At 33.3% G+C, this 72,089-nt stretch overlaps 1 protein-coding gene and 1 long non-coding RNA gene across 2 annotated transcripts; both read right to left on the bottom strand.

Moving 5' to 3' along the window:
• Positions 1-8,552: 8,552 nt before the first annotated feature.
• Positions 8,553-38,640, bottom strand: LOC127849854 (receptor-type tyrosine-protein phosphatase eta-like). Its single transcript, XM_052382606.1, has 32 exons — positions 38,526-38,640; positions 36,209-36,388; positions 34,700-34,870; positions 34,423-34,554; positions 32,362-32,649; positions 30,506-30,820; positions 29,986-30,270; positions 29,395-29,706; positions 28,827-29,138; positions 28,508-28,716; positions 28,211-28,379; positions 26,544-26,846; positions 26,094-26,399; positions 25,655-25,828; positions 25,131-25,274; positions 23,994-24,145; positions 23,750-23,824; positions 23,487-23,553; positions 23,183-23,359; positions 22,742-22,882; positions 22,492-22,621; positions 21,227-21,294; positions 20,902-21,004; positions 20,020-20,149; positions 19,276-19,366; positions 18,830-18,906; positions 18,391-18,525; positions 17,479-17,601; positions 16,539-16,693; positions 15,890-16,025; positions 15,188-15,269; positions 8,553-13,206 (listed from the first exon to the last, which is right to left on the bottom strand). Exons 1-32 carry the CDS (start codon positions 38,596-38,598, stop codon positions 13,139-13,141), a joined length of 5,283 nt encoding a protein of 1,760 aa, XP_052238566.1. The 5' UTR covers positions 38,599-38,640; the 3' UTR covers positions 8,553-13,138.
• Positions 38,641-46,244: 7,604 nt separating this feature from the next.
• On the bottom strand, positions 46,245-50,639 carry LOC127851777 (uncharacterized). Its single transcript, XR_008035941.1, has 3 exons — positions 50,467-50,639; positions 49,044-49,223; positions 46,245-46,408 (listed from the first exon to the last, which is right to left on the bottom strand). It is a non-coding gene; the product is annotated as an uncharacterized LOC127851777 (long non-coding RNA).
• Positions 50,640-72,089: the final 21,450 nt, after the last annotated feature.

Consider the following 72,089-nt stretch of genomic DNA (forward strand, 5'->3'; position numbering starts at 1 on the left):
GTAATGATCCAAAATAATATACCTTTGGTAAAAACAATCCGCGAAATGCTTAATAAAATATGTCTACAATTGATTTCTTATTAGGCATTACTTGTCCTCCACTGAGCGAAACCATTGCTCTGGTAGGTTAAAAATAATTGCTGCTCATAATGGTTATAAGTATGCTGTTGGTGATATTCATAACTGTAAGCATCCAGAAACTTTGATTCAATATAAAAGTAGTTATATGACTGATGGTAAATAAGGATAATATGAATTATAACACTCGATATGTCCAAATATTAGGGATTAGATGTGGATATGTACACACATCCCGGAGATTCGATGTGAGGAGATAATGTACAGTTTAAAATTTCCACTGAAATGAATTTTTAACGATATGTTTTATGTTAATATTGAACATTGGACTTATTAAACCTTCAAATATATGCATTATATGCGTTATATGCTCAATGGTAAAAAGTAACATACCAGTTTGCCCAAATAATCAAGTGTAAACCAATAAGGTTCCTTTGGACATCACGGTTTAACTTCCTACGGTTCACTCCACTTACATAAATATATTTGAAATCGTACTGCACTCTTATAAACGACGAAAATCCACTCGCTCATTCGATAGAAAAGTTATTTATTTATATTATATTTATTATTGTAAATAAATATGTAATGCATCAATGATATTGCTCCATTAAACTTCATGAATAAAATATGACATATCAAAGGTTTTTTAAGTGTTATAAAATACGATATCAACATGCACCCACTCTACCTAAGAGATTTGTGACAATGCATTATTCACTACATTTCAGTCACAGTTAATCGCAACCACCGACCAGGAAGTTGGGAGCAGGCAATCGTTAATGCTCCATTGTGGAAATGTGCATGGACTTACACTCCTTAACAAAAGTGTATGCGGCTAAAAACTCCAGCAATTAGATCAATCGCTTAAATTAACATGTTTATAGTGTAAAGCATAATAACAAATCAGCGCAAATATTTCAAATATAAGCAGGTGTACTGTTTTCGTAAATGACCAATGCAAACAATTCTTCTTCTTAATGCTTGTTTATAAATCGTTTAAATTAAAATATCGTTAAACATAATGAGATGCAGATGATGGTATTATGACCCCTGAACGTGAACAGACCCGTAACATTCAACTGCTAAATCCCTTGATATCTCTTTTTAACAATGTTGTAAGTCGCTTATTACAGTGACAGTGAACATTTAAGTTGTCGTTAATGCTCGCAGAGGCATGTCAAATGGGTTAACTCCAGCGTTCAAAGCACGAGGATTTTATCTCAAGTAAAGGACTCCATGAACGACCAGCTGTATTTTCAATACATTGATTGTTAACATACATTGTGCCGGAAAAAAACAAAAAAAAAACAACGTAGAGTATCTTTAAAGATTTAAACACTGCATTTTTAAATACAACAATTGTTTAAAACATATGTGAACCGTAAACCGATATCAACTTTTGTATCATTGTTGTTTTATTTTTCTCGTATACGGAAGAAATACAAGTGACAAAATAATTTTTTTTTTAAATACAATGTTGACATTCAAAATATGTTTTCATTGACGTGTGTAGCAAGAATTGTCTATGCGACGGACTCTTTTAGAATAAAATGTACCGGTTATGTTAATGTATACGTACATTGTTTTGCACTCTACAAGCTACACAGACAGCCAAAGACTTGTATTAAGTGCAACTTGATATGCTTTTCACAAATAATTTTACGCTGTTTATAAACATGAACATAGATGTTAAAATAGTTTATGCAGTTTGACACGTTTGACATGCCTTTTTTACCCTGACAAATTTGAAATGCCTTTTTACCCACAATGTGAGAAAGGAAGTGAACACTTAGTGCTTTACATGCATACAACTTCAGTTAACTAAATGTAAAGGCATTGAATGAAAAGTTAGGCTTGATCACTAAGTTTAAACTATGGTTGAATGTGATCATTAAACAGTTCCTTTTAAACCCCATTCGGCAAACAGAAACGACAATACGAAACATACTATTAGAGAAATGTTGTCGGCCATAAATTGGTTTTGATATATCAAAATACAAAATTACAATGAAATAGCATTCTCTTAAAACCCATAAACGCATTGATGATTTATGTAAAACATGCAATTTCGTAGAATATTTTAGCATGCACTCAATGGTTGAGTTGCCCATCAGTTCATGGCCGGGGTAGCAGCCGACTTCTAGAGTCTCGCTGGAGTTTACTGACCTGTTCCAGTTCGAATAACTGGTGGTAGCGTTGATATCTGGTGGTCTTTCGCATGCTGTAAAAGTACATCAATAAAAAATAATACGTTTTTATCAATGAAATGTATTGTATATCTAAATATGTGTTATATACCATATATCTTAAAGTCACACGTCGTTGTTCTTATTGCGTGTCCGTCGAGTAAATCACCGTATTGGACTCGCGTGCGTAGAATACGTAGCTATAGAACATTACGAGTTTTAACGATTATTTCCGAGCAAACACCGAACGTATCATTTACGAAAATTCGATAGTATCTATATGACGTTAAAATTAGACCTATATTCAATATTGAAAAATGAGGTTTAATATTTAATAACATTTAAACATGTTCAAAATTATTTAAATAATCCAAAAGGGCTAAGGAAAAAACATTTACCCCTTACGGCTCACAACGTCTTGAAATGACACGAACGCTCGCGCTCTTAAACGAATGTGACGATATTAAAAGCTAACGATGCAAGTAAAATGTAATTCGAATAATACAATATGTGTATAATTTAATATTTTTGTACAGTTGTGAATAATCCTGTGATAGATTTGCACTCGTATGCAATTGGTATACAAGCCGTGAACTCGCCTGTCGGCACGTGCAATATCGTATTTCAGTCGTATGCTCGTCTTTATGATTAACCGAATGGTATACAACTATGCTAAATACCTTACATTGTTTTTTGTGCCACATTCGGAACAGATTTCAAGATCTTTTTGTTAAACGGACGTTTTATCCTAACCTTAATAAAACTCCCGGTATGGTTTAGTAACGAATATACTCGTATATTATTCAAAAGGTTCTGTTACAAATTTCGTTGATACAACACGATTTCAATAGCATGTGTGCGCTCTTTCGGGCGCTATTAAATAAAAATGTAAACACTGAACTTAAACATGTAATAATTTACATTGAAACTTCTAAGTACAGACTATTTACCAATCGTTATTTGATAAAATAAAGACGGACGCAATCGTGCTTTACTGAAACTAGAATTTAATTAATCTTACCTCGACTTTTTACATTTTGTTTTATCTATACAAAAAGCTAAGTGACGTTTATAATATGGCAAACTATTGTCATGGCGAGAAGAATCTTAAAAATTTTAAAAAACATTGATGCGATCCCATCTCAACCACGCAGCACATTCTTAATCAAATAAGATTTTGTGACATAATCTCAATTGATTTTGCCTGTCGCTGTGATAGATAACGTGTACGGGTATGTTGTTAATAGATGGGATTTCCTGATGACAGAAACTAGTTAACAAAATCATGAAGATATCACATTAAGTTATTTACCTCATAATAACATCCAAACAGCTCACACTCTGAAAGCGGATCCTCTATTGAGTTAAAATATATACCCTTTAACTACGCGCATAATCAACAAGTGGCGACTTCTATAAAATATTTGTAAAGTTTATTATATGTGCAAACCTTATATCAAAGAATTATCAATATCAAGTGATAGCTCACAAGGCAGCTTGAATCACAAGATCCTGGGACGCTAGTGTTTCCGGTATGGGCGTTTAGGGTTCTTTCGACCAGCACGTTGAAGTTTCTAAATATATTATATTTACGATTAAACATCATAAATATACATGTAAACAGCATGAATTATATGCAAGGAAATCTCATTTCTTATAATAAGTAGCAATTTCAAATAATGTGTTCCGACGGTAAAAGACAAACAGAATTAATACAAAAATACAGCTATTATAACAAAAATTAAATACAATAATACAACCGACAGACATCAATAGAAAAGATATAAAAAAATAAATATTTACCTAAATATATTATATTTACGATTAAATATCATAAATATACATGTTTACAGCATGAATCATATGCAAGGAATGACATTTGAAATAGACATTCATGCACTCGGATGCGGTTGAGTGAATAATCTCATGCGTGACAAGCCAATTAACGTATAAAAGTGTTAGTAAAAAGAGTTCAACTTTCTACTCAGTCTCTACATACTGGAAACTAATCAAATACAACAAAAGATCGCTTATAATTCTACTTACTGTTAAAATCTACTCTGACCAATCATTGAACAATGAGAGCAATGTTTCCTTTAAAAATAATTTACTTCCAAGCCTGTTCAATATCATTCAGAATAATATATTTAAAACAACGACAATTTAAATACGTCTATAACACTAGCAAACCAAGGCGTATGAGCAAGAAAATATGTTACATATATGTTACATGCAAGATAAAAAAAATTGAACCCTCTATTGTTATGAATAGCTACAGGAAAATAAAAACGAAATGTTGAAATGCGCTGCATTTCAGTAGTGTTAATATATTTTCAAATATGCGTGTTTAAGTTTACTTTATCAATTGTTTATGCTTGGGTCGTCGGTTCTGAATATTTTCTCATGCTTTTTAAAATCTATTTAAAATATATGTGCATTAAATAACAACATAACATGAAATCCATTGTAATCTAATTATAAATACGCTTCTCGTATTATACTCCATACGACACGCGAATCAACATATGCATTGTTTTGGAACAATTTACTACCGTCTTATTTATGTTCTTCTATGCCACAAATAACTTTAAATATGCATTAACATACGTTTTAAACAAAATTACAATAATATGTCCAAAATTACTCCTTATCCAGATTTAGTATGACGAGTAAGAATAATACTTATGACGCCATCATGTCACGCATTCAAGCACGCACACACTTTTGGAACGATGTGAAACATAATAAATTACTTTTAACATCTTTGGATTTATCATAGTGATAATTAACAAGAAGACCATTATGATCATTGAACGCTCACCTTAGAAGCTCACAGGTAAAAAATCGAGACCCCAGTTTGGGGCTACTTTGACTTTAGGGGCATAACTTGAGCACATTCATAGTAGAACACCACTAACCGATATTAGCTACCAATATTTACAACTCTGAGTGGTGTCATGTAAGAAAAAAAAATTTAAGTTTTTTATATATGTATAAGTCTGTATGAATCATGTTTCTCCTGATGCATGGTAAAGTTTTGAGCCGGAGCTATGATCAAAACTCTAGGCCTTTATGATTTTCTAGAAGGGTTAAATGTTTATTTGTGTATGTTCAAATTTCAAATGTGAACCCTGGGACATGGCCAGCATTCAACTAAAAGGCTTGATTTGAATCAAATGTTTATAGAGGACATCTACAAGATTTTTTCTATGTTCGTCAATGTTAACCTAATGACTCATATGCGGTGCTAGTTTTAACACAAATGGAATTATTTAAAATAATTTTATAGAGAACCTCTAGATGATGCTCAATGCCTAATATCTAACTAATATTTAACAAGTGTGCTTTGTTGTTTCAGACAAGAATATTTTTAATGGTTTTGCTTTAATAAGTCCATTTAAAACTGGTTACGCCTGGGGTGACGCCAGTTTTTACCTCAGAATTTGAATTGTTTTCCTAGAGGACGTCTAGATGATATCGCATGGCAAATATGAAAGTCATTGGCTTCGCGGTTAAATACGATACGATTGTAAAGATTTTCTCTAAATAAGTCAACGTTTAACTGTTACCAGGGACGGGTCCAGTTCTGACTCAAGTGAACTAGTTTGAACAAACTGTGAAGATGATCTGACGCTGATGCTTCATACCAAATATAAACGCTTTGACTTTTCGATTGCAAAGAAGATGTTTGAATGTAGTTCCTATATAAGTCTATGAACAAGTTGTAAGCCGCGCAACGGGAATAGTTTTTACCCAAGAGCATTGTTCAAACACACGAAGATTACCACAATAAGATGCTGCATGCCATATATAAAACCAGTGCGACTTGCGGTTTAAGATACAATTATAAGATTTTTTCTTTTAAAAAAAAACTTTTTGGGCCCCCTGACCTAATTTATCAAAAGAACGGAACGATGAAAACAATTGTCATAGAGGAGCACACAAGCAATATTACTGTATTGTTTCTTCAAATTGTTCCAAGAGTAGGAGAATATTTTGACGGACGCATTTACAGACGTATCATGGTTCATCAAAAGCCTAGTTGAGCCAAAATTTCAGTCACTTTCTGCGATGCGAAATATCTTTTGTTGTTATGTTGTGGACTTGGCATAATAGTTAAGATAGTAGCGTTGAAATGGATTTCTTTTTTTTAAATGCTAGAATTAAATGTGATCATGTTGCACTTGCAAATCAAATGTTAACTGATGCTGCTGCTCTAAAGATTGGTTAAAATCGGTTAATTGCATGAACATAGTAGCTGATATTCAATTGAAATAATGTTGTGTTAGCCTGACAAGTTACCGTCAAGCCGCACCATTGTATCTCCAACTATCGTTATAGATATACGTTGTATCATTAGGCATAGAACTAAGGCTCTTGTTTGATGACGAGATTACAAATTCACTATCTCATATTATCGGTATCGGAACAAGTGCGCAGCATATTTCCAAATTGTGTGTTCACTAGTACTTCAATTATGCTTTTAGCGTGGTCTTTGCTGATTTAAACAGGTAAATAATTAACACGGTTTGCCATGTTGTGATGTAAAATTTCCTGTTATATAAAATGATTTATCCGCGTTATGTGCACATGTGCTCATGTAAAATAAAAGGAAATTAATGAACGCCTAAAAGCATAATACAACAACGCGAAGTTTTAACAAATACTTCATGATTGACAAATTATAGCATTTTACGACAATGAATCATTGTGACTTCTGCCGAGTTTACGTTGGCCTTTCAAATAACCAGTAGGCAGACGGCAAAAAAGCCCGCGTTTTCAGTTGTCTTAGTTTGAGCAATGTTTAGCTTTATTATTCAAGTGTCTGTAAATTGCACAAATTATCCGTTCTCTGTGAAAATGGGGTTTAATGCATGTGCGTAAAGTGTCGTCCCAGATTAGCCTGTGTAGTCCGCACAGGCTAATTAGGGACGACACCTTCAGCCTAAACAGGTTTTTTTGCAAGAGGAGACTTTCTGTAAACGTAACATACCATAAAAGCGGAAAGTGTCGTCCCTGATTAGCACCGCAATCATTAAAACCCCTTTTCACAGAGCACGGCCCAAATATAAGTTGATCATGTCACCTAAATATGCAATTGTAAAGCATCCACTTATCAAACAAAATAATTCCGACATGGTTAGATAGTGCATCCTACAGGGCTAGATGGTAAAGACCCGGTCCTTTTCAGAATTATACATGTATGTATGTATGTATGTATTTGATGCGAGTTCGAGCCAACCGGAAATTCGAGCCAAGCAAGTTCGAGCCATCGGGTTTCGACTGTATTTGATCTGTGCTCTGTGAAAAATTGGTATAATTTATGTGCGTAGAGTGTCGTCCCTGATTAGCCTGTGCATTGTGCACAGGCTACTCGAGGACGACACTTTCCACCTCAACTTGATTTTTTTGCTAAGGAGAGACTTTCTTGAAACGAAAAAAATTATAAAAGATGAAAGGGTCGTTACTGATTAGCATGTGCGAACTGCACAGGCTAATCTGGGACGACACTATACGCACATGCATGAAACCCCCTTTTCACAGAGCACGGCTCATTTATTTTAAGATGGCATTAGTTGAAACAAAGATTGAATACATTTATCCCATGACAATAATTAGTTTGTAAAAAAGACGCCAATAATGTCTAGGTTTGGTGCTTAGTACAAAATAATGCATGTTAAATACGTTTGGTACGATTGAAGAATACACATTATGCATTTACTTAAAAGGAATCTCCATCTTTCAGAGGCTTCTTCACCTTCCATAAATCTTTGCATAAAGTGAAAAAAAACGTTTTGAATAATGTCAATTCCTTTGCTCTTCTTCTGGCCGGTATGATGCATTACGAATGATTTGTGTCTTGCTCTGTGAAATCTGGGCATAATGCATGTGCGTAAAGTGTCGTCCCAGATTAGCCTTTGCAGTCCGCACAGGCTAATCAGGGACGACACATTCCTCTTTTATGATATTTTTAGTTTCAATGAAGTCCCTCCTTACCGAAAATCAAGTTTAGGCGGAAAGTGTCGTCCCTGATTAGCATGTGCGGACTGCACAGGCTAATTTGGGACGACACTTAACGCACATGCATTAAGCCCAGTTTTCTCAGAACAAGGCTCATTTGTAAAAAAAAGTCACGATTTAATACATAAATGTAGCTTAAACGATGTGTGATTATGTGTTTGAACGATAATGAAGGGGCTAACAATATCATCAACAGTGTTAAGTAGAATGGTGCATAATGCAGCTCTGTTAAAGAACAACATGTTACGAAATAGACACTGACAGTAGCATGAACAATTTATTTTTTTAAACATAAGTTATTGATGACAAATCAATGCAGGAATAATATTAAGGGTTTCAGAAAGCATTTTTTGTTTGTTTTTTTTTAATAAATTATTCCGCAAATTATATTTTATGAATGTTTTCGGAACAAGGGGTTGCAAACATTAAAATAATGCTATTGGTTTTCTAACAAAAAAATGTTACTATGAGACTACTGGATAAAATGCACAAATTCTACAAAACATTTATAATTCTGATTTTTATTCTTGAAAATTATCTTCTTTACAAACTATAAATAACACTTTTGATCAGAAAATGCATCGATAATGATGTTTAAGTAGGGGTTTTTTTTCAATAAGCATATAGCCTATTTTCCAGTATATTCAGTCACTCTTCAGAGTTCATTGACTTTTTATACTGAATGAAAACATTTTCAAAAAAAGTTAGACATTTAATTAAACAATTCATGTCAAAATAAAGGCAAAGTAATTGACACATCAGCTACTTCCTTAATAACATGACAATTCTAGGATGGCACCCTAGCAACTTCGTGATTAATTAATATCTTCCAATCAATCTGTTATGTCATCATTTTTCTAGGAAAACATTTTATGTTTTTAATATATATTTCAAGAAATCAATAAATTAATATTGTTTTAGACTAATTAAGACAAACGTACTGATTTAAAGTTACTGTTTTGAAATTTATTGGTATTTTATTTGACATGTGTAGCAACTTTAGCAAAATCTTTAACAAAGTTTTTTTTTTTCAAACTACAAAAACATTTTATTTACCAAAAAATAAATTATGTTTTATGATTTCTTAATTACAAAGAACTAACTCAAGATTCATCAGATTTGTGTCATAATTTTCAAAATAAGTGGGTGGTCGAAGTTATAAAAATTTATGAAGCTAGCGAAAAAAGAAGGATAAACTGAAATATGTGGGGGGTTTTCCAATATTTAATGCGTTATATTTGAGGCGTCTTTTTTAAGGAATTATGTAAAGAGTTCCTGACCAAAATTATAGTAATATTACTTTTAAATCATTTACTTATTGGAATACAACAAGAAAGTGGTAGAATATTTGCGGAAAACATAAAAAAATTAACGCAATCTTGTCTGGGGAAATTTTCCGAATGGTTACGGAAATTACCGATCGTCGGTTTCTGAAACAGAGCATGTCGCGGTTTCCGAAAAACAAAATGACTGCATCCAAAGATTTTAATGTTTCTGACTATAACTGGTTGATAAATGTATGATTTTCTTCTCGTTTAATTAAGTGGCAATTACAAGGCCGATACACTTGAAATATGAAGGCTATTCAATCCTTTGGCCTTTGTCTGTCAATATATCTGTACGATCTGCAATTTCCGTTAGACAACGGAGAATCAGACAATCTTGAAAGACACAAAATTTAATCAGAATTATTATGTTTTCCGTGAATATTCTACCACTTTCATGGTGTATACCAATAAATAAATGATTATCAAGAAATAGCACTTTGATTTCAGTCAGGAGCACTGTCTATAATCTCGAAAACAAATACTGTAAACTGTTTGGTTTACAATTTTGTGATGTAAATAGCTTGCATGCAGCATGATATTGAATGTTCTATCAAATTAGTGATTTCACTATCTTAATTGAGTGATTTCGGACTGTTAAATCCAACCAGAAAAGAGCTCTAAAAAGCTATTAAGACCCATGTAAAGCGAAGTAATAAAGAACCACTTTTTGTTCACTACCCGAAATGTGACGTAACGAGTTGCCTCCCTTGTTGATTCATGCTACTGACAGTGTAATAGTATCAAAACACAATGTTGAAATACAATGGTGATAAAGGTAGCTCTTTTAAAGTACAACATGAGACGTAATTTACACTTACATTGTAATAGTACAAACACGTGTTGAACTAGAATTGTGATAAAGGCAGCTCTAGTAAAGAACATGTGACGCAGTATACACTTACAGTGTAACAGTATCCAATACACAATGTTGTTAAATCTTTATAAGGACATTTTTGTTCTCATAAATAGCAATAATAATACCATCGTCACAAAGATACGAGCGTTATTACAAAAACAATCATGTTAAGATTTTAAACACTCTAAATTTATTTCTATTACTTTAAACAAGAGATGTGTTTGTCAGAAACACAATGCCCCCTATTGCGCCGCTTTGAAGCCATACATTTGACCTTTGACCTTGAACGATGACCTTGACCTTTAGCCACTCAAAATGTGCAGATCCTTGAGATACACATGCATGCCAAATATCAAGTTGCTATCTTCAATATTCAAAAAAGTTATGACCAAACTTTAACGAAGGTTAAAGTTTAAGGAACGAAAAATGCAATGATATTTAACCTTTGACATTAAAGGATGACATTGACCTTGACTTTTCACCACTCAAAATGTGCAGCTCCATGAGATACACATGCATGCCAAAAATGAAGTTGCTATCTTTAATATTGCAGAAGTTATAAAAGTATAACCAAGGTTAAAGTTTTGTGACACACTCATACAATGACTGACTGACACAATGACAGACAGACAGATATACAGACAGGCCAAAAACAATATACCCCCGATGTTTCGATCCGGGGGCATAAAACGGACATTGCCATTTGACAAAGCGACTTGGTGGAAATACGCGGTACTTAATATGCATGTATGGACTGCAAAATCAAATTTCTCAAGTTGACCAATACTGTGTTGTAACATTTAACCTTTATGTACTTTCTACACTCCATATCATCATGCTAATCACTTATGGGAATTTATATAGAAATACATTCATGGACGAATATGTATCCTCCGGACAGAGTAGCAAGTACGAAATTCATTAATTAGAGAATTGACCTTCAATATTGACCTAGACTTGAGACTTAGGGACCTGGTTATAGTCACTCCCTCTCGAAATGATGAGCACTTATGGGAAATTATTTGGAAATTCTGGACAAAAAAAAATATGTTGCAGACGTATATTTACCGCCGCCAGCCCTGCCAACCGCGGCCCTCCGCCCGTTCGTGTGCTCCCATTATTGGACCTTTGTTGTTTGAACCGTAATATTAAAGAAGCGTTTTACATCAATATATAAAACTCAAACGAAACAGAGGTAACAAGCATACATTGCAATGACCAGATATTGTCAGTTGTGAAAGAATACAAAGGAACGTATGTTTAACAATTTGTCAAATAAAATAATCGTAGGAAAAACAATAAATAAAAAAATGTTTTGTATATAATAGGCTTTTCATCCACATTATAGTTTAGAAACAAAAGTATTTGGAAGTAATGACTTAACATTTTAATATAGATACAAATAAAATTAAAATAAGCAAACCATAACATAATATATAAAATATATATAAACATACATGCTCGTGAAACATAAAACATCAATGTTTTGTTAATTGTGGGAAAAGTAAACACACAGTTTATATTTGTATTTAACTTTAAGAACTCTTGATTACAGTTTATATTCAGGGTTAGGTGTGTTTGCAAACTATGCCGCTCGATAAATAAAACAACAATATCAATAGTTAATAATCAAAAAGTACAATCTATAAAAATTAGAACTATGTAAGAAGTTTGTATCAATATCAGTTTTTATACAAGCAAACAATGAAATAGTATACCATAACACCATATATGAGTTTTTATGTCTAAAGTATTGGGGGGAGGGGTAAACAAAAGCGAATATTTAACACAAAATAAGCATCTATGTTCAATTACATTTGGGTACAATAGAGAACTGATAAAACATATATGCACCTGCAAAAACATTATATATCATATTCATTAAAAGATATATTTTATAAATTTCACCCAATTTTTGTTTCGAATCGGAAACTCAATTGCGTTATCAAGGTAGTTTAACTGTCATCAACGAAAACAGGCAAATAATTATATACAATAAAGATAGTAATAGGAACATATACACTTGTTGAAATGAATAGTGTCTTAATGTTTTGTTATCACTCATGACCAGTATGTTCCTTTTCACTTACTAAATTATGTTTACAATTATTTTGTTATTGTTATCTTCCTCGATAACTATTCAGGTTATATTGAATGTTTATATATTGAACAATACATAGTCGCCCAAGATAATGCATAACAAATACCGCGTTTGAATATATTTTTATAAAAGTATTTAAATAATACTCATAATCAAAGTGTTTTTTTTTTACTTTGCATATATAATATAATGTGGTTGTTATAATATTCATTCAAACATTTGATTTGTTTAGTTCAGTTCAGTTTCAATTTTAGCTCTTAAATAGTTACCAAAGTTTAATATTTGATTACACTTAACATTCTTATAATCGAAACATACATATATACATATATTTCATATGATCTTACTTTCGAAGGTGAAATACCCATATGCAAATAGTTTGATCAATTCAACGTTTCGAAATGCAATTATCACATTACAGCATTCATACAACAGAAAGCATGATCAACTAAATAAATATCTCATATGTGCCTTATATACGCCACGAGAAGCAAGATATCTAGCTAAATTGGGTTTATCAAATATGCGTGCGTCTGTTTGACAGAGTTATGTCCCATATGTCACACTAGTCTTGCTGAAATGCCGTGTTTTCATAGATACTGTCACCACCAAATTTTGTGTTCTGGTAAAGAGCTGAAAATCAGTACAAAAACATGTTGAAGTTGATTTGACTTATGAGAACATAGAAACAAATATACATTCCTATTTTTAGTTATATTACTGTATTCAAAAGTATCATTAAATTATTAAACATGTTCATGTAAATTAAATTTGTCGTCATCCAGATGAACTTTTTATGGCCTCGTAGAAACAAACAATCAACGTTTACACTTAATAAACTATGCCCGTGTTCAGAAAGTGTCTAACATATTTAAAAGTAGGTTGTATTTAAGTGGCAATCATGTATTTAGGTTTCTATACGACATAAAAAAGTGTATGCGTGAAATATGAACATGTACACAAAATCAATGTAATATCTACTGGTTCAAAACTATCTTAAAATGAAAAAGTAAGAAAACTAATGAATCTTCTTGATTTTAAACAATTACTTTATATATATATATATATATCTGTGGAGCTTACTGTATCTTCATCATCCATATAATTTTATACGCATAATTGTGTGTCTGTACTGTGCTTTTTGTGTGTGTGTAACTGTTGGAAATTTAGTTTCTTGGTAAACAAGAAGTATCGTTAAAAACCCCTTATGTTCATAATAAAGAAAGATTTTAATAATAATTAATGACAATCGTAGTATACACTCACTCTTTCTTTAAAATGGAACTCCAACCCAATGGTCACTAAAGTACAGTAAAGTGACTTGATCCTGTCTGTTGTAAAATACCATGTCTAAAACACTGCCTGTCTTACACGTTGGACTTGAAAACAGGTTTCGAAATGTAAAAAAAATCTGACAATTTAGAACTACCTTGTTGAAGTCCCCCAGAATACGTATCCTATCAGTGTCCGAAATGACCCCAGTGACCTAAAACCTCACCAAAAGTTAGAGGACCATGCAAGGTACCTACATGCCAAATATGTAAGAGATCGGTAAAATATTGAAGGCGCTATGAGAAACTGTAACCAAAGTTTGACCTTAAGAAAATCTATTATTAGCCTCAGTGACCTTGACCTTGACCACAGTGACCTAAACCCGCATCAAAAGGTTGAGGTCCATGCAAGATACCTACGTGCCAAATATGTGAGAGATCGGTAAAATATTGAAGGAGCTATGGGAAACTGTAACAAATGTGTGACGGAAGGAAGGAAGTAAGGAAGGACAATTGCCTCGGTGACCTTGACCATGATCCCAGTGACTCCAAACCTCATCAAAAGGTAGAGGTCCATGCAAGGTACCTACATGCCAAATATGTAAGAGATCGTTAAAATATTGAAGGCGCTGTGAGAAACTGTAACAAAAGTAACAAAAGTGTGACGGAAGCAAGGCAGTAGGGAAGGAAGGACAAACTGGAAAGTATATGCTCCCCGAAAAGTTTCGCGGAACATAAAAAAATAAGAAGCGTGAACTGTTGATACAATTGATCTAGTTTTTATTTTTATACCGAATCTTTGGTTATCAAGAAATATTTATGTAAAGTTTAATATTAATAAATAAACTATTTCTTGATAACCAAAGATTCGGTCGTAACTTATGTATGTTGTAAGATAATTAATAAGACATGAAGTTCTCGTTTCTTTCAGTTTTAATTCAACAAAAGGACAATTAATTAACTAAGTTCTGCCTTTGTGTTTATTAATAGTAAACGGCCTTATATCTACATAGTTGTTACAAAAATAGTTGTGTTTTTTTTTCAACTTGAGTATCGGTCACTTATTGAGCATAAGGCTTCAGTCAGCTATACGTTTTAGGGCTTTCTGGTCGATTACTAAAATGCCCTCATTGTTCTATACTTTTTTCTTAAATATCTTTTTCTATACAAACCGTAGTAGAAGAACTGAAGAAAAATACATGGAATGTGTATTCCTTTCTAAACATAAAATTTGGTGTTTAGCAAGTACACTTCTTCACAAATTGTATGGTAGCATAAATATCATTTAACACTTTTTATTAGAAGATCTCATGAGCCTAAATGTTTCCTGTATTTCGACTTACGTTCCACCTCTTCCTCGTCCTCGGTCTCGTCGTCTGTTGTTATGAACGCTTTCAGACATTCGTGGATGTATACATACTGGTCCTGTAATGGAGAAAATGTGTACATGGTGTTTCATCATTTCATCTCTTTTGCGGACGATGCATTATCGAGATAAATACCATTGTCATTAATGTACCTTTTTAGCTTTAATGGAATTAAAACGTCACACGCAGTATAAGGACTTCATTTTATCTATTTCCATTATGTAATTGATTTAGTTGTTTCTGTTATTTTATTTCAAAAAGAAACTTTATGAAACTGTCATTTAAAACAGATGGTAAGTCTCTTATACAGGTCCGGTTATGGGCTTGGCAGGGATAACTTAAACATTCATCAAGGTTCAAATTGTCTTAGCGTTGTTAGTTGAACGTTTCTGTGTTCATCACAACTTACCTATTATATTCTATATCATAATTATGCATAAATTATGGATATTTCTACAAACGACTTGCACGTTTTAGTACTTAACTTTTGATTGCGATATTTAAATCTCATGAAATTAATAAACCGCAAACAAATTCATTAGAGTTACTTTAAATGTTTATTCTTATAATTATCAAATTACTAATATAACAAATCATATGTCGTTAAAACATTAAATGTAATAAAGTTGTTCTTCGTTTTCATTGTTTGCACACAGTTGGTTTATTACATCGACACACCTCAGTCTGTACCATGTTGCACCGGTGTTCCCTCATGTCCAGAACTAGTTGATAAATATCTACGTCGTCATGGTCACGAATGTGTTGCAGAAGATGGTCAACGGCAATATAGGTTCCGGTCCGTCCAACCCCAGCACTTGCAGATAAATTATTTTTTATGTGCATTTGATTAACTCAACGCTTTTGTATTTTACAGCAAGCACTTATTGTACACGAGCATTTGGTTTTGTTATCAAACAGTAAAATACGCGAACCAAAACAAAACGTGAATCTCAGTAAATGGCAAACATTATTGTACTCATCCAAAGAAAAATGTGTGTCTATTTTTTGCAATGTTTTTTATATTTATAGAATACTACTTATAAATTATCTTGAAATATTCTGAAATCCCAATCAGTCCGCTAACAGATAGCCAGCCTAAGCCTTTGGCTTCGGTCTAATAGATGTTAACACATTTTGTAAACCTGACATTTACTTCAAGCCGATGGTGTTTTTACTATTTTAACAAACTATTTTTTAATGTATTTAAAGCTTACAAAGACATGCATATAAAAGCATTGTTTTTTATTTGCAAAACATAAAATGAACGGGCGTGTATATAATCGATACATCAAGGAGGATAACTACAAAAGTGTGGTCTCATGCATACCTGCAATGCACAACAGTTGCATTATCATTTCCAGGCTTAACTTTGTGTTCTCGGACAGTCTTCACAAAATCTAGAAGCATCTTTGGGTCATCTGGGCATCCCATATCGGGCCATTTCAAGTACCAAAAGTGTTTTACAGTGCGGCATTCTTTTTTCTATGAAATGGAACGGACACGTGCGTCTTATGGTTTACTTATTAATCAAGTTTTGACGGACAGATGGTGCGTATTGGATGTGGTACGTATCATGAATGTTAGGCAGATGACATATGTAAGATAGACGTAATAATAACATTATCGATTCAAAAGTTTTTCCCAATCATATTTAAACGTTTAAATAATGTTTAGCTAACACGCTTATATTAAGAACAAGGACACAAGCAATAAATATAAATATGTTAGACTGTAAACAAAATTGTTCGGAGATGGTTCAGTTAAAGATAGTCATGCATCTACAGTGGTTTAACTAACAATACAATGGCTACGGACGCACAACAACTACAAGGATTATATCGAACTTCTACTGATAATTTAATGACCATTCAATACATATTGCCAATACCTGCAATGGACCAGAAGGGGTCCATTTGGAAATCGAGGCCGATATTGGCGGACTAACGTGATAAAATTGATCAAAGGCCAATGCCGTTGCGGACACCCAAAATCAGGCCATTGCAGGTAATGGAAGTGTTTTACCTTTCGTGATTTGTTTCCCTGTACAGTGGTGAATAATTAATTGCTTTATAATGATGACACTTATTAAAGTTAAGTTCGCCTTGAACAATACATTAGTATTCCGATTATTTATTTATATGCGTAAGAAATCAGCTATAGAATATTGAAACACTTACTTGAATATAAAATAATGCATAACGTATACGTGAATCAATTATGATTGAAATATTAAATATAAAATGTTAATTTCGAATTTAACCACTTACAAATCTAACTTCAAAAATCCGTAGCGTGTAGTCGGAAAGGTTGGACTCGGACTGGATTGAGACAATAAGATCACCATAGAAGACCGGATCGTTCAGGTTCGGCCAATACTGGTCACATTTTCTCTATACCAAACAAATACACATAAATAGTGAAACGTCAGCTAAATATTATTATACAATTCAAAATCTTATTTGTGTCAGGGAACCAAATGCCAAACAGTGGGACACAACACAAACACAATAGACAAGACTAACAAGCTTTTGAGTCATATAGGTCGACGTTAAGATCAGTGTCGTTCAAATTCAGGACGACGCGCAAAAGGTTATCAAAAGACAATAAAACAGTGTTTTTATGTATTCTATCTTTTCCCTACTATAAGTACAAGTTGCATAGTTTAAAATAAGTAAAAAAAACGTTTAAATAAATACAGTAATTAGAGCCAGTTAGAATTAAAATAGTATGATTTAACATCACAATATAAAAATCTTTCAAATAAGATTATAACATACAATCGCCTGTAAGAGTAATATGTATTCAGAAATAGCAAAATACGAACCTGAACTCGTCTGGAAATTCGATGATGTCACGATTTAATAAATAATAGTTTATTACAAAATTTGAAAACCAAATACAAATGTAAGCCTTAATTTACTCAATAATATCGAAATAATATATACAAGGTTATCGGAATCGTAACAGATTTGTTTCACAAAATACATTTTTTGCACAATACATATTTTTATTTATGATCGATATTTGTTGCCGGATAACAAGCTGACTAACGTTTTCTTCGCATTTTGTTCATATGCACCAACAAAACACGTAGATGTTTGTGTCTTAAACAAAGTGCGCACCCTATGAAAACACACTTATTGGTAACAGTAATATTAAACCATTTTAAATATACATACCCGTCCCTTTTCTACGAGTCTTGTCAGCATGACGATTGTGTCCACATTTTGTTCCCATATCATGCGCCAGAAATCATCAAACGTCATCTGCATCGGACCCTGGGTTGCTATGTATTCTCGTCGAGAGGTGTATCCCTGAAATCAGTTTTCTTAAGTGAAGTCAAAAGTTATACGTGTCATTACAAATTAAAATTGTATTTGGACTTCCTTGGTACGTGCTTGTTGATTTATTAATACAACTAGGCAAACTGGTGTTGCCAGAAGTTTTCAAGTGAGCTAGTTTTTTTCAATAAAAACAAAGTGGGAACATTTTTTAGGACATTATCATGGCATACAGAGCAATAACTTACTTAAGAAAATGATAATCTGAATTGAGGAAAAAGTTCAATGTGTAACGGAAGTAATTGAGAGTTATTTTATAGCATTAGATGACACATACGGGAATATAGTTGGCATTGATAAAATCTGAACCTTCCACGTCGTCTAGTGGACGAAGTTTCACTCTTGACCGATCATCTGAAGAAAAATCGGAAAATGCAAGAACATGGTATGGTTGTTGTATGTCCCAAAATATTGCATAAATAATAGGAATATATTCTTTAGTATGTAGGATTTACGTTAATTAAACAACAACATAATGTTGTGTTTAAATATGCTCATCAGCATAAATATCCAATATTCTTCATGTGAACTTTTTTTTGTAATACTTCACGCATTTTTCAATCACGAGAGCATTTGAGTAATACATGTCTTATAATAAAAACGTAAGGATCCTTTAAGAAATGTTTCAATTTAAAAAACGATATACGATATCGAAACATTGAACTTATGACAAACACTAGGCCTTGAGATATAAAAAAGTTGTAAATGGTAGTGAACACTCACAAGGCATGATGTTGGTGTAACGGTTCTTTGGCCGACTATTCTCGGAATTGGCGGCCGTCACAGGATAAGATGGACTCTTTTCTTTCAGAAGCTATATACAATGTTTATAAAAACATTTAATAACAATAAAGTATATTTCGTTATATGAATGCGAGTTTATTCAGTTTATTGCTTTTTAAAGAAAAGCAACGAAAATTTGTTATACATGTTGTTATATGTAACAGACAGACAGACAGACAGACAGACAGCCAGACAGACAAACAGACAGACAGACAGACAGACGGACAGGCGGACAGACTGACTGATAGACTGACAGACTGACAAACAGACAGACAGACAGACAGACAGACAGACAGACAGACAGACAGATAGATAGATAGATAGATGGATAAACACCACTCAATGTTTACCTTGTAAGCATCCGCGAATAAAAGATTACTGTCTTTGTGTTGTTATATGTAACAGACAGACAGACAGACAGACAGACAGACAGGCAGGCAGGCAGGCAGGCAGGCAGGCAGGCAGGCAGGCAGGCAGGCAGGCAGGCAGGCAGGCAGGCAGGCAGGCAGGCAGGCAGACAGACAGACAGACAGACAGACAGACAGACAGACAGACAGACAGACAGACAGACATACAGACAGACAGACAGACAGACAGACAGACAGACAGACAGACAGACAGACAGACAGACAGACAGACAGACAGATAGATAGATAGATAGATAAACACCACTCAATGTTTTACCTTGTAAGCGTCCGCGAATAAAAGATTACTGTCTTTGTGCATGTTTTCAACGTAGGCGGGGAACTCCGATAAGTTTACTGGACACGGTCTGTATTTAAGAATCAATCGTATCATTGTTGAAAATAAAATACTTCAATAAAAGCATACATACTTCCATGATGCGGCTTAGATATTAATGTCACAACTGAAGCAAAGTAACTTATTATGTCATGATTAAATTGTATTTTATGTTCGCAATCAAATGAATCCACATCTAAATCAATGGGATTGTTTAGAATTTAAAAGTTTTGCACTTTAGACGTGCATGTTGAATCGAGGGGTTACAAATTGCAGAAAGAATACTGCACAAATACATATGTTTGCATTCATATAATACTTGTTATAAAAAAATACTTGCTTGAAAATATGCTCTGATTCAGTGTCTATATTTTGCATTTCAACAACTCCTTTTCTGGTGCCATTTTCAACTTCTTTTCCGGCGAAACATCTGAGAACAAATTGAATTACCGTAAACTGATACATAATTATTCACAGCAACACACACACACACACACACACACACACACACACACACACACACACACACACACACACACACACACACACACACACACAACTATCCATAAAACACTCTAAATAATTTCAAAGAAACTATACTATCGGTCATAGATCATAAAAATATTTGGCAGATACCTTGTATTTAACGCTTTAAAAATATATGTTTTCTACAAATTCGCTTAAATGGGGCGAATTACAAACCTTACAAGCACTGGCATTTAACAGTGTAGTATGGTTAAAATGACGTGAGTATAATGTTAAATGTTATTGGATTGACTACAATAGAATCACGTATTGGAATCGTTAAACTAAAACGACTCTTACAATCGCTTTGTCCGTTTCATGTAGAAAATAACAACTCCTGCAACGATCATGACTACAACCGCTGTCACAACACCGCCGATAATAGCTGCCGTTAGGTCAGGAGCTAAATCAAACAATAAATATGTCTGTATATTTAATCCTTTCAATAATTTGCATATTCTTACTTTAAAAGTATGTATCGTCACGAACGAGTGTAGTATTCAGGTCTTAATTGTTTTAAGTTGTTGCATGATAAAATGAATATGTATTCCAGATGTGAATGAGCATTTGAATGTCTTCGTTATGTAGGTGAATGAGCTTTGAGACAGTAAGTTATATTACGTACCTGTTTTAATGGGCTGTGAATACAGTGTTTCTGTGCATCCGGAGGAAGTGCACGCAAATGACTTCACTCTGATATTAATTAGCATTGCAGTTTTAGTTATGATATCTTTTGTCAGAAACATAATGCACATGTCGTCGCTATATTAATACAATATTTAAATGCAAAGAAAAACATGTTTAAATGTTTTTACGTAAGTGCTGGTGAAAAGAATTCAATATTGCATCTCCAACTAGGGCCCGTATTCACCAACCGATTCTTAGACTTAAGAATAAAGAATAGACTTAGAACCAAGAAAAATGTGTTCAGTGTTTGAATATATACAGGCCTCCACTGTTGTTTATTTCATTTACAAAATGTTCTATATAAAAAATATTATAGATAGAGATGTTTACTGCAGAGTTTGACTCAAAATTAAAGAAATTCTTGAATATTCTAATTTAAAGAATTTTCTTTATTCTTAGACTTAAGTCTAAGAATTGTTTGGTGAATATGGGCCTAGGAAAGTTTTTTTCAAAATCCTCAAACATCAAATTTAAATGAGAACGTTAAAGGGACTTGTTCACAGATTTGCCAAATTGGCTATTTTACTAAGACATTGGTACACTTTTTATCAATCTTTTTTATTGGCTGTTATAACTGTTTTACATTATTCTTAATCTGAAACGTCTGTTCATTAGAAATATTCACTCTTGTGTTTTCAAAATAAATTATTATGTTGCGATTCCCATACTTTTCATTATTTATATATGTTTTAAGGGAAATCAAGGGTATTTTGTCAACCGTCTTTTACACATATTGCATAGTTTTTAGAGTTTAAAGCTAAATAATTATAAAACACTAATTTGAGGAAAATAACGGTCCGTACAAATTCCACAATTGGATATATTTGACCATTAAACTGCACTTGTTATCCTAAAATAGCGTGTAGGTTTCCCTTACTTTTGTCGTTAGCGTTACACAACTTCTTATTAAACTAATATTGAATGAAGCTGAAATATTAATATATTTTCTTTTTCATTTATTGTGGTCGTCAAAATCTTTTTCATAAGATAAAGAATTAATAAAAAGCTATATTCTAAGCCGTTGCAGCTTTATATGTACTATATTCACTTGTCTATATATACCATATACAGTCGCTACTCGAGGTATACCACTATATGTTATTCCCTTCATCACAAACTAGCACAGGAAACGTGTTTAAATACAATTTTTGATACTTTGCTTATATATTTTGATCATTTCTTTGGATGTTCAATCACACTCACCTGTATGATCTTCCTGGCTGAAGTGGCCCATTGCAGTACTCTTGATTATTCGAACAATCCTCACTGCCAATGATGAAGTTAAACGGTTCTATTTCTTCAACAGCAGCTCGTCGTCGGCGTTTGTTTCCTACTGCAAGTATTAAAACTACATATTTACCATATTGTTTAATGAATACTTCTTCAGAATAACACTACCAGCATTTTGCGATTGTTACGAAAACAAATGACATCGTACATTTACAGTTATTACCTTTTATACAAGAAGGGCTCCAATGAGGACCAGTTGCCAAATATGGTGGAATGTCATCCATGTCCTTAACCTCGGACCACTTCTTGTACATGATATTTTTTCTGGTTTGGTACTCGCCGTGACTCCCAACGAAAGAGAGATCTTGGGAAAAAATAATTATTTACTATGAAAAAATAACTTACCATAATGCATATGTCGACAATGTATAAGAATAATGAAACTGCAGAAACATAACCGGAAGAAAAAGGTTTTGTAAACACAAGATAGATCCTTTATTAAATAAAATTAATCTATTCCGTAAACTATTTGGAACAAAAACACGAGACTGCACAATTACTTATTTAACATGGGGTCAGCGCCTTGGAATGTTTAATACAAATTATTGGAGGTTTAAACCGGGCTAGAGGAATACTAAAGCTGCCAACACTTGTGATCACTTACCAGTTGCTTTACTTTCCTGTGCAACTATTACTCCCCACTGAACAGGTGCACCAGTTTTATTATTACACAAGAATGACTTTGAAAGTTGTACAGCTATCATCTTTTTGTCATCAGCAACCGGAATTTGAGCTATTTTCGTCAAAGGATTTGACGGGGTTTCGGGAGGAACTTCCGGCGCTGAAGTATATATATATATTTAACTCAATCAAGATGCTTCAATTTAATATCGGGTTTAGCCTTAATTCAAATAAAACACGCTGAATAAATACGAGTATTGTGTTTAAAGTATTTAAAGTGTGTATACCTCCTGGTTTAACTTCGACCGTCACGGTGAACGGCTCTCCGTATCCAACACTCGTTGCGGCGCGAACCTTTACACACAAAAATACTTGTAACAAAATGAATGACTCCTCGAAAAAAAAACAATAAAACGATCTGTAAATTTAGAAAAGCCAATAGTTGAGTGAGTCATTAGAAATATAGAAATATACGGATAATGAAACTACAGATTCTGATAAACTGAAATTTATTTCTAAGTGCTGAAGTGAAAAACTTATAAAGAACTACCTCAACGGTCACATTTGATTTGTTGTCGATGTACATCGTAATATTGTGACTCAGAGTGGACGCGCTAACACCAAACTGAAAAGAACACAGCGAAATATTGCTTAAGTGTAATTCATTAGTTATGCATAGCTGTTAATACAAAGATGTGACCGATTTGAAACTATTGAGTATTTATGATATCAAGCAACATGCTTATGTAAAAGACAATTCCAACAAAAATATTATAAATTTGTGCTGTTTGTACCTTGCGGTTTCTATTTGAACAATATATTTCATATCCAACAATTATGCCGTTACGATCTCTTTCTATGGGAGCCAGCCAATTCACGTACAACATTGGTGGTTTCGTAACGTCTAGCTCGGATACGGCGCTTAGCTTATGGAGTCTTCCCGGAACTGAAATTTAAAAGAAACAATCCGACACAATAGTATACGAAATTTTAACACTGTTTTATTTCTTATTTTATTTTAATGTTAAATCAGCTGATTTTCATGTCCCCAGTCTATACTGGTGGACATATTGTTTTTTCCCTGTCTGTTAATTGGTTTGTTGGTTCGTTTGTTTGCGTCAAAAACCAGAACTTTTGCAATATTGAAGATAGCAGCTTCATATTTGGCATGCATGTGTATCTCATGGAGCTGCACATTTAAGCGGTGAAAGGTCAAGGTCATACTTCAAGGTCAAAGGTCAAATATATGGGGGGAGACATAATGTTTCACAAACATATCTTGTTAATTTCGTTTTCTTTCTATATTTTTTTGCATCATTGGATAAGCAGCAGAAGAAGAAGATGTAGTTTCAACAGCAGCAGCATTTGAAGAAGATATCATAAGATAGTAATGTAAGAATTAGTAGCAGCAGTAGCCGTACATGAAGAAGGAATATAAGAGTTGCAGCAGACGCGCCAAAATTAATGGTAGCAAATAAAGTATTAGTAGCAGCAGTAGTAGTAGTAGTAAACGTAGTAGCATCAGCAGCAGTATGTGCAGTAATTGTATAAATAAAGGAAGTAGCATCACCAAAAGAAGATGTTGCAGCATCAATAGAAGTAGAAGAGAAAGCAGTATCAACCGTAGCAGCAGCAGTAGGAAGTGTGGTCACAAAAGCAGCTGTACAAGCATCAGCACAAGCAGTAGCACGGCGAATAGCAGCAGCAAAAGCAGTACCAGAAGTATAAGTAGTATGAGAAGCAGAAACAGCAACAGCACTATACTATTATAAGTAAAAGCAAAGCGTAGTAGAAATTGTTGTAATTTAAGTAGCATTTGTTTTACCATTTGTTGTTGTTGTTGTTTTATAAATATAAGAAGAAGTAGCAGTAATATTAGTATTATTGTTTTGTATTTGTGGTGGTTGGTGCTTTGTTGTATTGAGTCTCACCGCTTTCAGCCGTCTGAACGATGACTTTAGTTGATTCACTTCGTAGAGGTCCCTGCTTTTGATACGATGTCTCCGCAGTGACAGCTATGGAGTATTTCCAGAAAGCATCTAGGTCGAAAAGTTCGACATGTGTAGCTAACTGATCTGTGAAATAATTATAAGTATTTAAAAGAGTGCCAAAATAACGCAAACCATTACCTGAAAATACCATTTAAACAACTAAAAAGGAATTTGCATTCAACGGTAGTCTTGCTTCTCAACGTAACCGCGCATATGCCATAAATGGGCATTCTTATATTTATGTTATACACAAATAGCTTGTTATCAATTTCACATAGTAATATGTATTCTTATTGACTTACATACGCAATAAACATTCATATATGGTAAACTCTTGATATGCGACAAGACAAATCGTACATTCTGTATAATTGCGGTCATTTGATGTTATTTTCTGTCATATATTCAAAGGAAGGAAAAACAAGAAATCAACGACAAGAGAGAAAGGCACGAACAAAGCTCACCGATCCACCATCCTTCGTGTGTGACAAAACTCGTAAATGGTACATTATCATTGTCGTCAGTGACGTTGATGATATACTTTGTCGGACCAGTGTAATGCATCGTTTTGTTCCAGTTAATCCTTACGTAAGATGAATTAGTACTGCCTTGTCGTAGATCGCTAGGTGCCATTGGAACTGAAATGTTGCGTGTAATGGTCACATCTATTAATTGTCCTGTATTGTATAAGCATTGGTTACTTGCCTTATCTAAAATAACATTTATCTTGATTATGAAGTTTCGTTATTTCTGGAAGCAAAAGCATCAAATTACAATAGACAATGCAATTATGTTCGATTTGATTGTGTTACTTAACAAATGATGCACATAAAAGAATGCTATGCGTCTCATGTTGAGTTTAGATAAGCTACGACTAAACATATACGATTTATATTATACTACCATCGATATTCGTCATGAATATGTGGGAGACGTTATATGTCCCGTTTCCAGCGTTGTTAGCCGCCTTTACACGTACAGAATAATTTCTAAAAGGAAGCAACTCCATTAGGAGTAGTTCGTGTGTGGAAGCTTTCGTTTCGAAAGTAGAAGCCCAGGTTTCATTCATAAAATATGCACTTGATGAATTCAGCAGCTCCACATAGAATCGTTTCAGTATTCCGTTTTTAAAACAAGGATCAGTCCAATTCATTGTGGCGTTGCGTGCATACACAGAAAAGCTGCTCGCGGTATTTACAACATCTGGATCTATATTCAAAGACACAGTTTTAATATTTAAAATACAAAAATGGCTGTATTATGTATGATTTTTTTTAGAAAATATGATTCATGCAATTGTCACAACCATAAGGCAAGACAAATAGTTAATAAGGCAGATTCGGGGTCTCTTACTTGATTCGTTGGTTTGAATCTGAAGGACATCTGTATAATTCCCTGTGCCTATTTTGTTAGTTGCTTTCACTGATATATTATACCACCAAAATGGAAAAATATCTGTAAACATCACCTCGCTGCTATTTGTAATTATAGTGGATATGTTGATGGCGCCTGTTTCGCTGCAAATTCTATTATAAAAGGTGTACATCACCGTGTAGTTCTTTACCACTCCATTCTGCTCGCTTGGAGGTGACCATTTCAGTTTAAGAGAAGCAGCAGATGCCGTCAAATTATGCAAATTCACCGGTTTTCCAGGAACTGAAATAATTTCATTAGTTGCATTACTCCGATATCTTATATTGTGTACGTTTTGATTTATGTTGCGAGCATTATTGCTTCTTCTCTGACTGTGCGAACTTTTACGGTGACGGCACACCTCTTTAAGATCTTGATCAGCGGAATTACTTGCAAAATTTTCATGGAAGATATTAGAAGGGACATGTATTAAACATGTCTTTTAAAGTCTACTATGATTTGTATTAAATAATTAGTTTAATAAAACAGTTGTGCAGTGTACATAATACAGTTTGTCTGTGTGTTGCCTTTCAGTGTTTACACACTATAATAAGTATTGTACGTATTTGATGCTATAAGTGATCTGCTCATATTAATAAACAGTAACTGTTCTAACATATTGATCATGAATATACATTCTAAGTGATACAAAAGAATCGCTGCCAGACTACATTTAAAGAACTGAGAAATGTTGTTTAAATTATTATTTTATGTTCATTTAGCTTTAATCCGTAAGGTATCAAGAGATACTCGTTATGGGATCCCTTTATATCTACATAATAATTATAGTTTACATACATGACGTTGAATATATTGTTTACAAAGAAATGTTTATCTAATCAATATACAATTATGCACTTGCTCCAAAATATCCAAACATAAGAACAAAAGATATCGGGTCTATAAACTTGAAAATTATAAAGCGTTGCAACGTAAAACGATCGAATAATTTGGAGAGTTCTGTTGTTGTCGTAATTATTTGTGATACTACGAGGATTGCTTATATAAAGTATAAAATACAACACTCATTGTACGAGTACGTATGGCCGAATGGTATAAGCGATTGACTTTTACTACAGGGGTCAGTGGTTCGAGTCCAGTTGAGGGTTACTTTTTTCTGTCTGTATTTTTATTCTTGTTTTTTTTTTACTGGGGCTTCTTAGATCCAATGTTTACATGTATCAATATTAAGCATTTGAAGACAAACTTCAATACATGCCAAAATTTGTGAAAAGGCCCCTTTAAGTGATATATTAAAACATTTATTACTGTAAAGGAGAACGATTATTATGTGTGCAACATTAGGTCCAATTGTACTAAGTATTCGAGAACATGAATATGTTTACATTATGTAATTTGTATTCATGCATTTGTTAGGCGTAACATTGAGCTAAGTGTTAAATATTGTGTTGCGGCTGTTGTTACACAAACGGCATGTCTTATAACGGGTATTATTGGCAATTATTTCTAGACAACATGTTTTACTCGGGCAAAACGTATTTTTAAGACAATTGAATAAATTGTCTTCCGACTACTACAATCTCCGTTAACGAAAACGTGCATGTTTATAGATCATATACTAAATGTTTGTATTTCTGTGTACTTACTGTCTTCAAGAGTAATTATTTGCAAGTGAGCGTTCGTTCCTAATGTTACTGTATATGCAGCTATATAGGCGGTGTAATTTCTGTATGGATGCAACGTTGTTAGGGACCAATTAAACTCCTGCTTCGATGTAACGAATGTATTATTTGCGACGTCGGAACATTGGGAAATCTGTAAAATAATACATTAGATCAACTTCTTGAAACATAATTCTTAATAATATTAGATGTCAATTCACAACATGTTATGAAAATAGATCGCACAATTTTCAAATTCCGAAATAATAATACTTTACTTACGTCTGAAGTGTTAATGTTAAAAGTAGCATCGCTTTTGCTACAGTCCGAGCAAGTCCATACCATTGCCTCTAAACATGTATTGTTAGATGCGACAATCCACGTGATATAGTTGCGAATAACTCCGTTTTTGATGCTGGGCGTAAGCCAGTTAATAACAGCTGCTCTTGATCCTATACTAGAAATATTGTGGCCTCGAACCTCTCTGGGTGCTAATCAATATACATATCCATTTGTTAACATATGAACAAACAACACAAAATTAAAATCTTTATTTTGAAATGATTCTCTACATATAACAGTTTAGTATTTTTCAATGTACCTGTTTCATGACTGCTGTTCTGCAAATGTTTTTGTGTCACACTGCCGTATAAGATTCGATATATGCCATTATTTAAAAAAGTTTGAACAGACACATTACAAAATGATCCTGGATCAAGGCCATTTACAGATGCCTCTTCTTTATCTACCGTTGTTTGAAGCACAGGGGCTATTGTTGAATTCTCGTTTGGGCTTATGCATCTAAACGTGACGTTGTACCCACTGACATGCCCGGGCCGAGTCCAAATTACACTGATTGAGCTTTCTGATAGGTTCTTTATATCGATGTTTTCAGACTGTAAACTGTTTGGTTCTGAAATGTTTTATATTAATATAAGAAAATGATACAGACAATAGAAACATACAATTTCCGTTCATTTGAAGCGAACAACAATGTACTACATTGGGATTACGCCTTACACATAAAGTCATGTATAATAAAGATTTAGGTATGTATAAATAATGACTTAGACATGCTTATTAGAATTACTGCACATTTCTACAATATTCAAATTGCCACTTCAGCATCATTTATGCAACTTAAAAGGGATAAATTGTAAACTTCTTACCCGTATATGATTGAATGACTTGTGGAAAAATGTTCTCCATATCACCGATGGAAGTGAATATTGATATGTTATAAAGTGTTCCTGGTGAAAGACTTGATAATTCCATTGCTGTATCGTTAATTGGTGTTTTGAACGTGCAATTCATACTGTTAACATTCAAACTATCGCACGCACCCTTGAACCGGACAGTTGAGTTTTTAACACGAACAGTAATATGTGTGTATCTTACAGAGTGAAGTGTTCGGTTGAAAACTAGTGTAATACTATTTGTTGATACATGACCGAGTTCTGCTGGTGATGCGTTGGTGGGTCCTGCAGATGATAATGCAAACCAATTTTGTACATGTATATACTGGAGGGTGTAACATGTCTTATAGACACCATTTATTTAGAGAACGGCACCATTACTGCTAAATATTACGTTAACTACACTTATTTGTATAGCTATAATGACACATATGTGTTATCATATAAAATATATATTCAAATAAACAAAATATCACGGTGTGTATGTAATTATATGCACAATCTGATTTTTTATTGTTTATACGCTGCACATTTAATTGCAATAACGTTAAAGCCAAATCTTACTTGTGTAAAAAGTGAAGTTTTTAGAAAGGCTTATCTGGTATGGCACAACTGCAATCACATGTACAATATACTTTGTGGCAGGTTCTATTTTATCGCTTATAGTCATAACATTTGAAGAGTTTTTAAATTCAGTCTTGGAAGTCACTAGTTCTTCAGAACTGTCATTGTAAACATCCACTTGCCATGAAACGAAGTTAGTTGGCGTTTCATTTGCAAACTGTATTACGAAACTGTTCGTGCCTATGTTTGCAGTTGGAATTTCGAGACCGTTGGGCAGTTCAGGTACTAGAAGAGTCAATTTCAAAATCTTATTTAACATCGTATATGAAATACATATTATATATAACAGTATTAGCCATTATTGGGCAAATACTCAACAAAAAGCGACAATTATTATACACAGTGTTGTATGCGTACTTATAAAAATATAGGTTAAGTAAATGTCATAAATGTATAGCAATAGGTATTTCTTATTAAACACTCATATTTAGATTTAAAAATAAATAAATAAAATAATTACCAGTGTAATTGTTGAACGTTTGGCAAACAACACCACTGAGCGAGTAAGCTGTGTCATCCCCTTTCGCAATTGCAGTTTGAATTAAAATAGTATATGGCAACCCAGATGTAAGACCAGTGACGTTCAAATTCACGAGAGATTTTAGAAATGCACAGGTACTCGATTTGTTGCACACTTTATCAGTAATGTTGAACGATTCCACATCAGGTATGTCAAATACATAATATTCAAAACCATCCAAAACAGCCGATTGGACAAATGTAAATGATTCAGTTGTAACTTTTTGTAACAACCAGTTCTTGTTGCAGTTTGGTACTGAAGTGAACAAACGTGTATCGAAAATGATTGTATCAATAATCACGTTCTTAAAAACTGTAACAACTAGAACTTGACACAGAACTGACGAATACGAGAGATTTACATGCAGCCTTTTTGCTAAAATAACTGATAACAGCGGACCATGGCAATTGAAGCTCCTTGGACATATAAAGCACGACTAGCACTACAGGTGTTATACATGTGGTTAGGATTTACAAATTATTAAATCTTTGGAAAGTACACAGTACAAATGGACTAATTATTAATTTACCAGGCAGTAAGTTGTATGATGGTATTAAATAGTGAAGTATTTGTGTAGGCTACAGAACTGTTATTGGTAGCCAAATACATCAGAAAAATCTTATCTGAACGGTTGTACATTGTAGAAAGTGTTTTTATCAGAAAATTATAACTTTGAAAAAGAATAATGTTAAAATGTATTTGTATTTTTTTGTAGCTTATGCATTCATACATACAAGACATTACACTATTATGCATGTCTATTAGTAACTTTTATCTTCTAACTGTTTGTCATAAATTGTTTTAGAAAATCTAAGAAATTGATACTAAAACAAAATAAAATACATTTGAGTTAATATGTGTAGTGATGAACTTAAAATACATATCAATACACATAAAAAGTCTTGTAGGAATATAGTGACCATAAATGATATGTTTGTCTAAATTTCGAGGAGTGTATGTTTTCCATTTTCTTATGAACATTTAATCAGTCAGCACATATTTCATGTTTCGTTTCGCATTACTAAATTAAAATCAATTTTCAACTTTCGATATTTGAATAGTATAAATTGATGTGAGTATAAACAATTATTAATGCAAACTACAAAACTATTCGAATTCCATGCGGGTGTATACACGGTTTACCAATTAAACATGTTAACTGCATTCGATAATTATAATCGCATAAGATTAACGCGATTTTATAAACGTTTAAAACTAATCATGTATTGACATTTGTTTATTAGTTTTAATCATCGTGTATAATTTTAACAAAAATACGTTGAAATGCCATAGTTTTCGAAACATAAAAATGCATTGATCATAGAACAATTATAAAATTAATGAATTTAAACAATGTTAAATGGTAAATGCACATACCGATTACATTTGGACCCAACGACGTAATTTTAATTGCAAGTAATGAACGTGTTTTCTCGAAAAGTAACATAAAGAAGATTAAAAATCATGAAATACTCTATGGAATAATGTTATTACTGACATTAAAATTACAAACACGTCTTTTGTAATATGATTTTTTTTTCACAATAGCTCATAGATATGTATTACGTAATACAGTAAAAATAAGTAAGACGATGCACCGTAAACAATTGGAGTTGTGACGATATAATAAATTTTTATATTAATAATTTCTGTACAACGTATTTTCACTGCTATTATCATTTCATTTAACAAAAGTGCAGCGAGCATTTTGTCAGCCTAATAATTGTAATATACCATTTAACGTGATAAACATGATGCATAAAACTGTTATAAAAATGCTAGTAATTAATGCTTACGTGTAACCACACTGATGTTTTTGTATTCCATACTAGGAATTCCTCCGTCGGAGAGAAAAACGTGCAGCATGTAGCGCTCGCCTGATGAAACATTTCTAAAAGTTATAGTCGCATTGCCACTCGAAGTTATGTTGAAATATGCAATGTCAATAATTGTTTCATTTTTTCGAAGTTCCACGTAAAAAGCATATTTGTATCTAGCGTTCGGTGTGTGAACACCAAGTATACCAACAGAGTCATTTTTTTCTTGAAGGAATGCCCATGTGAAGTTATTGCCGAGTGAAAGTCCTGAAATAAGAAATAATACGCATATAAAACAAACGCGTGAATAAATTAAAAGGAACAAAAAACTTTCACAATCTAATCTATTCAAGATAATAATATTCTGGTAGTAGGAAAGCTGTAGGAGATTATAACTGGTGTGGCTACCGAGGGATATATAATACAAGGCAGACCTAATACAAAACACTCGACACAATAATAATAAAACGTTGAATTAAATAAAGACTTAATTAGAGTTTCGGTATGCATTGAAAATCAATTTAGAATAATGTTTAACTATCGTGTTCATGTAGATATAATTTAAAAAGTGTGCATACACATCAAAGGTAATCTCGCCCTTTACACCATGCACGATGGTTTCTTAATGTGACCACCTGGATTGTGTATGGTTGGATATCGTTCAGATTGAAAATGTACAATGCAGATTCTGATATTTTGAAACGATATGATATTTTAACGATATTATAATTGATATATAACTACTCATATATGAAAAGCTTCTATTTATTACTTAATGTGTAATTGATTGCTTGCAGCACTTTCTGAAGGCAAATATTAACGGATGAACAATTTACCAGTAGTACAAAACTAAAGATGAATGTGCAAACATAGGTCACTTTTTTAAGAAACAGACCGGTCCTTTTGAATAAAGCCTCTGATGGTGAAATGTATTATTTGACATTCCTTTCTCTTTGTCTTAGACAAAAAACGAGTTTCGTTAGTTTTTATTTGGTTTAAAAACCCGAAAACCTAACCTTTTTTATTGAAAGGTATGGTATATATGGCATTATGTACTGATTTTCTATTTTCTATTTCAACAATGCACTGCAAACTTTATGAAAATGTGTACTGTATGATATGTTGATAATGATAATGTTGTGTCAAGTCTTGACAACAAAAAGGGATTTAGATTCGACGTGTTTTTTACTCCGACATTGCAATTATATTACTTTAGTGTGTGTATTAAACAATGCATTGTAATAAAATTGTTGTAAAAATTGAATTTACATGATGCTTTGCTTTGTTTTTGTTTCTTATTAAATTTTAATTTGACGGCCATTATGTTAATGCACACAGAATGCTGTTTAGCTCACCTATGCAATTCCGTGATCAGGGATTTAATATTTGGTGTTCAAGTCTTTTCAAATCACACGTCTGTTGCGGACTCAATAAGTCAAATGGTGAATAAAGACTTTTAAAATAATTGCACATTTTCTTAATCTTTAAGGTTCCGAGTTTAAATATTTAGCATACAATATCGTTTTAATCATGCCACTTAAAAAAACAATGGCCTCTAGCCGAGTTACCATGCTTCATTTATTCTTATATTATTAAATATTTTATTTTCATGCTCTTTTCTGTTATCGCAAATGCAAGTAGTTTGAAGTTTGGCATATTACGTCGTATCGTGTGCCTGTTCTTTCATAGGTCAAAACTACCGCGCCCAAGGGACAACATGACAAATAAGACTTGTTAATCAGATATGTTCACACATCTCTGAAGTCCGAGAGCATTGCTACTAAAATAAGCAATACCATCATCAATATTTAGCATTCCATATTGTGAACTATTAATTACAAGAAATTAAATAGTTTTTTGTTGTTTTATGCAGGATAATAAAAGACGAAAGTTATGTAAGTGTATTCAATATCGTCATCTAATTACTTGTACTTAACTATATTGAAATTGTGATAATTATAAGAATGCTTACTTCTTTTTTGCTTGCATTATACACTGTTCAAACAAAGCAATAATTCATTGCTTGAATTTAGTACTTACTTGTTACACAGGAATCGTTACTTTTGAGATAAAAGTCATGTGATTCAGGACAAACACATATATTTGTATTGCAAGTTGCATTCTTTGTAACGCACTGTATACTCGCTTCACATTTGGCACCATAACTGGCATCTGTCATGAATCAATAACAAGATTATAAAACGTGGCATAAACTATGCTACTTAGAGTTTGTAACAAGGTACTCCTAATACAAATGATGATTTAAGCACATAAAACAATCAACTTAAGAAAAAGAAATAATACTGGATCTGCTTACTCATCAGCTGACATATTGGCACATGATCAAATGATCCATTATAGTTGCACTTTGAGGTACTGTTTCCTATTAGTTTGAAGCCGGATTTACAGGTAAATGTGACAGATTTGTTCGCGTAGACAGGTGGAGGAGGTTGTACATTCCCATTCGTGAATGCAGGTACTTCGCATTCTACAAAGAATAAGACATCTGTAACTTGTTTGTCTATGCAATCTAAAAGCAAACGGTTATCGCCATAACGGAATCAATTGCAGTTGAATTATTGAAAGGTAGTAGGCCTAATAAAGTTTTTAAATTGTATTCCTTTGGTGCTTGAATGTGTCCTTTGAACCATGAATGGTATGGCATACGTATAATAATTGCAAACTGTTGATGTTGACCACGTTCTTTCGAGCAAACATTTTACGTTTGATCAACATACATGTTGTACCTAAAGCAGCAAAAATAGAAACAGCTATGCTATTCTATTAATTTCTAACAGTTTGCTTTGCTTGTAACTTGCAGGCTGTATTGCGTTGCAACAGAACGACATTTTATTACAACGTAAACTTATAAATAGTGCTTCAATATGTCGTTTTAACCATGATACGCATAATATACTTGTAACAATGCAAATCTGTGGTGTTACTCAAATTTTGAAAACATGTTAAGTTATATTCACCAGACATGTTTTACCCATTGTTACAGTTTGCTTTATTAGTTTCGTTGCTTTTCACTGCCGCAGTTGATCAATTGCTGCTGACAGTAACGTTGGGTGGCGTTTCGCAGACAAACATTAATTCATTTTGTTAATCTGTGAGATTGATCATGGTACAACATAAGGGCGCTAAAACCTGGCGAACCCTGTTTAAAGTGCTTGTCATCACATACTCATAACTTTGCAACTAGGCGTTGTTCACAACGTTACGTAGGGCAAACATCTAATGGTTGATTGACCAGAAATATTGTACCCATTGAAGCGGCTTCCTTTTAGAGTTTCGTTGCTTTTTACATCCCCAGACCAGACTTCTGGGATTCACACTGGGTGGTGATTCGAAGATTGACATTTATTTAAGCAAAAACATTGACCATGTAATTCAGCGTCTATCAAATATAAGTAAAGCATTAGAGTGAAAATCCGTCATAATCACAAATTGTGTCGCTCCCGTTTATCACCGAAACTGACAATTTCGTTTCAATATATAATGAATACCAACTACACTTTAAATAATGCTTTCGTGTAGATTTATCAAGATAAACTTGTGAAGCTTATGTTAAATATGCATTTGTTCATAGGGCAATGTAGTTCTTGCTTATGTTAACGAAATACACAAACATGTGTTTCGTGACGAATGTTTATGTATGTTTAAAACTAAAAGCTATCATATTACCACGGTTAATTAGTCAGATGGTAATGAAGTATATTTTTGAAAAATATCAGCGGAAGCATTAACACCATTTGACACTTAATTATAGCATTTGAGGACAAAATAGTCGTAAATTGTCTTGCTTAAAACGTGCTTTACTTACGTATAACATTGCATGACGGCGATGTTGACCACGTTCCGCTGGGCAGGCATTTCATTGTTGCATTACCAGACATATTGTACCCAGGGTAACAGCTGGCTTCTAAAGTTGCGTTGCTGTTCACCTCTCCAGTCCAGTTAATAAAAGTGCTGTTGCCATCTACACTGGGTGGTGTTTGACAGCCTTAAATTAATTGAAGAAAATACATTTATTTTGTCTAACTCAACTACTATCACTTTTAAAGTTCGTTTGGTGCTTAAGTCTTTAACAATTCAGACCCTCAATAATTACATATTGTGTTAATAAAACAGTTTAAAATGTATGACTGTTGACTCTTGTGGGCTGCCGTAAAGTAAGTCAATGTCTAATAAGATAAGAACACATCTTTTCCACACAACTGGATCGTCTCAAATTATCTAAACTTCAGTTATTGACACGTTATTAAAAGGTGGTAACAAGTTCTTAATATTGTATTTATATTTAGCAATTTCCGAATTAGCATAATTTGGCAGTGAACATAAAAAAGACCTTGGATGCAATTAATCAAAGTATATGCACATATTAAAATTGTCTAACGTGATCTATATCATTACTCAAGAAACACAATCATAGTAGATCTTTACTCAAGAAACACAATCATAATAAAGTAATTTCACATCATGTTATTTGAATATCAATCTACTAATATTACACAATAATTAAAGAGGATACATTTGGTGCCTGACAATATGAACTTGAACATGAAATTGTAATTTTCACGCAATTGAGTTAGATTCTAAACAGTATTATACAGATATACAAAAATGAAATTATTATAATTTGGAAAGCACAGTCTGACGCTTATTGATACCACATTTAGGAAACAATAGTCGTTCCGTGTCTTACTTGAAACAGGCTTCACTTACGTATAACATTGCATGTCGGCGGCATTGACCACGTTCCGTCGGGCAAACATGTAATTGTTGAATTACCAGACATATTGTACCCAGGGTAACAGCTGGCTTCTAAAGTTGCGTTGCTGTTCACCTCTCCAGTCCAGTTAATAAAAGTGCTGTTGCCATCTACACTGGGTGGTGTTTGACAGCCTTAAATTAATTGAAGAAAATACATTTATTTTGTCTAACTCAACTACTATCACTTTTAAAGTTCGTTTGGTGCTTAAGTCTTTAACAATTCAGACCCTCAATAATTACATATTGTGTTAATAAAACAGTTTAAAATGTATGACTGTTGACTCTTGTGGGCTGCCGTAAAGTAAGTCAATGTCTAATAAGATAAGAGCACATCTTTTCCACACAACTGGATCGTCTCAAATTATCTAAACTTCAGTTGTTGACACGTTATTAAAAGGTGGTAACAAGTTCTTAAAGGGGCCTTTTCACAGATTTTGGCATTTTTTAACTTATTCATTAAATGCTTTATATTGATAAATGTAAACATTGGATCGTAAAAGCTCCAGTAAAAAATCAAGAATAAAATTAAAAAAAGGAAAAGAACATTGCCCGGAGCAGGTTTCGAACCAGTGACCCCTGGTGTCCTGCCAGAGTCCTGAAGTAAAAACGCTTTAGCCTACTGAGCTATTCCGCCGAGTACACATCCCTCACGTATTTTATACCTTATATAAGCAATCTTCGTAGTTTCACAAAATTTAACGACAAAAACAGAACGCTCCAAATTATTCAATCGTTTCGCGTTGCAACGCTTTATAATTTTTAGGTTTTAAAATCGTCAAAAGATGCATATAATGGCTATATTAGACCATGGTAAATGTTCAGTATTACTGTTTCCTCACAAATATCATAACTAAAACGAAAATTTGCGAATCTGAAACAACTTTTTTCAATTTTGTCAATTTACCAAAGCGTGAAAAGATCCCTTTAATATTGTATTTATATTTAGCAATTTCCGAATTAGCATAATTTGGCAGTGAACATAAAAAAGACCTTGGATGCAATTAATCAAAGTATATGCACATATTAAAATTGTCTAACGTGATCTATATCATTACTCAAGAAACACAATCATAGTAGATCTTTACTCAAGAAACACAATCATAATAAAGTAATTTCACATCATGTTATTTGAATATCAATCTACTAATATTACACAATAATTAAAGAGGATACATTTGGTGCCTGACAATATGAACTTGAACATGAAATTGTAATTTTAACGCAATTGAGTTAGATTCTAAACAGTATTATACAGATATACAAAAATGAAATTATTATAATTTGGAAAGCACAGTCTGACGCTTATTGATACCACATTTAGGAAACAATAGTCGTTCCGTGTCTTACTTGAAACAGGCTTCACTTACGTATAACATTGCATGTCGGCGGCGTTGACCACGTTCCGTCGGGCAAACATGTAATTGTTGAATTACCAGACATATTGTACCCAGAGTAACAGCTTGCTACTAACGATGCGTTGCTGTTAACATCTCCACTCCAGTTTGTAAAAGTGCTGTTGCTATTAACATTCGGTGCTCTTTTGCAGTCTGAAATTAATTAAAGCAAATATATAAACCTTGTCAAGTCAACTGCTACCAATTTCGAAATTCGGTGGATCTTGGATCTTAGAGAACGAATAAATTCTGACAATAAGAACTTAAAAATAAAATTGAAAGCGAACGCAAAGAAAAATTCTAACAGGAGAAATCGGATGTGCACATATGTTATTAAGTACATCATGGTATTTATCAACAGAATCATATACACCATTTTGCGCCTAATAATAGCATGTTGAGGAGAAACTAGTTGTAAACAGCATCACAAGAAAACTATTTGACTTACGTATAACATGGCATGTCGGCGGTGTTGACCACGTACCGTTGGGCAGGCATTTCATTGTTGCATTACCAGACATATTGTACCCAGAGTAACAGCTGGCTTCTAAAGTTGCGTTGCTGTTCACCTCTCCAGTCCAGTTAATAAAAGTGCTGGTGCCATTCACACCGGGTGGTGTCTGGCAGCCTTAAATTAATTAAAGCAAATACATTCCGTTTGTCAAACTTAACTACTATCACTTTTAAAGTTCGTTTGGTGCTTAAGTCTTTAACAATTCAGACCCTCAATAATTACATATTGTGTAAATAAAACAGTTGAAAATGTATGGCTGTTGACTCTTGTGGACTGCCGTAAAGTAAGTCAATGTCTAACGAGATAAGAGCACACCTTTTCCACACAACTGGATCGTCTCAAATTATCTAAACTTCAGTTATTGACACGTTATTAAAAGGTGGTAACAAGTTCTTAATATTGTATTTATATTAAGCAATTTCCGAATTAGCATAATTTGGCAGTGAACATAAAAAGTCAATGGATGCAATAAATCAAAGTATATGCACATATTAAAATTGTCTAACGTGATCTAGATCATTACTCAAGAAACACAATCATAGTAGATCTTCACTCAAGAAACACAATCATAATAAAGTAATTTCACATCATTTTATTTGAATATCAATCTACTAATATTACACAATATTTAAAGAGGATACATTTGGTGCCTGACAATATGAACTTGAACATGAAATTGTAATTTTAACGCATTTGAGTTAGATTCTAAACAGTATTATACAGATATACAAAGATGAAATTATTATCATGTGGTAAGCACCATCTGACGCCAATTGATACCACATTTAGGAAACAATAGCCGTTCCATGTCTTACTGGAAAGAGGTTTCACTTACGAATAACATTGCATGTCGGCGGCGTTGACCACGTTCCGTCGGGCAAACATGTAATTGTTGAATTACCAGACATATTGTACCCAGAGTAACAGCTTGCTACTAACGATGCGTTGCTGTTAACATCTCCACTCCAGTTTGTAAAAGTGCTGTTGCTAATAACATTCGGTGCTCTTTTGCAGTCTGAAAATAATTAAAGCAAATATACAAACCATGTCAAGTCAACTGCTATCAATTTTGAAGTTCGGTGGATCTTGGACCCTTTACATACTCAATGAATACTAATTTGTTATCAATGTGGTTGAACGCTGAGAGACTGTTGAATATTGACAAACTGCGACTTGCCGTTATTTACGTCTAAGCCTCTCGAGATAACCTCTAATTTTATCAAGAAACAAGTTCATCGTGAACATTGTTTACAATTCAATCGTTTGAATGGTATGATGTTAATAGTGTAATTTTATTTTGCAATTTACCAAATATCACTACAATACAATACACCAAACAAATAACAGAACAGGGATTAAATAACTCAAGGAAGATGAGTCAGCTGATAAGATTTTTTGCTCTAAGGTTATTTATCTCCCCTTCTAAATAATATTTTAGACTCTAAAAAGGGGATGTCACTATGTAACCAACAAGTAAAAGGTTTTCAATGTGCATTTCTAAGACCCTGTCTATTGTCGCAAGTACAAACTTCATTTTAATACATAATGATTTATTACCACTATACACAATGCTTACATGAATCTTAATCAACATAGATTTGAAACAATAATTGTAACCTGGCATTTGATCATAAGCCATTGATGTCCCTTACACATGTAACAAGACATAGAAATGAATAGTAAAGAAAATATTATGTAAATCGGAAAATAAAACCTATATATTAAAGAAGACAGAATTAGGAATGGTGCTGAAGGTAAATAAAAGTTATGTACCTCTCCAACTTCCAAACAACATGCAAATTAAATAAATGTGACATGTGCCGCAAAGCGGCCTAATTATGGAATCCAAACGTGCACGATGAAGAACTAAGCCGGACAAACAAATCTAAGTTCGATAGCTCCATGGGTAAAGACTATGCACACATAAAGGGTCCAAAGTGATTTTGACTTTTACTCGAGCAACATAATAATAATACAATCAGTTCAAACTAAGAGGTATAAATTAAAACCAAATTTTATTCCACAACATTTAAAGAGAATTTAATTATTTTTGTTGGTTCCTAAGCTTGAAAATAAACTGATTTAACGAAGTTAAATTCTACTCACTTGAATACCGATAAACAAAGATGATATTAATTTTATTGTGGTTACTGTCAACGGGATCATTTATACCATTTCACTCTTAATGATAGCATATTGAAGATAAAATAGTATAACAATTTTACCTGATACATGCTATACTTACATATAACATTGCACGTCGGCGTTGTTGACCACGTTCCGTTGGGCAAACATGTAATTGAAGAATTACCAGACATATTATACCCAGAATAACATCTGGCTTCTAAAGTTGTGTTGCTGTTCACTGCTACAGTCCAGTTGGTAAAAGTGCTTTTGTTATCTACACTTGGGTGTGTTTCGCATTCTAAAAATAATTGAAACAAACACATTTAAAATGTCAAAGTCAACTTCTATCAATTGTGAAGTTCGGCTGGTTGTGGCGCCTTTAAAATCCAGATCCTCAATGATAATTGATTTTGTCACCAACATAGTGGAATGCCGAAACACTGTTGAACGTTGACAAATTGATGCCTTCCTTAAATTAATCCTAAGCTTCTCGAAATAAAGGTTCAAGAAACGGGTTCGTGGCAAACATTGTTTTTAATTCAACTTTTGAGTGGTGAATTTACAAATTTGTCATATTATTAAGCAATTTATACATTTGTATAATAGAACTACTCAGAAAACAAATAACATAATTAAGGATAGAGTTACTCAAAGAAAATGAGTCCACTGATGAGATTCTTTTCTTCTATCTTCCCTGCTGAATGATATTTAAGCATCTAAACAGAGAAGGTTATTATGCCATCGCCAACTCAAAAGTGACATAAGTTATCAATACACCGATAAACACTAAGCGTCTGCAAATGCGCAGACGAAAAGTCAGCTAGAGTTACCCGACTTGAAATTTCGATTAAAAAAATTGAAAATGGCTCTGACTTGCTCTGTGAAACGTTGCTCAAACGGCGGTTATTGGCTTAAGAAGTGGAAACATCAGTTTTGTGACAGATGCGGATGTTTGCACAAAGAGAAGATGTGTGCATGTGAACCAACTTTCAGGTATGTTTTTTTTTATAAATATCGAAAAAATGATGGTTTAATGCGTCCATTTAGCGGGTAGTAAATTTGCTAAACGAGTATTTACACCCGTATTTACGAGCGCCTCTTTATAATCAAATCTTACAGTTTGAAAAGGTTTATTGATTAAGAAATGGGCTCAATCTTCAAGACTTACGAAAATGTAGGTTGCATTAAGGAATATTGATTCATAATTTTTTTATGACAAATTAACATTCTTAGAACCTTTCACAATTGAACTGTCTAATAAGTATACCCTATTATCGTCCACCTGAGAGGATATTCAGTTACAATGCTTAAAGAAAGTTTTGTTTCGAGAGATTTACTGAAAAGGACGATTTGAGATGATAACTTGAGAATCATGGTGTAGTTGAAATATATTTGGTTCATTATGAATAATACAGTTAGTAGTTGTTCCATGGATGATACATAGTACATGCATGGTGGCCACAAGAAAGATAGACAGAGCTCTAAATAGATGGGTTTTTCCACAGCTAACTTTGTAATTCCTGACCCAAACCCTAGTTGGTCTGAGATCTTTTAATACCAATAATGGGTAAAAATAAGTTAGGATTTAGCAAATATTATCTAGACCTGATTTTCCTATTTTAAGTGTCGCATGAATTTATTATCTGTATTTTTCAAGGCTGTACCCTTTCCCTACCCGCAAGACAAATTCTGGGGCGCGTTACTAATGGTGCATATTGTTGGGCGGCGTGTTGGTAACAAGTCTTGGTCTCCTTCAAAGGACAGTTGATACAATAACTAATTTTAATAGAAGTAAGTTTTAACCATGTGGCAGTAATTAGATAGTCAATAATTGTTAATGTAAATAATTATATAGTCTCTTATAAATCATATTATGATTGGTCGCATACATGTAACTGTGCCTTTTATATGTATTTTAATTGTATATGTATTGCGAATGAGATTTTAATAAAACATTGAATTGAATTGAATCATGATAAAATAAGTTCACATTCAGTTATGGGAATATCTACCTATTCATATTCCACAATATTTAAATAGATACACTTTGTTCCTGACAATATGAACATGAAAAAGACATTGTAATTTTAACGCATGTAAGTTAGATTCTAAACAGTATTAAACATGTATGAAATTATTAAAATGTGGTTAGCACAATTTGCCGCTTAGTGATACCATATTTAGGAAAGAATAGTCGTAACATGTCTTACTGGACACAGGCTTCACTTACGTATAACATTGCATGTTGGCGGTGTTGACCACGTTCCATCGGGCAAACATGTTATTGTTGAATTACCAGACATAGTGTACCCAGAGTAACAGCTTGCTACTAACGATGCGTTGCTGTTAACATCTCCACTCCAGTTGGTAAAAGTGCTGTTGCTATTTACATTCGGTGGTATTTTACAGCCTGAAATAAATTGAAGCAAATACATAAACCATGTCAAGTCAACTGATATCATTGTTGAAGTTCGGTGAATCTTGGTCCCTTTAAACATTCACATACTCAATGAATACTAATTTGTGATCAATGTGGTTGAACGCTGAGAGACTGTTGAATATTGACAAACTGAGACTTGCCATTATTTACGTCTAAGCCTCTCTAGATAACCTCTAATTTTCTCAAGAAACAAGTTCGTCGTGAACTTTGTTTACAATTCAATTGTTTGAATGGTGAGTTGTTAATAATGTAATATTTGAATAATGTAATATGATGACCATTGCAATAGTCATAGATTGCAATTTGCTGATTTGATTTTTTGCTCTAAGGTTATTTATCTCCCCTGCTGAATGATATTGTAGCATCTAAAAGGGTAGGTCACTATGTCATCAAAATGTCAAATATTACAAACGTTTTCAATTTGCGTTTCTAAGACCCTGTCTATTGTCGCAAGTACAAACTTCATTTTAATACGTAATTATTAATTAACACTGTACACAATTCCTACATGAATATTTATCAACCTAGATTTGTAACAATAATCGAAACCAGGCGTGTGATCATAAGCCATTAATGTCCTTAACACATATAACACGACACAGAAATGAGTGTTTCGTAACAAATGGTATTTAAATCGGAAAATAAAACCTGTATATTAGAAAAGACAGAATTAGGCATGGGGCTGAAGGTAAATACAAGTTATGTACCACTCCAACTGCCAAACATCATGCAAATTAAATAAATGTGACATGTGTCTTTAAGCGGTCTAATTTTGGAATACAAACGTGCACGATGAAGAAATAAGCCGGGCACACAAATCTGCGTTTGGTAGCTCCATAGGTAAAGAATATGCACATATAAGGATCCAAAGTGATTTGGACTTTTTCTCGAGCAACATAATAATAATACAATCAGTTCAAATCAAGGTGTATGAATTTAAATCAATTTTATTTGACAACATTTAAAGAAAATAAATTTATTCCTGTCGATTCCTGAGCTTAAAAAACTAATTTAACGAAGTTAGATTCTACTAACTTTAATACCGACAAACAAAGATGTTATTAGTTATATTGTGGTCACTGTCAACGGGATCATATACACCATTTCACTCGTAATGATAGCATATTGACGATAAAATAGTCGTTAACCATCTCACTTGAAACATGCTATACTTACGTATAACATTGCATGCTGGCGGTGCTGACCACGTTTCGTTGGACAAACATGTAATTGTTGCTTCACCAGACATTTTGTACCCAGAGTAACAGCTGACTACTATAGTTGCGTTGACTTTCACTGCTTCAGTCCAGTTGATAAAAATGCTGTTGCCATTAACAGGTGGTGTTGTACAGTCTAAAATTAATTGCAAAAAAATACATCTACCATATAAAGTCAACTTCTATCAATTTTCAAATTCGGCTGGTGGTGGCGCCTTAAAAAAGTTAGAACCTAAATAATTATTGATTTGATCACCAACATTGTGGAAATGTTAAATACTGTTGAACGTTGAAAAACTGATGCCTTCCTTAAATTAAGCTTAAGCTTCTTGAAATAAAGGCTCACTTTCTCAAGAAACAGGTTCGTTGTGAACATTGTTTATAATTCCACTTTTGAGTGGTGAATTGACAAATTTTCATATTATTAAGCAATTTACGAATTATTACAAAAGCAGAATGCAGAAAATATATAACATAATTAATGATAGAGTTACTCAAAGAAAATGAGTTCACAGATGAGAGTCGTGTTCTCTATTTTCCCGCTGAATGATATTTGGCATCTAAACAGAGGAGGTCACTATGCCATCGCCAACTCAAAAGTGACAAGTTATCGATTTGCGTTTATACGACCCTGCCTATCGCTGCAACTACAAATTTCACTCAATAATTATTGATTTCTTCAAACTATGCAAAAGGATTACATTAATATTTATAACGATAAACTTGTAATTCTAATTGTAACTATGCATGTGATCATAAGACACAAATGCTATCGCTTAATGTAACGAGAAACATTCATGAGTCATTCGTGACACATATTATATAGATCGAAATATCAAATATATAATAATTAAACAAAAATTATACAGAATGATGATGAAGGAACAAACAAATTATGTATCTCCTTAATTGACACACACCATGTCTAGTACATAAATAAGTCATTGGCCTTAAAGCGGCGTTATTTCGGAATCCCATCATTTACGAAGAATACATGGACCGGACACTTATATCTACTTTCAATAGCTCCATAAATAAGGAATATGCAAATATTTGAATTGCTCAAAGTGACCTTTACTCGATTGAAATATTAAAATAAAATCAGTTAAACATTAATCTCTATGAATACGAAACAATTCACATTGCCGAATTGTAAAAGGGAATCAATGAATTCCTGAAAATTAGAGCCTGAAATCGAAATAATTGTAACTTAACCCGCTAAATTAGATTCTTAATAGGAAAAGAACGATAGACAAATAGTGTACTTAGTATATTGTGGTACTATCAACGGAATCGTGTACACTATTTAGCGTTTAATAATATCATATTGAAGATAAAATAGTCGTTAGCTGTGTTACTTGACACATGCTTTTCTTACGTAAAATATCGCATGTCGGCGGTGCTGACCACGTTTCGTTCGGCAAACATGTCATTGTTGATTCACCAGACAGTTTGTAACCAGAGTAACAGCTGGCTTCAATAGTCGCGTTTCCTTTCACTTCTGAAGTCCAATTGGTAAAAGTGCTGTTGTCATTTACAATCGGTTGTGTTTTACAGTCTGAAATAAATTGCAACAAAATACATTTACCATATCAAGTCAACTTCTATCAATTTTCAAATTCGGCCGGTCGATGCGCCGTAAAAAATTTGGACCCTCAATTATAATATATTTTGTCACCAAAATGGCGGAACGCTGAAACACTGTTAAACATTGACAAACTAATTGCTTCCTTAAATTACGTATAAATATCTCGAAATAAAGGCTCACTTTTTCAAGAAACGGGTTCATGGTAAACACTGTTTATAATTCCATTTTAGAGTGATGAAATGACAAATTAGAAATATAATTAAGCAATTTACGAATTGCTATAATAAAAGAACGTAGAAAATAAATGCCATAATTAAGGATAGAGTAACTCAAAGAAAATAAGTTCACTTTTGAGATTCGTTTTCTCTATTTTCCCGCTGAATGATATTTGATCATCTAAACAGGGGAGGTCATTATCGATTAACGTGCATACGACCCTGCCTATCACTGCAACTAAACATTTCACTCAATTCTTCAAACTATGCACAAGGCCTACATGAATATTTATCAAGATAAATTTGTAATTCTAATTGTAAATATGCATGTGATCATAGGACTAGAATGTTATCGTTTAATGTAACAAGACACATTCATGAGTCTTTCGTAACAAATACTATATAGATCGACATATTAAATCTACAACAATTAAATAAAAATTATACAAAATGGTGATGAAGGTACATACAAATTATGTAACTCTTTAATTGCCACACACCATGCCAGTACATAAATGAGTCATTGGCCTTAAAGCGGCGTTATTTCGGAATCCCATCATTTACGATGAATACATGGACCGGACACTTATATCTACTTTCAATTGCTCCATAAATAACAAATATGCAAATTGTTCAATTGCTCAAAGTGACCTTTACTCGATCGAAATATTAAAAAAAAACAGTTAACCATTAATCTCTATGAATAGTAAACAATTCATATTGCCGCATTGTAAATGGCAATCAATGTAGTCCTGAAAATTAGAGCTTGAAAACGAAATCGTAACTTAACCCGTTAAATAAGATTCTTAATAAGAAAAGAACGATAGACAAATCTTGCGGTCCCAAATCTTGTACTTAGTATATTGTGGTTATTATCAACGAAATCGTGTACACCATTAAGCGTTTAATGATATCATATTGAAGATACAATAGTCGTTAACTGTGTTACTTGGCACATGCTTTACTTACGTAAAGCATCGCATGTCGGCGGTGCTGACCACGTTTCGTTGGACAAACATGTCATTGTTGCTTCACCAGACATTTTGTACCCAGAGTAACAGCTGGCTACTATAGTGGCGTTGACTTTCACTGCTTCAGTCCAGTTGGTAAAAATGCTGTTGCCATTAACAGGTGGTGTTGTACAGTCTGAAATTAATTGCAAAAAAATACATTTACCATATAAAGTCAACTTCTATCAATTTTCAAATTCGGCTGGTGGTGGCGCCTTAAAAAAGTTAGAACCAAAATAATTATTGATTTGATCACCAACATTGTGGAAATGTGAAATACTGTTGAACGTTGAAAAACTGATGCCTTCCTTAAATTAAGCTTAAGCTTCTCGAAATAAAGGCTCACTTTCTCAAGAAACAGGTTCGTAGTGAACATTGTTTATAATTCCACTTTTGAGTGGTGAATTGACAAATTTGTCATATTATTAAGCAATTTACGAATTATTATAAAAGCAGAATGCACAAAACATATATCATAATTAATGATAGAGTTACTCAAAGAAAATGAGTTCACAGATGAGAGTCGTGTTCTCTATTTTCCCGCTGAATGATATTTGAGCATCTAAACAGAGGAGGTCACTATGCCATCGCCAACTCAAAAGTGACAAGTTATCGATTTGCGTTTATACGACCCTGCCTATCGCTGCAACTACAAATTTCACTCAATAATTATTGATTTCTTCAAACTATGCAAAAGGACTATATTAATATTTATAACGATAAACTTGTAATTCTAATTGTAACTATGCATGTGATCATAAGACACAAATGCTATCGCTTAATGTAACGAGAAACATTCATGAGTCATTCGTGACACATATTATATAGATCGAAATATCAAATTTATAATAATTAAACAAAAATTATACAGAATGATGATGAAGGTACAAACAAATTATGTATCTCCTTAATTGACACACACCATGTCTAGTACATAAATAAGTCATTGGCTTTAAAGCGGCGTTATTTCGGAATCCCATCATTTACGATGAATACATGGACCGGACACTTATATCTACTTTCAATAGCTCCATAAATAAGGAATATGCAAATATTTGAATTGCTCAAAGTGACCTTTACTCGATCGAAATATTAAAAATAAAATCAGTTAAACATTAATCTCTATGAATACGAAACAATTCACATTGCCGAATTGTAAAAATAATCAATGTATTCCTGAAAATTAGAGCTTGAAATCGAAATAATTGTAACTTAACCCGCTAAATTAGATTCTTAATAGGAAAAGAACGATAGACAAATAGTGTACTTAGTATATTGTGGTACTATCAACGGAATCGTGTACACTATTTAGCGTTTAATAATATCATATTGAAGATAAAATAGTCGTTAGCTGTGTTACTTGACACATGCTTTTCTTACGTAAAATATCGCATGTCGGCGGTGCTGACCACGTTTCGTTCGGCAAACATGTCATTGTTGATTCACCAGACAGTTTGTAACCAGAGTAACAGCTGGCTTCAATAGTCGCGTTTCCTTTCACTTCTGAAGTCCAATTGGTAAAAGTGCTGTTGTCATTTACAATCGGTTGTGTTTTACAGTCTGAAATAAATTGCAACAAAATACATTTACCATATCAAGTCAACTTCTATCAATTTTCAAATTCGGCCGGTCGATGCGCCGTAAAAAATTTGGACCCCCAATTATAATATATTTTGTCACCAAAATGGCGGAACGCTGAAACACTGTTAAACATTAACAAACTAATTGCTTCCTTAAATTACGTATAAATATCTCGAAATAAAGGCTCACTTTTTCAAGAAACGGGTTCATGGTAAACACTGTTTATAATTCCATTTTAGAGTGGTGAAATGACAAATTTGTAATATAATTAAGCAATTTACGAATTGCTATAATAGAAGAACGTAGAAAATACATGCCATAATAAGATAGAGTAACTCAAAGAAAATAAGTTCACTTTTGAGATTCGTTTTCTCTATTTTCCCGCTGAATGATATTTGATCATCTAAACAGAGGAGGTCACTATGCCATCGCCAACTCAAAAGTGACAAGTTATCGATTTGCGTTTATACGACCCTGCCTATCGCTGCAACTACAAATTTCACTCAATAATTATTGATTTCTTCAAACTATGCAAAAGGACTATATTAATATTTATAACGATAAACTTGTAATTCTAATTGTAACTATGCATGTGATCATAAGACACAAATGCTATCGCTTAATGTAACGAGAAACATTCATGAGTCATTCGTGACACATATTATATAGATCGAAATATCAAATATATAATAATTAAACAATAATTATACAGAATGATGATGAAGGTACAAACAAATTATGTATCTCCTTAATTGACACACACCATGTCTAGTACATAAATAAGTCATTGGCCTTAAAGTGGCGTTATTTCGGAATCCCATCATTTACGATGAATACATGGACCGGACATTTATATCTACTTTCAATAGCTCCATAAATAAGGAATATGCAAATATTTGAATTGCTCAAAGTGACCTTTACTCGATCGAAATATTAAAAATAAAATCAGTTAAACATTAATCTCTATGAATACGAAACAATTCACATTGCCGAATTGTAAAAGGAAATCAATGTATTCCTGAAAATTAGAGCCTGAAATCGAAATAATTGTAACTCAACCCACTAAATTAGATTCTAAATAGGAAAAGAACGATAGACAAATAGTGTACTTAGTATATTGTGGTACTATCAACGGAATCGTGTACACTATTTAGCGTTTAATCATATCTTATTGAAGATAAAATAGTCGTTAGCTGTGTTACTTGACACATGCTTTTCTTACGTAAAATATCGCATGTCGGCGGTGCTGACCACGTTTCGTTCGGCAAACATGTCATTGTTGATTCACCAGACAGTTTGTAACCAGAGTAACAGCTGGCTTCAATAGTCGCGTTTCCTTTCACTTCTGAAGTCCAATTGGTAAAAGTGCTGTTGTCATTTACAATCGGTTGTGTTTTACAGTCTGAAATAAATTGCAACAAAATACATTTACCATATCAAGTCAACTTCTATCAATTTTCAAATTCGGCCGGTCGATGCGCCGTAAAAAATTTGGACCCCCAATTATAATATATTTTGTCACCAAAATGGCGGAACGCTGAAACACTGTTAAACATTAACAAACTAATTGCTTCCTTAAATTACGTATAAATATCTCGAAATAAAGGCTCACTTTTTCAAGAAACGGGTTCATGGTAAACACTGTTTATAATTCCATTTTAGAGTGGTGAAATGACAAATTTGTAATATAATTAAGCAATTTACGAATTGCTATAATAGAAGAACGTAGAAAATACATGCCATAATAAGATAGAGTAACTCAAAGAAAATAAGTTCACTTTTGAGATTCGTTTTCTCTATTTTCCCGCTGAATGAAATTTGATCATCTAAACAGAGGAGGTCACTATGCCATCGCCAACTCAAAAGTGACAAGTTATCGATTTGCGTTTATACGACCCTGCCTATCGCTGCAACTACAAATTTCACTCAATAATTATTGATTTCTTCAAACTATGCAAAAGGACTATATTAATATTTATAACGATAAACTTGTAATTCTAATTGTAACTATGCATGTGATCATAAGACACAAATGCTATCGCTTAATGTAACGAGAAACATTCATGAGTCATTCGTGACACATATTATATAGATCGAAATATCAAATATATAATAATTTAACAATAATTATACAGAATGATGATGAAGGTACAAACAAATTATGTATCTCCTTAATTGACACACACCATGTCTAGTACATAAATAAGTCATTGGCCTTAAAGTGGCGTTATTTCGGAATCCCATCATTTACGATGAATACATGGACCGGACATTTATATCTACTTTCAATAGCTCCATAAATAAGGAATATGCAAATATTTGAATTGCTCAAAGTGACCTTTACTCGATCGAAATATTAAAAATAAAATCAGTTAAACATTAATCTCTATGAATACGAAACAATTCACATTGCCGAATTGTAAAAGGAAATCAATGTATTCCTGAAAATTAGAGCTTGAAATCGAAATAATTGTAACTCAACCCACTAAATTAGATTCTAAATAGGAAAAGAACGATAGACAAATAGTGTACTTAGTATATTGTGGTACTATCAACGGAATCGTGTACACTATTTAGCGTTTAATCATATCTTATTGAAGATAAAATAGTCGTTAGCTGTGTTACTTGACACATGCTTTTCTTACGTAAAATATCGCATGTCGGCGGTTTTGACCACGTTTCGTTCGGCAAACATGTCATTGTTGATTCACCAGACAGTTTGTAACCAGAGTAACAGCTGGCTTCAATAGTCGCGTTTCCTTTCACTTCTGCAGTCCAATTGGTAAAAGTGCTGTTGTCATTTACAATAGGTTGTGTTTTACAGTCTGAAATAAATTGCAACAAAATACATTTACCACATCAAGTCAACTTCTATCAATTTTCAAATTCGGCCTGTGGATGCGCCGTAAAAGAATTTGACCCTCAATTATAATATATTTTGTCACCAAAATGGCGGAACGCTGAAACACTGTTAAACATTGACAAGCTAATTGCTTCCTTAAATTACGTATAAATATCTCGAAATAAAGGCTCACTTTTTCAAGAAACGGGTTCATGGTAAACACTGTTTATAATTCCATTTTAGAGTGGTGAAATGACAAATTTGTAATATAATTAAGCAATTTACGAATTGCTATAATAGAAGAACGTAGAAAATACATGCCATAATTAAGGATAGAGTAACTCAAAGAAAATAAGTTCACTTTTGAGATTCGATTTCTCTATTTTCCCGCTGAATGATATTTGATCATCTAAAAAGGGGAGGTCATTATGCTATCTCCAACTCAAAAGTGACAAGTTATCGATTAACGTGCATACGACCCTGCCTATCACTGCAACTAAACATTTCACTCAATAATTATTGATTTCTTCAAACTATGCACAAGGCCTACATGAATATTTATCAAGATAAACTTGTAATTCTAATTGTAAACATGCATGTGATCATAGGACTAGAATGTTATCGTTTAATGTAACAAGACACATTCATGAGTCTTTCGTAACAAATAGTATATAGATCGACATATTAAATCTACAACAATAAAATAAAAATTATACAGAATGGTGATGAAGGTACATACAAATTATGTAACTCTTTAATTGCCACACACCATGCCAGTACATAAATGAGTCATTGGCCTTAAAGCGGCGTTATTTCGGAATCCCATCATTTACGATGAATACATGGACCGGACACTTATATCTACTTTCAATAGCTCCATAAATAAGGAATATGCAAATATTTGAATTGCTCAAAGTGATTGTACTGGAACGATATTGTCATAATAAAATCAGTTAAACAATAATCTCTATGAATACGAACCAATCATATTACCGAATTGTAAAAGGGAATCAACGTATCTCTGAAAATTAGAGCTTGAAAACGAAATTGTTACTTAACCCGCTAAATAAGATTCTAAATAGGAAAAGAACGATAGACAAATAGTGTACTTAGTCAATTGTGGTAACTATCAACGGAATCGTTATCACCATTTAGAGTTTTATGATATCATATTGAAGATAAAATAGTCGTTAACCGAGTTACTTGACACATGCTTTACTTACGTAAAACATCGCATGTCGGCGGTGCTGACCACGTGTCGTTAGGCAAACATGTCATTGTTGATTCACCAGACATGTTGTACCCAGAGTAACAGCTGGCTTCTATAGTCGCGTTGACTTGCACTTTTAAAGTCCAACTGGTATAAGTGCTGTTGCCATTTACAGGTGGTGTTGTACAGTCTGAAATTAATTGCAAATTAATTTTGAAGTTCGGCTGGTTGTGGCCCCTTTAAAAATTCAGACCCTCAATGATGATTAATTTTGTCATTTGTTTTGAAATAATTACTTGTGATATTTACTTGCAATGCCTAGTTCGTATGCTTAAATCCGTCAAGTTACACGAATGAAGAGATAATACGGCATACTTTAAAATTTACTAATCTAAATTGGGTTTAAATCTTAAATATTGGTTATGTTTAAATCGGGACTGACGTTCTCCACTGATTTGTCCCTGTGCATTTTCCCCATGACCATGATCCAATATCGCCAACATCAATATGTATATCTGAAAAAGAAATGTATACCACAATATAATATATATATATTTATTTATTTATTTATTTATTTATTCGTTTTATTTACTTTATTTTATTTACTTGATAATTATTGTATTCGAATGCACATTACTTTAGAGACAAACAAATTGTATTATTATTTATATATTAGTAATGCAGTTATTAAATATTTAACACTTATAACATCAATTGCTATCTTGTTGATGCATATGAAATAACTCTGTAATACATACAAAACTATAACGTAGTATGGTTTCCATTTTTTATTTGACTTCAGTATCACCTGATATAAACCTGGAAAATAATATAAGAAATATATATACAAAGATAGTTTTTCAAACAACGTTCTCAACATGTTTACTAACAATATTAAAAAATTATAATAAATTGTATATATATAACACTTCACAAAATAGCATTTGTATAGAAAATGTTAACTGCAACACCAACACGATATAATCAGCTTTAATAAAAAAATTAATGAAACTTGAATAATAAATACACTCCACTTTTATCATGCAGACAAAAAATGAATTTAAAATGTAAGTAACTATTTTTACTTTACTTTATCTCATCTTGCCTAAAAATCAGGTCAACCAAATTTAACAAATAAACATTCTTCATTGGATACTTGGGATTGAACCAATATAACTAAAAAAACGTAAATATAATCTACATCATTTTTAAACAAACAAACAAACACCGATCTATTGTTTAAACGCATTTTCCGTCACAAATAAGAGACCCCCAAACAAAACAAAAGCGTTAGGTTTGACGAAGAGAAAACACACAAAAATAAAATCTAAATAAAGTTTGATACAGATTATTTCATATGTCTTTGCGCAAAGCAGACCATACTATAAATATAACATACCATAATGAGTAAAAGGGTACGTTTAAAAACGAGTATTTTGGGAAGACGCGATATAAACAAAGACAAAGTCATATGTTTATAACAAATTAAGGATCCAACAAATATAAATGCGGCTAACTCATCAAACATTTACATATCAAATTAAGAAGCATATTAACGTCAATCAATTATCCTAACAATGGCATTCGTTAAGTCAAATGTTGTCATTATCTGTATCTCGGAATAGCAGATACAGAAAGCATGCTGTCAAACAATTACCGAGGGCGGTTGAGGTGCCAAACCGGAAAAAATTAAGACGAATCGTGAACACGTTCTTATATGTCAATATAAGCTAATTGTGTTACAAAATCTTTGATATATGTATAATCCCATGCACGTGGACGGGCGAACAGTAGTCGGGTGAAAATATGGAAAAACAAACACCCAACCCCCAAAAAAATTGCTACAAAAGGTATTTTAACTGATTCTGATAGGGTAGGATGCATTTTATAACATATCAAAAGTTTACAAAAATTGGACCTCCGAAAAGTTGTTTTTTTCAAGATGGCGTCCAAGATGGCCGCCAAAACCTATTAATGATGGTAACTCTGTGACTTTTCACTCAAATTGCATTATTTTGGTGTCTATACTTAGGTTTCGGGGGTCTAATAACACATTTAGATAATAAAAAATTATGTTAGCCTATAACGTAACAGAGAAATACAACATAGTGTCAAAATGACCGCTAACACAATGACCGCAATTGCATAACTATTAACTCAACTGTGTATTATTATTTTCGTAATTTTATTATAAATATTTTTTCATGTTTTGTTATCCCCACGCTTTTTGAAAAGCGTGGGGATATTGTGGTTATCTCCGTCGTCCGTCTGTTTGTCTGTCCGTCCGTCCTGGCCACTATCTCCTCCTACACTTTAAGCACTAGAACCATTAAACTTACACACATGGTAGCTATGAGCATATGTGCGACCCTGCACTATTTGGAATTTTGATCTGACTCCTGGGTCAAAATATACATTGTAAATACTGACTTCCATTGTACAAACAAATCAGACCTGCGTTTGCTAAACACTGCCTCATACTTATATTTTTTTTAAGGTTGTGTCAACAATGCCAGTATATTGTACCCATTCTGTGTACATTACAGCATTTTAAATCAGAGCTTTAAACAAGTATTTATTGTCTCATTTTCCATAAATGATTTAATAATGAGTGCGAGCACATCCAGACAAGATTTGTGTCCAATATGCAAGGAGGAGATTGAGATTTCCAAGAATAACTGGGTAGCTATTCAGTGGAAGAGAGTGAAGGGAATAAATGAAGCTAGTGAAAAGCGGAATGATAATCTTGTTATTGAGGCTTGCACTAAAGAACATAAAAAATGTCGTCAGCAGTACACAAATGATAAAAGCATAAAAAGTTATGTGGCAAAGCAAAGTTGTAGTTATGTGCAAAAGAGAGTCACAAAGCAATCAAGTGGAGGTTTTGAAAGTCATAAAGACTGCATACTCTGCGGTTGTAAGGTTGAATTGGACAAAGGGCATTTTAGCTGGGTACGTACTGACCAATTTGTGCAGACTATTTTAGAGGTCTGTGATTCCCGTTCAGAATATTGAATACTATATACGAGATTTACATGCAGCAGACGGACTTTATCATTATTCATTTAGTGGAAATTTTCGGTATTTCAAATCTGTTCCGATAGAGTTTCAAAATGCCCCCGAAATCAAACGCAGAAAATCTGGTCGTCCTAAAGATGAAGATAAGTATCAAGCATTTCAGAAGACGTGTTCTTACCTAGAATTACACAGTGAGGAACAACTAACTATTACGTCTTTGAGAGAAAAAATGAGACGATACCTTTGCAATCCTGATTCGGAACCATATGACAATTACAGTTTGAAAAAGCATCTTAAAACACGCTTCAACGACACTATTCATTTTTCCGGAGGAGAAGGTTTGGACGATATTGCTACGATGAGAGAACAAACATCGCAAATATTGAGATCGTATTACAAGCAAAAGTGTGAGGAATTAGATGAAGAGTCCCAGAAACGTGCTATCATTGAAACTGCTTCTAGATTAATCAAAAGCGATATTAAGTCTGAGGTTGTTACCTTGACGAATTGGTGTCCGAGTAGTCAGGAATTAAAGCTTGAGTCAGCTCTATCATTACTTCCGACTAGTCTGCGGACACTACTGGAAACATTATTCTATGGAAAAGACACAAGACGCAAGGTTGCGGCAGTTGGTCATGCTATTATTCAAGCAGTTCGCCCACGAGCTGTCATTGCACCACTGCAAGTGGGACTTGCTGCACAAATCCATCATCTATATCGGTCCAAGTTCATTGTCGATACTCCTCACGAAATGGGATTTTGTTGTTCATATAAAGAAGTTATGAGATTTTAGAAAAATGTAGCGGATTTTATGGAACCTGATGTCCTGGGTAGTGATATAGATTCGTTGGAGAAGTCTGTTCTCTTTGCCGCAGATAATGTTGACCACAATATTGTCACCCTTGATGGCAAAGGTACCTTTCATGGGATGGGTATCATTGCATCTATCACCCCTGGAGCACGGACGAACTTTCTGATTCCGCGAAAACAGACCTCAGTGCTGAACACTAGAAATAAGACAAAAATTCCAATCTTGGAGTACCGGTTACTAAGACATGCTTGTCAGGAAGTAGTATTCGAGGACCTGCCGCTATTTCTGGATTATGACAAGAGGGTCGATATTTTGTGGGAAGTCTCCTTCAGCTTCAGCCAGGCAACGCCGCATTGGCAGAGAATGATGCATATTTTGCACCAGGGGAGCCAGCACCCTGGGCAGTCGTCCGTCAAATTCTTGCCTATGATCAATATGTACTCTGGGGATAAATCGTGCATTCTGTCAACATTAAACTTTGTTTGCAACCTTGCAATGAGGCCCAAAATTCCCGCCATTGTAACGTTTGACCAACCCTTGTATTGGAAGGCTGCCGAAATAATCATTGATGCGCCACAAAGTAGTTGTCTAAAAAACATTGTTCTGATGTTGAGGTGTTTTCATACACTCATGAACTTGCTAGGGGCCATAAGATCCCTCATGGAAGGAACCGGTCTAAACAACATACTTGAGACTGTCTATGGGGAAAAATGCAATTGTGCACATTATGACAAGGAAGGCTGTCCAGAGGGCTTTGCGTGGCCATTTTCTTGTTGGCAATTGCCTTCACAGCCAGCTTATATCCGAAATGACCCAGGAAGATCCCGAGATTCAATACTTCTGGATCAGGCCGAGGAGTTGTACTCTTCACTTCTTAGGGACGAGACGACACTAGCAGATGCTACATGTTCTGAGATTTTGATAAAACTCGAGACGGCTATAGAGAAGAAGAAACATGAACTTGCGCAAACATCAAAACCAAGCCAATTATGGCTGAATTATCAGCTAATGGTCAGCATAGCAAGGATGTTGATCAAGGCGGATCGTACTGGTTGTTGGCTGATGCATTTGCAGGCAGTATTCGATTGTCTATCCGTCTTTGCTGCAGCTGGGCACTTCAATTATCTGCGATCTGCTTATTACTATCTTCAGCAAATAAGAAGCCTAGAGAAAACGCATCCAGAAGTTTATAAAAAAAGTGTTGATGGTTTTCTCGTTGCTCGTAGGAGCAGTCAGCGCTGGGCTGGGCTAAGCAGTGATCTTGTCATTGAGCAAACACTAATGAGGTCTCTTAAGAGCACAGGCGGTCTAACTCGACGAAGTGGGATGACCGAGGAAATGCAAAACCTTTGGACCCTATCTGCACCTGTAACATTTGAGTACACTAGTGCAATGCAGGATTTCACAGACCTGGCCTATACTACAAGTCCACAACACAAAGAGTCGACTGAGGCGCGCATCAAAAGAGATGCTTCTGATCTAGCGAAAATGCATACCAAGATTACAACCTGATCACCCTACACATCTGATCCTACTCTGAGAAACATTGTCAATGGGATAGTGGTTGGGTCAGATGTGAATGTGCATGCATTTCAGGAGCTTGGGAGCAAGATCATTAGAGATATCAAAGAAAAGTCGGCCTTTGCTTACAAATTTAAGAGAAAAGATAGAGCCAAAACTCTTGGGAATAGCTCCGCTGTTAAGATTGCTGAAGACCGTTCTATTGATCCTGTCCTACTGTTCCAGCGTTTCCTTGTAGTGTCAAAATCTGGAGATCTTTCCGTTGAAGACGTATTGTCGTATGAACTTAGCCCCCATCCTCCCGCCCTCTTTGAAGCCAAGAACATACTTCGCAAAGCAGACAAGCCTCAGATCATTCAGGCAATTAGAGATCATGCTGAAAACGCATCAAGTGAGGCTGTGATGAACTGTTTCCTGAAACAGAGTGTTACGTGCTTGATGGAGGTTCCTTACTTTATCGTTAACCATGAAAAAAGGCGACCATTTATATAACGCAATAGCCAAGTCTTATGCAGATTTTACTGTAAGGCATTACGGACAAGCGACAGTGGTGTTCGATGGTTACGAAGACGGTCCTTCTATCAAAGACATCACCAGAGACGAGAAAAAAACGTGAACCCTATTGTGAGTTTCACCAAAGAAACAGAATGTTCATGCAAAAAGGAGGATTTTTTATTTCGTGACAAAAACAAGGCAGGCATGATTGCTCTGATCAGCACAGCTCTGACTATTAGGAGGTGTAATGTCGTTGTTTCACCAGGATGCAGACGTTGATATTGTTAAAGCAACAGTGGAAAGATCCCTTCATAGCAACACAACGTTAATCGGCGAGGATACAGATTTGTTAATCTTGCTACTACATTACTCCAAAAGGAACCATAAGACCAACAACTTCCGTTCTGATATAAACAAACAGTCAAAGGAATACAAAGTGTATAATATTAATCTTTTGAAAGAACATTTAGGAGACGAAGTGTGCAATCAGTTGCTCTTTGTTCATGCTTACACAGGCTTTGATTCAACTTCAAGGATTTTCGGCATTGGTAAAAAGTTAGCCTTTCGTAAATTAATAAAACCTGTTCCAATAATGAAGTTATGCGCTAGTTCATTCCTCCTTCCAAACAAGTCTCAAGAGGAAATATCAAATCTTGGAAAAGGCTTAATGGTGGAACTGTTTGGTGGAAAGTCCAATGATTCCTTAGAATCACTGCGCCATAACATTTTCACAAAGAAATTGGCTAGTGCCGAAAAATTTGTCACTCCTGAGCGACTTCCCCCAACATCGCATGCAACAGTATGCCATAGCCAACGCGTATATTATCAAATCATGGTGTGGATGGGGATGGCAAATAATATGAAACCTACTGAATGGGGATGGAAACAGGAAAACGACCAATTGATTCCAATCATGACCCAAAGCAATCCTGCACCAGACGAACTATTGAAAATCATACATTGTAACTGTTCTGTAGGATGTAAATCCTCTTGATGCAGCTGTCGACGCTATGGACTCCCCTGTACTGCTGTATGTGGCCCTTGCCAAACTGAAAACTGTGACAATCCAAACAATTCACAAGAGGTCTGTACTGAAGAAGATGCGGACGACACGGACAATTTAACGCTCTGAGACAAATTTACTGGACATAGGTTATGGTGTATCGGTGGACAGCGGAATGTCATAAATTGTATTTCATAATTACTCAACTGCCTAATTATATCATCAATTCAATCCAAGTGTTCTTTGTATCCAAAACTATGTGGTGTTTGACATAAAAAATCATCACCTTTGAGTCAATCATTATGTACTTGCGGTCCTTCTTATTGTGGCGGTGCCTATTTTTTATGTCATGTTAGATTTCTGTGTCAAATAATAAACTTATACTATTTCTGGTGATCTTAAAGTGTCCTTTGACCCCAGAAACCTAGGTAAAGACACCAAAATAATCAATTTTGAGTGGATAGTTACATAGTTATGATCATAAATAGGTTTTGGCGGCCATCTTGGCGGCCATCTTGAAAAAACAACTTTCCGGAAGTCAGATTTTGGTAAACTTTTGATATGTTATTATGTACCTTCTACCCTACCAGGATCAGTCAAAATACCTTTTGTAGCAATTTTTGGGGGGTCAAAGTGTATATTACCCTGACTACAGGCCGTCCCAATTTTTTTAAGAATGATAAAAAATAATCCAGAAAATTGTATCGCAGTTTTACTTTTAAGTACATATGGATACCTTTTGACGCGATTAATAAATAAGAGACTAAACGAATTGGTTGAAAAATATCATCTCTACTTTGGAGTCTAAGACAGGATTTCAAAAAAAAGTGGAAATACAGATATTCTATTTATTCATTTTTTTCCGCGTGTTATTAAAGGGGCCTTTTCACAGATTTTGGCATGTTTTGAAGTTTGTCATTAAATGCTTTATATTGATAAATGTAAACATTAAAATTTAAAAGCTCCAGTAAAAAATCAAAAATAAAATTTAAAAAAAATGGAAAAAAGTAGCCGGCAGCAGGGTTCGAACCAGTGACCCCCGGAGTCCTGGAGTAAAAACACATTAGCCAACTGAGCTAATTTTTTCCGCGTGTTATTAAAGGGGCCTTTTCACAGATTTTGGCATGTTTTGAAGTTTGTCATTAAATGCTTTATATTGATAAATGTAAACATTAAAATTTAAAAGCTCCAGTAAAAAATCAAAAATAAAATTTAAAAAAAGGAAAAAAAGTAGCCGGCAGCAGGGTTCGAACCAGTGACCCCCGGAGTCCTGGAGTAGAAACACATTAGCCAACTGAGCTATCCTGCCAAGCATACATAAGATGCGTATTTTTCACGTTATATAAGCAATCTTCGTAGTTTCACCAATTTAAACGGCAACAACAGAACTCTCCAAATATTCAATCGTTTCGCGTTGCAACGCTTTATATTTTTTAGGTTTTTAAATCGTCAAAAGATGCATATAATGGCTATATTGGACCATGGCAAATGTTCAGTAATACTGTTTCCTCACAAATATCATAACTTAACCGAAAATTTGCAAGTCTGAAACATTTTGTTTCAATTTTGTCAATTTACCAAACCGTGAAAAGATCCCTTTAAACATTACCGTTTAAAATAAATACAGAAATTAAACGCATACTTTATGGCATGCGCTATATTTGGCTGCCTTACTGTAAGTTACTGGTAAGCAAAAAACAAATTCCATAAACTTAAACAATATGGGATGCGGAAGAGGATAATAAATAATAGTTATAAAACATTTAAATAAAAATCTGCATAACTAGATACGGAGACCACTTGAGCGAAAGCTATGCCTGTTTTGGGGGCACAAGTCAATGCCATCTCTTTTAACCATTTATTTTTCTATGCATATACCGGTACATAATTTACAGAAAATTGTATTCCCAATGACTTCAACGGTATTGATATTGATCTAGACTTTCTACTTCAGCATAGTATCGTACAATACACCGATGACATCGTTATTTTCTCGGACGCCTAACAAAAGTTACAAACAGGAATAGATATTTAAAAAGAATAATGTGACTGTCGTAAATTAGTTGTTATTGTGATAAAACAAAAATCATTATATTTTAATGTTGTTTAATTTGCGACTCACGTAAATTTGTATGAGAACACAAATTTTGACATTTGACAAGTTATGTTACCTTGTTATCTTTTTCGGGGGGTTAGTTCATAATTTTTTTGAAAAAATGAATGGAAAAGCTGTTAAAGCGCTTTGTTACTCAAACCGACAGATCTGTTTTAGAAACTGTTCTAATCCATTTAAAACTACGGTGTTCTTGTTCATCCCCCGCCCCCAACAAGAAAATATATGTGCGACTTGTCTGAAGATATATCACTAACTCGATAGTTTAATATATTTAATTGATGGACCATAGTAATGTGTGTTCTAATAACGTAACCTATCTCCTTATCGCTTTAATAGACTTCCATGACTTACGACTCTAGTAAACTAAAAGTATGTGTTTAGTTTTCGAATCGACAATCAAGTTTAGGCATTCATGTTATCATTGTATGTTTAAATAGTAACAACTTAAAATTGTTTTAGACCCGCGTTTGATTTGTGATTCATTCTATGGTAATTTTGAGATTCAGCAAGCTAAAACTGGTTTTAACTCCAAATGCTTGTCATTGACCGTTCCTTGGCATGATCTCAGTTTGAATCATTTATTGTTATAGGTAGTGTTCCGTAATAAAACTGGTTTATATTAAAATCAATAATTTATCTGTTGGTAGAGATTCTTACGTTTCGTAGTTTGCTATATTTTGTTTATGGGAATTACAACCAGAACGGGACACATCGTGAAATATTGTTTCAAAATAGTATATATATATTTATTTTTTATTTATTTATTTATTATTTATTTATTATTTCAAATATACGTCCAGATATATGTAGGTATATTTCGCAAAGTTGTCCAAAACACAATCTATAATTTGATCGGTACGATTCTAAATCAAAGTCTTGGAAAATGTTTACATCAGAACAATAACAACATGATTACTGTAGTGTACATAAATAAATATATAACCACATTCTAGACAGACATATTAAAGTCAACCTTAAACTGTAATGTTTTAACAAAAACAAAACTAAATTTACTGACAAATAATAGCAGCGCACATGCAAGTCCAAAAAATTACCAAAATGTAAGATTAGAATGCTCTTTACGACATCGCGGTTACATTTCCAACAGAACACTCGAATATGAAAATGATATTAAACATAACAAAAGAGTAAACGTTAAATTAGAATTATTTTCAAAGTAATAGTCAGTACTGAATTGACAATATATTTAAATCATAGCATGTCGTCAATAACTTTACATTTAGTTGCGAATATATAATGAACATCACATACGGTATCACATTACAAAATGTACTAAACTATGACATCAATATGTTAAAACAAGACGACCCACAATGCTTAAGTAACTACATTTAAGTGCCAGTTGAGCGTAACCAACGACCAGAAAGTTGGGAGCTAGCACGTGATCTGGCAAAACTATTAACAAAAGAGGAAAAATCTTGCTCGAATGGTTTTAAGCGGGCTGTGCATATTTTTTGTACAATATCTGTGTTTGTCAACATACTCAAATTATAGAAATATGTATTAAGAATTTAGGGATGCAAGAGGTTACAAAAATCATTAACCGGTTAACCTTTTCCCGTAACCGGTTATTAACCGGTTAACCGAAACGCCTCAAGTAGTGAAAATGATTTAGAGTACGTAAAAAATTTCATACCGCTCGAACAGCTCTGTAGAAACAAAATTTATTTCAAATTTGAAATCGCTTGCGTTGATAACATGCCAGTTTCGTAATAAAATGTATTGTACAATTTATTTTAATAATTTTGTAAATTTATGCTATATATTTTATTTAGTTTTCCTGCGTGCATGCACAGGGGTAAAAAATTTAAAAGCTACACAATGTTCATTTTCACGTGTTAATAACTTATTTTTGGTTGGGCCAATTATTTTGCGTTCGCGTCGTATAGCTCACAAAAATGGTGTGTTCATTCTGTTTTAATTTTTGAAACTCAAATTGGCTTAATAAAGAAACGTTTTTTCCCTTTCTATTCGACGTAAAGTGGGTCATGTGTGTCCAATGAATTCGCATCTCTTCTAATTCGATACTTACATATTTTGTTGTTTGCATTTTAGCGTTTGTAGCCGAAGTAGTATCGTTTGATTTTCATTATACAATTAAAAATGTGGGTAAAATAAAGAACACGAATGCAAATTAAATTAATTTTGCACGATATGTAAGTTGAATGTTTAATATAATCAGTACATTTATTTAATAGCGAAGTAACTAAGTATAATGATCGCAAATACTGATAGTTACATATGTTTGTTAACGTACCATAGCGCGAAAATTTAAAGCAATTACACAAATACTAAATTCAACGGTTTTATTTTGTATCTATTTTTAATTGATGTTTAATTATTTAATAAGTTAATAATTTGTTTTCTTTAATAACACTTTCATCGGACGGTAATGGTGGAATCATTAGACGTAATATTATCATAATTATATTATTTTTTGATAAACAAAAGGACGTTAACTCGTCAAGATTTCAACTACGGATGCAATTCTTGATAAAAATGTTACTTATAAACACGGTATTTTTGCGAGCAATCAGTGTTGGGTATTGGTAAACAAAACATCAAAATTAGCCGTCTAATAGCTCAACTGTTTTTTATCGCGAGTTCAATAAACGTGTCAATTACTTCTTCGCTAATAGCTCCCACTCACCGCAGTTCGCTAGTTAAATTTTAGCGAGTAAAAAAACACAAAAGTGTCAGTTATCAAAACGTACCGCCTATTTGTTATCACAAAGGTATTGATTTATTGTTTTATTACTTTGATTGTTGACACGTTATTTATTACCGTCAATCGTGCGGCATGTTGTTCTAACTAGTCGCCAGCGCAAGTTGGCAGTATGTCACGCGAAAAAAGTAAAATCGTACGAATAATTCCATGAAAAAAAATAATCAAATATTTTTTTCCAGGTTAACCTTTTTCCGAAAATGTAACCGGTTAACTGGTCGTTTCGGTAGGTTAACCGGTTAACCGGTTAACCTCATACATCCCAATTTAAGATTGAATTCTTTATCAACTGAATTATTTGCAGCTATTGACATACAATAGTAAATAACTTCTATTTTATGCTTCCCGATGGTTTATAGAGAAATATCAGTGAATTAAAACTGATATTTCACTGTTTAAAATAGTGAAAAATAAAACTGAAAATTATGTATATTTTTAAAACAACACAATATAAAAAACTGTGTGTATATATATTTTTTTATATTGTGTTGCTATACAAAATGTTCTAATTTATTGAATTTCAAAAAAATAGTTCCGCAAGTATCTGTTACCGTCCAAATGTATTGGCAGTTCACTGATTGTTAACATTCATTTTGCCGGAAAAAATAAGAGCTCTTTTAAAGTTTCAAAACTCTACCTTTTGAAATACATTACGCTTTAAAATATATCTGAACAGTAAGCGAATATTACTATTTTTCTTAACTTAAAGCAGCAACTTTATGTGCAAAGAATATGAAATATTGATTAGAAATTTGAATTTAATGTTCATGTAATCAATTTAATGTTTTGAAAAATATATGCTGATTAAGTAACCAACATACTTGTATACACACTTATAGTAAGTTCAACGTATTATGCTTATCATAAATAAAGTTACTGTTAGCTTGAAAATTGTTTGTTACCCGAATAAAGGTATAAATATTATTTGTAGAGGTTTTCCGTTTTAATTACAATGGGAGAAACTGTGTACCGAGTGTTTACATGCATTAAATTTCCGTTAAATAATGTTAATCTTTTAGTTTAAACATATTTATTTCAAGCAACACAATTTGTTATTACATAGCATTACATGTAACATTTATACAATGAACATGTTTGAATAGGATTAAAACGAAAGACAATGTCTTATATAGTTCTTCTCCCTATACAAATACAATTACATGTTTTAAGGCGAACATGATCATTAAAAAATAATAACAGTTTTAAATAGAGACAAACTCCGTGTATAGTGTTTCAATTATAAAAACAAGTTTTAAGTTTACATATGGAGGTGATGGATAGAGTGGTAGAGTTCTGGAAAGAAGATAAAAGTAGTTTTAAAAGAGTTGATAAGGGAAAAGAAGAGAAAAGGGTTGAGAGTCGTTCTGTAGCTTATTTACGAATCAAAACGCTTACTATTAACTATAAATTTGTGAATTTTTATGTTTTGAATTGGCTATGCTTCATCGCTAAGTTTTAAATGTAGTTCAATGCTAGAAAAAATCAGTGTTTTTGTAAACTAAAATTTAAAGATGAGAAGAAAACACGGAACACACCGCAAGACAAATGTTCCGGGCCATTCATTGGTTTAGATACATACAAATACAAATATTGCTGTGAAATACATGTAGTAACTGGCTCCAAACGCGTAAACGCGTAGCTGATTAATGTAAAACATGCAATTTATTAGTATGTTTTGCATGCATGGATTAAACCTAACATAAGACAACTTTTATAATCTGTTGAATAAAACGATCATTTAAATATTGAAGTCAGTATTCCATAATTAATAAATAACCAAGAATTGAAAGATCGGAGATACAACTTTTATGCTAATTATTCAGTCTTTATAACCGCACATGTTCAAACAACTTTTACAAACTTTACAAAAGTTTCACCGCGCATTTCATTCGAGTACATATTGTATTTTTAATTAATCAACGATTGTTAATTCGTAAACTCACCTTTGAATGTGTGAACGAAACTTCGCTTAATTATTTCATGAAGGTATAATTATATGCAGCACCTATGCCTCTTATCGTTCATTTCCTATGTGACAAATCACCGGACCAATAAGAAGCTATATAGCAGGGAGGAGACACCACACAGACGTGATCCCCCTACACGGAGTCAGTCTAACAGCCCAAGTATCTTACTATATGCTTGTTGTATTTCTATAATATTTCAACGTATATGTAATGATCCAAAATAATCTACCTTTGGTAAAAACAATCCGCAAAATGCTTAATAAATTATGTTAACAATTGATTTCTCATTCTCAGGCATTACTTGTCATCCACTGAGCGAAACAATTACTCTGGTAGGTTAAAAAACTTTGCTGTTCAAAATGGCTGTTGGCATCCAGAGACTTTAATTCAATATAAAAGGAGTGGGACTGATGGTACATAAGGATAATAGGAATCATAACACTCGATATGTCCAAATATTAGGGATTAGATGTTGATATGTACACACATCCCGGAGATTCGATGTGAGGGGATAATGTACATTTTAAACTTTCCACTGAAATGATTTTTTTAAATGTTTTTTTATGTTTATATTGAACATTGAACTTATTAAACCTTCAAATATATGCGTTATATGCGTTATATACTCAATGGTAAAAACGTTACATACCAGTATGTCCAATTAATCAAGTGTAAACCAAAAAGGTTCCTTTGGACATCACGGTTTAACTTCCTACGATACACTCCACTTGCATAAATATATTTGAAATCGTACTGCACTCTTATATAGGACGAATATTTACTAGCTTATTCGATAGAAAAGTTAGTGTTAAGTGAATTAAAATTTATTTTATCTATAATATTGTTCCATTAATCTAAAATAACGAATAAAATATGATATATACAAGTTTTTTAAGTGTACATTTTTTTATGTACACTAAAATTCGATATCAACCTGCACCAATTGTGCTTAACGGACTTCTGATTATGCACAAGTCGCTTCATTTAAGCGACAGTTAATCGCTACTACCGACCAGGAAGAAGAAATACAGTTTAACATCATTTACAATGAGCTACAATCGTTAATTACATGTAGTTATACGTCTATAAAACAGACCCCTTCTGACTGATTATCAACCCGATAAACTCCACTGCTTAATCATTTGATATCCTTTTGACCTATGTTGTAGTTCGATTAATATAATAACCGTGCATATTTTTAGTGTTTTTTAAGTTCGCAGACGCACGTTAAAGTTAGTTAGTACCCGCACAATATCAATATGTTTTCATTGCATGTTGCGTGACTCTGAACGTAACGGACCTCTAAAATGGGTCATTTAGCCATTATACATATATAGGATCTGGCACGAGTTGTCATATCATACCATATTTTATTAAACGAGTTCAGGAGTTTTGTTAGTTAGCGAGCCTTTGGCGAGCTTACTAACAAATTTCCTGGACGAGTCCTGGACAACGGGTGTCAGATCTTTTTATCACATGCTTTTAAATGAGCAAATTAAATAAATATTTACGCAAACATAATGTTAAATCCCGAATGTTGTTTACAGTTCGTGACGTCATTTGACGTTGCAATGTCATTTCAGACAAATAACAAAATGCGATTGGTCAATAAACGAAAACTAAGCCCATGAAAACGCTTAAAAAGTATATTACACATGTGTAAGATAAAAATATATGTAATGGTTATATTACATGGGAAACATGGTATGGCATGTGATAAATAAATATATTTAGAGTGTAATTAATATATAACTTGTGCGGTATGTACTATAAAATAGCTATAAAATCGTGTTTATAGTAAGGTGAGCCCCAAAATAGCACCCTCCCGTTGTATCACAATACCTTGTTAATTTTAGCTAGCATCGTACGAGGATGGCTGGTTTAGGGATCAATATTGGCCTGACATTTTATTAAATAAAACACTGCTTTCGATTTACGTTCACTTTTTTTCGGGAACTCAAAGATACAACGGACGAAAGATACACTCCTTTTATCTACTCCGCAGCTTGCGTCTCTTTCTGCATAACACTAGTAATATGCTATTCTATAATGATATGCTGCCCTTAGAAAAATTACTCAACAATTCAATTATAAAATCTAATCTGTTCACCATATTAACCCTTATGTTTTGAACTAAATGTTATGATTGGGGAAAATATTGCAAATACGTTGTTTCATGTGCATATAATGTGACATGGTGGAGCTAGACAAAATATAATTGATTTTGTTTTAGATTAAGATTTACTTGATTACCGCGTACTGTCAAACTGTATTGGCAGTTCACTGATTATTAACATCTATTTTGCAGGGGGGAAAAACAAACAAAAGGGAGCTTTTAAAAAGATTCTAAACAATACCAATATATCCAATGTTAAAACATATCTGAACAGTAAGGAGATCTTATTTTTTTTTCATTTAAACTATATTCGACGGATAGTAAATATAACAATCAAATTTAAGTTTAAATTAAAAGCCAATTAACAATCAAAATCAACAAGTATTTCGAACAATATTTCGAAAAATAAAGTTTTCACATAAAAAAATCAATGTTCCTTATAGCAATAGCCAAAATTTCAACGCAAAATGCTCTTTTTTGTTTTTTGTGGGACAATATATTAAACACATGTTCATGTACCATGTTAGTGTTCGTGTGTCGTATGAATAGAGATCGTTGCAGGAAATTATATAAAATTTAATATATTGTGCTACAAAAATAAAAACGAGCATTTTGTTTCTCGTTAAATCTATGTTGCCATACCACATCTAGCGTTGAAATGTTGGCTTTTGCTAAAAAGAACAATGATTTTGTATAGGTTAACTTTATTTTTCGAAATATTTTGCGAAATATTCGTTGATTTTGAGTATTTATGTTACTTTAATGTAACTGGTTTTGAAATCTATAGGGCGCATAATTAACCAAAATACGTCTAGCTATCCTTATCATAAACAGCAATTGTACACTTTTACTCTGTCTGTAGCCTGAATATACGTATTAAATGTTTTTTACACAGGTTTGATCTGACGTTTCACTCTTCCTGTGAGAAAGAAAGAGTGTATGAAGTGTTAAACGTGCATACAACGTCCGTCAATTTAATGAAAATTGATTAAATGGGCTTAGCTTGATCACTAAGTTTTAGCTATAGTTCAAGCAAGTATTGCATAGTTCCTCTTTAAACCAAAATGTAAAATAGAGAATAGAATACCTAACATACCGCAAGAAACATTCGTTTGTATTGATATATAAATATACAAAATTTTAATGAAATATTTATTAACTCCAAACGCGTAAACGCATAGATTATACATATAAAACATGCACTTTATTCCTTACCTAACCAAAGTAATCGTTTCTTTCATGAAACGATCGTTTAAGTATTGACGTCAATATCCCATAAATAAACAATCACTCAGAACTGCAATACCAAGCACACACTTTTGGTGCCAATTTTATTGTCGTTAAAACAGCATATTTGAATATTTGAAGTGAGTTTCCAAACAGTTTTACCACACATTACATTCGAGTACATATTGCATGTTCAATTAATCATGCCGCATATATAAACGATTAATGTGTACACCCACTTCTAATCTCTGTGAACGACAAACAACTAAAAAAAAATTATGTGCGTATAATTACATGAAGCACTTTGGCCTCTTCTCGTTCATTTTTATGTGCCAATCCACCGGACCAATTTGGAGTCTTCTCTAATAGTAGAGAGGATCGAGCCCATCAGACGTGATCGCATTATTATAGATTATTTCAAAGTCTGTCTTTAAGTATCTATTTTAAATTATATTAACGTATATGTAATGAGCCAAAATTGTCTACATTTGGGAAAAACACAACGCGAAATGCTTAACAAATTGCAATCGCCTCGTTTTAGATGGTACATGTCTTGCACTGAGTGGGAAGATTCGCTGATATTCAAAATGCAACTCCCATACGTATGCTGTTGGTGATAGTAATCATTGTTTGCATCCAGAAATATTGATTCATTATAATAAGAGTTGTGACCTATGGTACGTACGGATTATACAAATTAAAACAATCGATATATTTAAATAGAAGGGAAATTATATGGGGATATCTACACACACCCCGGAGGTTCGATGTGAGGAGACAATGTACTCTGTGAACGATACACTTAAAGTAATGTTCAACTTGTTTATGTTACTATTAAATATCAAATTTATAACACCATTAAATAGATGCGTTATATATTCACTGGTGTAAAATAGTAACATACCTGTATGTCCAAATAATCAAGTTCAAACCCAAAAGGTTCCTTCGGACATCACGGTTTAACTTCCGGCTGTACACTCCAGTTGCAGAAATATATATTTAAAATCGCACTTTTATAAAGGACGATTCACTAACACATTCTTTAGTAAAGTCTGACAATTCTGTGTGGCAATAATGTTGCTCAATGAACATCAAGTAATTAATAAAAAAAGAAGATACCAAATGCCTTTAAATTGTTCAAAAAAACAATATCAACCTGTGCCAACTGTACAAAAAAGACTACTGATCATGCATAAGTCACTACATTTAAGTGATAGTTAATCGTTACCACCGACGAGGAAGTTAAGAACAGGCGAAAATCTAAACTTAAACGGAAGAAACCATGCTTTCAGTGTTTAAAGCGGACTGTAAATATCGGCAAATGCTGTGTAGAGTTCATGCTCAACGTATGGACATTTGTATTTAGATAAATTCCTTAATTACAAGAAGTGTATGCAGCTTTAAACTCCAGAAATAACAACGAGCATTACAGTTAACAAGATTATAGGTTAAAGCATAAAAACAAATTAGTGCACATATTTTAAAAGAATACGCTCATGTGAATTGTATTCTTCTATAACAATTACAAACAATAATTAGTCTCTATGCTTTTATGTAAATCGGCCAAAGTGAAATTTCGTTTAACATAATGAGAAAAAGATTATATTATGCTGACTCGTGAGCACACCCACTACATTCAACTGCTTAATCCCTTGATTTATCTTTCAACTATTCTGTAAGTCGATTAGTCTAGTGACAGTGCACATTTAAGAGGTATTTGATGCTCGCAGTCGCACATAAAAAGAGTTAAAGCCCGCTTTCATATCACGAGTA

The sequence above is a fragment of the Dreissena polymorpha genome, chromosome 11 (genome assembly GCF_020536995.1).
Source record: "Dreissena polymorpha isolate Duluth1 chromosome 11, UMN_Dpol_1.0, whole genome shotgun sequence".
Classification (NCBI taxonomy): Eukaryota; Metazoa; Mollusca; class Bivalvia; order Myida; family Dreissenidae; genus Dreissena; species Dreissena polymorpha.

What these genes read in the sequence shown, in the direction of transcription:
- LOC127849854 (XM_052382606.1), bottom strand. Translation starts at nt 38,598, where the DNA reads ATGTCTGGTAATTCAACAATTACATGTTTGCCCGACGGAACGTGGTCA. An exon ending in ATGAAACGGACAAAGCGATT is followed by an intron (nt 20,150 to 20,901) that starts GTAAGAGTCGTT and finishes CTTTTATTGAAG; the next exon opens with TATTTTATTTTCAACAATGA. An exon ending in TCAATGCCAACTATATTCCC is followed by an intron (nt 18,526 to 18,829) that starts GTATGTGTCATC and finishes AACTGATTTCAG; the next exon opens with GGATACACCTCTCGACGAGA.